This window comes from Phyllobates terribilis, unplaced genomic scaffold (genome assembly GCF_046119375.1).
Source record: "Phyllobates terribilis strain yellow unplaced genomic scaffold, ASM4611937v1 Scaffold_4__5_contigs__length_816908805, whole genome shotgun sequence".
Lineage (NCBI taxonomy): Eukaryota > Metazoa > Chordata > Amphibia > Anura > Dendrobatidae > Phyllobates > Phyllobates terribilis.
This window is the reverse complement of record NW_027362764.1, coordinates 18,257,585-18,329,673: the sequence shown is the minus strand read 5'-3', so window position 1 is coordinate 18,329,673 and position 72,089 is coordinate 18,257,585. Positions and strand designations below refer to the sequence as shown.

The window sequence follows — 72,089 nt, the reverse complement described above, 5'->3', positions numbered from 1 at the left end:
CATTACATTACATGTGACTGATATCAGCCCCTGTTATAACGCTCCAGTACTGATATAACCTCCAGATATTACATCATATGTGTCTGATATCAGCCTCTTATAACGCTCCAGTACTGATATAACCTCCAGACATTACACCATATGTGACTGATATCAGCTCCTCTTATAACGCTCCAGTACTGATATAACCTCCAGATATTACATCATATGTGACTGATATCAGCTCCTCTTATAACGCTCCAGTACTGTTATAACCTCCAGACATTACATTACATGTGACTGATATCAGCCTCTTATAACGCTCCAGTACTGATATAACCTCCAGACATTACATCATATGTGACTGATATCAACTCCTCTTATAATGCTCCAGTACTGATATAACCTCCAGACATTACATCATATGTGACTGATATCAGCCTCTTATAACGCTCCAGTACTGATATAACCTCCAGACATTACATCATATTTGACTGATATCAGCCTCTTATAACGCTCCAGTACTGATATAACCTCCAGACATTACATCATATGTGACTGATATCAGCCTCTTATAACGCTCCAGTACTGATATAACCTCCAGACATTACACCATATGTGACTGATATCAGGCCCTCTTATAACGCTCCAGTACTGATATAACCTCCAGACATTACACCATATGTGACTGATATCAGCCTCTCTTATAACCCTCCAGTACTGATATAACCTCCAGTCATTACACCATATGTGACTGATATCAGCCTCTTATAACGCTCCAGTACTGATATAACCTCCAGACATTACATCATATGTGACTGATATCAGCTCCTCTTATAATGCTCCAGTACCGATATAACCTCCAGACAATACACCATATGTCACTGATATCAGCTCCTCTTATAACGCTCCAGTACTGATATAACCTCCAGACATTACATCATATGTGACTGATATCAGCCTCTTATAACGCTCCAGTACTGATATAACCTCCAGACATTACATCATATGTGACTGATATCAGCCTCTTATAACGCTCCAGTACTGATATAACCTCCAGACATTACACCATATGTGACTGATATCAGCCTCTTATAACGCTCCAGTACTGATATAACCTCCAGACATTACATCATATGTGACTGATATCAGTTCCTCTTATAACGCTCCAGTACTGATATAACCTCCAGACATTACATTACATGTGACTGATATCAGCCCCTCTTATAACGCTCCAGTACTGATATAACCTCCAGATATTACATCATATGTGACTGATATCAGCCTCTTATAACGCTCCAGTACTGATATAACCTCCAGACATTACACCATATGTGACTGATATCAGCCTCTTATAACGCTCCAGTACTGATATAACCTCCAGACATTACATCATATGTGACTGATATCAGCCTCTTATAACGCTCCAGTACTGATATAACATCCAGACATTACATCATATGTGACTGATATCAGCCTCTTATAACGCTCCAGTACTGATATAACATCCAGACATTACATCATATGTGACTGATATCAGCCTCTTATAACGCTCCAGTACTGATATAACCTCCAGACATTACACCATATGTGACTGATATCAGCTCCTCTTATAACGCTCCAGTACTGATATAACCTCCAGACATTACATTACATGTGACTGATATCAGCCCCTCTTATAACGCTCCAGTACTGATATAACCTCCAGATATTACATTATATGTGACTGATATCAGCCTCTTATAACGCTCCAGTACTGATATAACCTCCAGACATTACACCATATGTGACTGATATCAGCCTCTTATAACGCTCCAGTGCTGATATAACCTCCAGACATTACATCATATGTGACTGATATCAGCTTGTCTTATAATGCTCCAGTACCGATATAACCTCCAGACAATACACCATATGTCACTGATATCAGCTCCTCTTATAACGCTCCAGTGCTGATATAACCTCCAGACATTACATCATATGTGACTGATATCAGCCTCTTATAACGCTCCAGTACTGATATAACCTCCAGACATTACATCATATGTGACTGATATCAGCCTCTTATAACGCTCCAGTACTGATATAACCTCCAGACATTACACCATATGTGACTGATATCAGCTCCTCTTATAACGCTCCAGTACTGATATAACCTCCAGACATTACATCATATGTGACTGATATCAGCTCCTCTTATAAAGCTCCAGTACTGATATAACCTCCAGACATTACACCATATGTGACTGATATCAGCCTCTTATAACGCTCCAGTACTGATATAACCTCCAGACATTACATCATATGTGACTGATATCAGTTCCTCTTATAACGCTCCAGTACTGATATAACCTCCAGACATTACATTACATGTGACTGATATCAGCCCCTCTTATAACGCTCCAGTACTGATATAACCTCCAGATATTACATCATATGTGACTGATATCAGCCTCTTATAACGCTCCAGTACTGATATAACCTCCAGACATTACACCATATGTGACTGATATCAGCCTCTTATAACGCTCCAGTACTGATATAACCTCCAGACATTACATCATATGTGACTGATATCAGCCTCTTATAACGCTCCAGTACTGATATAACCTCCAGACATTACATCATATATGACTGATATCAGCCTCTTATAACGCTCCAGTACTGATATAACATCCAGACATTACATCATATGTGACTGATATCAGCCTCTTATAACGCTCCAGTACTGATATAACCTCCAGACATTACATTACATGTGACTGATATCAGCCCCTCTTATAACGCTCCAGTACTGATATAACCTCCAGATATTACATCATATGTGACTGATATCAGCCTCTTATATCGCTCCAGTACTGATATAACCTCCAGACATTACACCATATGTGACTGATATCAGCTCCTCTTATAACGCTCCAGTACTGATATAACCTCCAGATATTACATCATATGTGACTGATATCAGCTCCTCTTATAACGCTCCAGTACTGATATAACCTCCAGACATTACATTACATGTGACTGATATCAGCCTCTTATAACGCTCCAGTACTGATATAACCTCCAGACATTACATCATATGTGACTGATATCAACTCCTCTTATAATGCTCCAGTACTGATATAACCTCCAGACATTACATCATATGTGACTGATATCAGCCTCTTATAACGCTCCAGTACTGATATAACATCCAGACATTACATCATATGTGACTGATATCAGTTCCTCTTATAACGCTCCAGTACTGATATAACCTCCAGACATTACATTACATGTGACTGATATCAGCCCCTCTTATAACGCTCCAGTACTGATATAACCTCCAGATATTACATCATATGTGACTGATATCAGCCTCTTATAACGCTCCAGTACTGATATAACCTCCAGACATTACACCATATGTGACTGATATCAGCCTCTTATAACGCTCCAGTACTGATATAACCTCCAGACATTACATCATATGTGACTGATATCAGCCTCTTATAACGCTCCAGTACTGATATAACCTCCAGACATTACATCATATATGACTGATATCAGCCTCTTATAACGCTCCAGTACTGATATAACATCCAGACATTACATCATATGTGACTGATATCAGCCTCTTATAACGCTCCAGTACTGATATAACCTCCAGACATTACATTACATGTGACTGATATCAGCCCCTCTTATAACGCTCCAGTACTGATATAACCTCCAGATATTACATCATATGTGACTGATATCAGCCTCTTATAACGCTCCAGTACTGATATAACCTCCAGACATTACACCATATGTGACTGATATCAGCTCCTCTTATAACGCTCCAGTACTGATATAACCTCCAGATATTACATCATATGTGACTGATATCAGCTCCTCTTATAACGCTCCAGTACTGATATAACCTCCAGACATTACATTACATGTGACTGATATCAGCCTCTTATAACGCTCCAGTACTGATATAACCTCCAGACATTACATCATATGTGACTGATATCAACTCCTCTTATAATGCTCCAGTACTGATATAACCTCCAGACATTACATCATATGTGACTGATATCAGCCTCTTATAACGCTCCAGTACTGATATAACATCCAGACATTACATCATATGTGACTGATATCAGCCTCTTATAACGCTCCAGTACTGATATAACCTCCAGACATTACACCATATGTGACTGATATCAGCTCCTCTTATAACGCTCCAGTACTGATATAACCTCCAGACATTACATTACATGTGACTGATATCAGCCCCTCTTATAACGCTCCAGTACTGATATAACCTCCAGATATTACATTATATGTGACTGATATCAGCCTCTTATAACGCTCCAGTGCTGATATAACCTCCAGACATTACATCATATGTGACTGATATCAGCTCCTCTTATAATGCTCCAGTACCGATATAACCTCCAGACAATACACCATATGTCACTGATATCAGCTCCTCTTATAACGCTCCAGTACTGATATAACCTCCAGACATTACATCATATGTGACTGATATCAGCCTCTTATAACGCTCCAGTACTGATATAACCTCCAGACATTACATCATATGTGACTGATATCAGCCTCTTATAACGCTCCAGTACTGATATAACCTCCAGACATTACACCATATGTGACTGATATCAGCTCCTCTTATAACGCTCCAGTACTGATATAACCTCCAGACATTACATCATATGTGACTGATATCAGCTCCTCTTATAAAGCTCCAGTACTGATATAACCTCCAGACATTACACCATATGTGACTGATATCAGCCTCTTATAACGCTCCAGTACTGATATAACCTCCAGACATTACAACATATGTGACTGATATCAGTTCCTCTTATAACGCTCCAGTACTGATATAACCTCCAGACATTACATTACATGTGACTGATATCAGCCCCTCTTATAACGCTCCAGTACTGATATAACCTCCAGATATTACATCATATGTGACTGATATCAGCCTCTTATAACGCTCCAGTACTGATATAACCTCCAGACATTACACCATATGTGACTGATATCAGCCTCTTATAACGCTCGAGTACTGATATAACCTCCAGACATTACATCATATGTGACTGATATCAGCCTCTTATAACGCTCCAGTACTGATATAACCTCCAGACATTACATCATATATGACTGATATCAGCCTCTTATAACGCTCCAGTACTGATATAACATCCAGACATTACATCATATGTGACTGATATCAGCCTCTTATAACGCTCCAGTACTGATATAACCTCCAGACATTACACCATATGTGACTGATATCAGCTCCTCTTATAACGCTCCAGTACTGATATAACCTCCAGACATTACATTACATGTGACTGATATCAGCCCCTCTTATAACGCTCCAGTACTGATATAACCTCCAGATATTACATTATATGTGACTGATATCAGCCTCTTATAACGCTCCAGTACTGATATAACCTCCAGACATTACACCATATGTGACTGATATCAGCCTCTTATAACGCTCCAGTGCTGATATAACCTCCAGACATTACATCATATGTGACTGATATCAGCTCCTCTTATAATGCTCCAGTACTGATATAACCTCCAGACATTACACCATATGTCACTGATATCAGCTCCTCTTATAACTCTCCAGTACTGATATAACCTCCAGACATTACATCATATGTGACTGATATCAGCCTCTTATAACGCTCCAGTACTGATATAACCTCCAGACATTACATCATATGTGACTGATATCAGCCTCTTATAACGCTCCAGTACTGATATAACCTCCAGACATTACACCATATGTGACTGATATCAGCTCCTCTTATAACGCTCCAGTACTGATATAACCTCCAGACATTACATCATATGTGACTGATATCAGCTCCTCTTATAAAGCTCCAGTACTGATATAACCTCCAGACATTACATTACATGTGACTGATATCAGCCCCTCTTATAACGCTCCAGTACTGATATAACCTCCAGATATTACATCATATGTGACTGATATCAGCCTCTTATAACGCTCCAGTACTGATATAACCTCCAGACATTACACCATATGTGACTGATATCAGCTCCTCTTATAACGCTCCAGTACTGATATAACCTCCAGATATTACATCATATGTGACTGATATCAGCTCCTCTTATAACGCTCCAGTACTGATATAACCTCCAGACATTACATGTGACTGATATCAGCCTCTTATAACGCTCCAGTACTGATATATCCTCCAGACATTACATCATATGTGACTGATATCAACTCCTCTTATAATGCTCCAGTACTGATATAACCTCCAGACATTACATCATATGTGACTGATATCAGCCTCTTATAACGCTCCAGTACTGATATAACCTCCAGACATTACATCATATTTGACTGATATCAGCCTCTTATAACGCTCCAGTACTGATATAACCTCCAGACATTACATCATATGTGACTGATATCAGCCTCTTATAACGCTCCAGTACTTATATAACCTCCAGACATTACACCATATGTGACTGATATCAGGCCCTCTTATAACGCTCCAGTACTGATATAACCTCCAGACATTACACCATATGTGACTGATATCAGCCTCTCTTATAACCCTCCAGTACTGATATAACCTCCAGACATTACACCATATGTGACTGATATCAGCCTCTTATAACGCTCCAGTACTGATATAACCTCCAGACATTACATCATATGTGACTGATATCAGCCTCTTATAACGCTCCAGTACTGATATAACCTCCAGACATTACACCATATGTGACTGATATCAGCCCCTCTTATAACGCTCCAGTACTGATATAACCTCCAGACATTACACCATATGTGACTGATGTCAGCCTCTCTTATAACGCTCCAGTACTGATATAACCTCCAGACATTACACCATATGTGACTGATATCAGCTCCTCTTATAACACTCCAGTTCTGATATAACCTCCAGACATTACACCATATGTGACTGATATCAGCCTCTTATAACGCTCCAGTACTGATATAACCTCCAGACATTACATCATATGTGACTGATATCAGCCTCTTATAACGCTTCAGTACTGATATAACCTCCAGACATTACATCATATGTGACTGATATCAGCCTCTTATAACGCTCCAGTACTGATATAACCTCCAGACATTACACCATATGTGACTGATATCAGCCCCTCTTATAACGCTCCAGTACTGATATAACCTCCAGACATTTCACCATATGTGACTGATATCAGCCTCTCTTATAACGCTCCAGTACTGATATAACCTCCAGACATTACACCATATGTGACTGATATCAGCCTCTTATAATGCTCCAGTACTGATATGACCTCCAGACATTACATCATATGTGACTGATATCAGCCTCTTATAACGCTCCAGTACTGATATAACCTCCAGACATTACATCATATGTGACTGATATCAGCCTCTTATAATGCTCCAGTACTGATATAACCTCCAGGCATTACACCATATGTGACTGATATCAGCTCCTCTTATAACGCTCCAGTACTGATATAACCTCCAGACATTACATCATATGTGACTGATATCAGCTCCTCTTATAACGCTCCAGTACTGATATAACCTCCAGACATTACACCATATGTGACTGATATCAGCCCCTCTTATAACGCTCCAGCACTGATATAACCTCCAGACATTACATCATATGTGACTGATATCAGCCCCTCTTATAACGCTCCAGTACTGATATAACCTCCAGACATTACACCATATGTGACTGATATCAGCCTCTTATAATGCTCCAGTACTGATATAACCTCCAGACATTACATCATATGTGACTGATATCAGCCTCTTATAACGCTCCAGTACTGATATAACCTCCAGACATTACATCATATGTGACTGATATCAGCCTCTTATAACGCTCCAGTACTGATATAACCTCCAGACATTACTTCATATGTGACTGATATCAGCCTCTTATAACGCTCCAGTACTGATATAACCTCCAGACATTACACCATATGTGACTGATATCACCTCCTCTTATAACGCTCCAGTACTGATATAACCTCCAGACATTACATCATATGTGACTGATATCAGCCTCTTATAACGCTCCAGTACTGATATAACCTCCAGACATTACATCATATGTGACTGATATCAGCCTCTTATAACGCTCCAGTACTGATATAACCTCCAGACATTACACCATATGTGACTGATATCACCTCCTCTTATAACTCTCCAGTACTGATATAACCTCCAGACATTACACCATATGTGACTGATATCAGCCTCTTATAACGCTCCAGTACTGATATAACCTCCAGACATTACATCATATGTGACTGATATCAGCCTCTTATAACGCTCCAGTACTGATATAACCTCCAGACATTACACCATATGTGACTGATATCAGCCCCTCTTATAACGCTCCAGTACTGATATAACCTCCAGACATTACATCATATGTGACTGATATCAGCCTCTTATAACGCTCCAGTACTGATATAACCTCCAGACATTACATCATATGTGACTGATATCAGCCTCTTATAACGCTCCAGTACTGATATAACCTCCAGACATTACACCATATGTGACTGATATCAGCTCCTCTTATAACGCTCCAGTACTGATATAACCTCCAGACATTACATCATATGTGACTGATATCAGCTCCTCTTATAATGCTCCAGTACTGATATAACCTCCAGACATTACACCATATGTGACTGATATCAGCTCCTCTTATAACGCTCCAGTACTGATATAACCTCCAGACATTACATCATATGTGACTGATATCAGCTCCTCTTATAACGCTCCAGCACTGATATAACCTCCAGACATTACATCATATGTGACTGATATCAGCCCCTCTTATAACGCTCCAGTACTGATATAACCTCCAGACATTACACCATATGTGACTGATATCAGCCTCTTATAATGCTCCAGTACTGATATAACCTCCAGACATTACATCATATGTGACTGATATCAGCCTCTTATAACGCTCCAGTACTGATATAACCTCCAGACATTACATCATATGTGACTGATATCAGCCTCTTATAATGCTCCAGTACTGATATAACCTCCAGACATTACATCATATGTGACTGATATCAGCCTCTTATAACGCTCCAGTACTGATATAACCTCCAGACATTACATCATATGTGACTGATATCAGCCTCTTATAATGCTCCAGTACTGATATAACCTCCAGACATTACCTCATATGTGACTGATATCAGCCTCTTATAACGCTCCAGTACTGATATAACCTCCAGACATTACACCATATGTGACTGATATCAGCCCCTCTTATAACGCTCCAGTACTGATATAACCTCCAGACATTACACCATATGTGACTGATGTCAGCCTCTCTTATAACGCTCCAGTACTGATATAACCTCCAGACATTACACCATATGTGACTGATATCAGCTCCTCTTATAACACTCCAGTTCTGATATAACCTCCAGACATTACACCATATGTGACTGATATCAGCCTCTTATAACGCTCCAGTACTGATATAACCTCCAGACATTACATCATATGTGACTGATATCAGCCTCTTATAACGCTTCAGTACTGATATAACCTCCAGACATTACATCATATGTGACTGATATCAGCCTCTTATAACGCTCCAGTACTGATATAACCTCCAGACATTACACCATATGTGACTGATATCAGCCCCTCTTATAACGCTCCAGTACTGATATAACCTCCAGACATTTCACCATATGTGACTGATATCAGCCTCTCTTATAACGCTCCAGTACTGATATAACCTCCAGACATTACACCATATGTGACTGATATCAGCCTCTTATAATGCTCCAGTACTGATATAACCTCCAGACATTACATCATATGTGACTGATATCAGCCTCTTATAACGCTCCAGTACTGATATAACCTCCAGACATTACATCATATGTGACTGATATCAGCCTCTTATAACGCTCCAGTACTGATATAACCTCCAGGCATTACACCATATGTGACTGATATCAGCTCCTCTTATAACGCTCCAGTACTGATATAACCTCCAGACATTACATCATATGTGACTGATATCAGCTCCTCTTATAACGCTCCAGTACTGATATAACCTCCAGACATTACACCATATGTGACTGATATCAGCCCCTCTTATAACGCTCCAGCACTGATATAACCTCCAGACATTACATCATATGTGACTGATATCAGCCCCTCTTATAACGCTCCAGTACTGATATAACCTCCAGACATTACACCATATGTGACTGATATCAGCCTCTTATAATGCTCCAGTACTGATATAACCTCCAGACATTACATCATATGTGACTGATATCAGCCTCTTATAACGCTCCAGTACTGATATAACCTCCAGACATTACATCATATGTGACTGATATCAGCCTCTTATAACGCTCCAGTACTGATATAACCTCCAGACATTACCTCATATGTGACTGATATCAGCCTCTTATAACGCTCCAGTACTGATATAACCTCCAGACATTACACCATATGTGACTAATATCACCTCCTCTTATAACGCTCCAGTACTGATATAACCTCCAGACATTACATCATATGTGACTGATATCAGCCTCTTATAACGCTCCAGTACTGATATAACCTCCAGACATTACACCATATGTGACTGATATCAGCCTCTTATAACGCTCCAGTACTGATATAACCTCCAGACATTACATCATATGTGACTGATATCAGCCTCTTATAACGCTCCAGTACTGATATAACCTCCAGACATTACACCATATGTGACTGATATCAGCCCCTCTTATAACGCTCCAGTACTGATATAACCTCCAGACATTACATCATATGTGACTGATATCAGCCTCTTATAACGCTCCAGTACTGATATAACCTCCAGACATTACATCATATGTGACTGATATCAGCCTCTTATAACGCTCCAGTACTGATATAACCTCCAGACATTACACCATATGTGACTGATATCAGCTCCTCTTATAACGCTCCAGTACTGATATAACCTCCAGACATTACATCATATGTGGCTGATATCAGCTCCTCTTATAATGCTCCAGTACTGATATAACCTCCAGACATTACACCATATGTGACTGATATCAGCTCCTCTTATAACGCTCCAGTACTGATATAACCTCCAGACATTACATCATATGTGACTGATATCAGCTCCTCTTATAACGCTCCAGCACTGATATAACCTCCAGACATTACACCATATGTGACTGATATCAGCTCCTCTTATAACGCTCCAGTACTGATATAACCTCCAGACATTACATCATATGTGACTGATATCAGCCTCTTATAACGCTCCAGTACTGATATAACCTCCAGACATTACACCATATGTGACTGATATCAGCCCCTCTTATAACGCTCCAGTACTGATATAACCTCCAGACATTACATCATATGTGACTGATATCAGCCTCTTATAATGCTCCAGTACTGATATAACCTCCAGACATTACATCATATGTGACTGATATCAGCCTCTTATAACGCTCCAGTACTGATATAACCTCCAGACATTACACCATATGTGACTGATATCAGCTCCTCTTATAACGCTCCAGTACTGATATAACCTCCAGACATTACATCATATGTGACTGATATCAGCTCCTCTTATAATGCTCCAGTACTGATATAACCTCCAGACATTACACCATATGTGACTGATATCAGCTCCTCTTATAACGCTCCAGTACTGATATAACCTCCAGACATTACATCATATGTGACTGATATCAGCTCCTCTTATAACGCTCCAGTACTGATATAACCTCCAGACATTACATCATATGTGACTGATATCAGCCCCTCTTATAACGCTCCAGTACTGATATAACCTCCAGACATTACACCATATGTGACTGATATCAGCCTCTTATAATGCTCCAGTACTGATATAACCTCCAGACATTACATCATATGTGACTGATATCAGCCTCTTATAACGCTCCAGTACTGATATAACCTCCAGACATTACATCATATGTGACTGATATCAGCCTCTTATAACGCTCCAGTACTGATATAACCTCCAGACATTACCTCATATGTGACTGATATCAGCCTCTTATAACGCTCCAGTACTGATATAACCTCCAGACATTACATCATATGTGACTGATATCAGCTCCTCTTATAACGCTCCAGTACTGATATAACCTCCAGACATTACATCATATGTGACTGATATCAGCCTCTTATAACGCTCCAGTACTGATATAACCTCCAGACATTACATCATATGTGACTGATATCAGCTCCTCTTATAACGCTCCAGTACTGATATAACCTCCAGACATTACCTCATATGTGACTGATATCAGCCTCTTATAACGCTCCAGTACTGATATAACCTCCAGACATTACATCATATGTGACTGATATCAGCCCCTCTTATAACGCTCCAGTACTGATATAACCTCCAGACATTACATCATATGTGACTGATATCAGCCTCTTATAACGCTCCAGTACTGATATAACCTCCAGACATTACCTCATATGTGACTGATATCAGCCTCTTATAACGCTCCAGTACTGATATAACCTCCAGACATTACATCATATGTGACTGATATCAGCCCCTCTTATAACGCTCCAGTACTGATATAACCTCCAGACATTACATCATATGTGACTGATATCAGCCTCTTATAACGCTCCAGTACTGATATAACCTCCAGACATTACATCATATGTGACTGATATCAGCCTCTTATAACGCTCCAGTACTGATATAACCTCCAGACATTACATCATATGTGACTGATATCAGCCTCTTATAACGCTCCAGTACTGATATAACCTCCAGACATTACACCATATGTGACTGATATCACCTCCTCTTATAACGCTCCAGTACTGATATAACCTCCAGACATTACACCATATGTGACTGATATCAGCCTCTTATAACGCTCCAGTACTGATATAACCTCCAGACATTACATCATATGTGACTGATATCAGCCTCTTATAACGCTCCAGTACTGATATAACCTCCAGACATTACATCATATGTGACTGATATCAGCCCCTCTTATAACGCTCCAGTACTGATATAACCTCCAGACATTACATCATATGTGACTGATATCAGCCCCTCTTATAACGCTCCAGTACTGATATAACCTCCAGACATTACATCATATGTGACTGATATCAGCTCCTCTTATAACGCTCCAGTACTGATATAACCTCCAGACATTACATCATATGTGACTGATATCAGCTCCTCTTATAACGCTCCAGTACTGATATAACCTCCAGATATTACATCATATGTGACTGATATCAGCTCCTCTTATAATGCTCCAGTACTGATATAACCTCCAGACATTACATCATATGTGACTGATATCAGCCTGTCTTATAACACTCCAGTACGGATATAACCTCCAGACATTACATCATATGTGACTGATATCAGCTCCTCTTATAACGCTCCAGTACTGATATAACCTCCAGACATTACATCATATGTGACTGATATCAGCCCCTCTTATAACGCTCCAGTACTGATATAACCTCCAGACATTACACCATATGTGACTGATATCAGCCCCTCTTATAACGCTCCAGTACTGATATAACCTCCAGACATTACATCATATGTGACTGATATCAGCCTCTTATAACGCTCCAGTACTGATATAACCTCCAGACATTACATCATATGTGACTGATATCAGCCTCTTATAACGCTCCAGTACTGATATAACTTCCATACTGTAGTGTCTGTCTCTTTAATAGATTGTGATTTGCTGCCAACCAGTGGTCCTGTGGAGAGTTGCATCGTGTTGTGTTTTTCACTCTGTCTCCACGCGAGACTACGGCCCCCCATCCTCCGCTGAGTGACATCAGAGGCTGGACATGGCCGAGGTCGGCAGATGGGAAGCAGTGACCGTGTAAGCTCCTCATGTCCTGAGCTATGAGTGGAACCTTCTACTTAGCGGCCACTGGGAGAGGTCTGGGGTCTGCATCATGTTGGGGTGCCAGGATTGCATGGCAGATGGATGCAGCCCCTCGCAGTCAGGCACGGGGTATCCGGTGACTGTGCTTCTGTTGCACCGAGTCTCTGTCCCTCTCTTTGCTGACTTTCACCCTCTTCTCAGTTGGGGTGGGGACGGCGGCGTCTGCACCTTTCCTGATCGCTAAGCAACACCTCGTATACGCTGCTCCGTACAGGGAGTGTGCTGTGCTGCGTTCGGCTCTGCTACTCCTCCTGTCATTGGTGCCCCTCATATCAGTCAGTGCTTGTTCATGTTACTCCCCCTGTCCGTGCCAGTCATTGTCGTTCCCCGTGTCTTCGGACGTTGTCGCTCCCCGTGTCATCGGTCGTTGTCGCTCCCCGTGTCGTCGGTCATTGACGCTCCCCGTGTCGTCATTGTCGCTCCCCGTGTCGTTATTGTCGTTCCCCTTGTCGTCGGTCATTGTCGCTCCCCGTGTCGTCTTTGTCGTTCCCTGGGTCGTCGGTCATTGTCGTTCCCCGTGTCGTCATTGTCGTTCCCCGTGTCGTCGTTGTCGTTCCCCGTGTCGTCGTTGTCGTTCCCCGTGTCGTCGTTCATTGTCGCTCCCCGTGTCGTCGGTCATTGTCGCTCCCCGTGTCGTCATTGTCGCTCTCCGTGTCGTCATTGTCGCTCCCTGTGTCGTCATTGTCGCTCCCTGTGTCGTCATTGTCGCTCCCCGTGTCGTCGTCATTGTCGCTCCCTGTGTCGTCATTGTCGCTCCCCGTGTCGTCGTCATTGTCGCTCCCTGTGTCGTCATTGTCATTGTCGCTCCCTGTGTCGTCATTGTCATTGTCGCTCCCTGTGTCGTCGTCATTGTCGCTCCCCGTGTCGTCGTCACTGTCGCTCCCCGTGTCATCGGTCATTGTCGCTCCCCGTGTCATCGGTCATTGTCGCTCCCCGTGTCGTCATTGTCGCTCCCCGTGTCGTCATTGTCGCTTCCCGTGTCGTCATTGTCGCTCCCCGTGTCGTCATTGTCATTGTCGTTCCCCGTGTCGTCATTGTCGTTCCCCTTGTCATCGGTCATTGTCGCTCCCCGTGTCGTCATTGTCGTTCCCTGGGTCGTCGATCATTGTCGTTTCCCGTGTCGTCATTGTCGTTTCCCGTGTCGTCATTGTCGCTCCCCGTGTCGTCATTGTCGTTGTCGTTCCCCGTGTCGTCATTGTCGTTCCCCTTGTCGTCGGTCATTGTCGCTCCCCGTGTCGTCATTGTCGTTCCCTGGGTCGTCGATCATTGTCGTTTCCCGTGTCGTCATTGTCGTTCCACGTGTCGTCATTGTCGCTCCCCGTGTCATCGGTCGTTGTCGCTCCCCGTGTCGTCGGTCGTTGTCGCTCCCCGTGTCGTCGGTCGTTGTCGCTCCCCGTGTCGTCGGTCGTTGTCGCTCCCCGTGTCATCGGTCGTTGTCGCTCCCCGTGTCATCGGTCGTTGTCGCTCCCCGTGTCATCGGTCGTTGTCGCTCCCCGTGTCATCAGTCGTTGTCGCTCCCCGTGTCGTCATTGTCGCTCCCCGTGTCGTCGGTCATTGTCGGTCCCCGTGTCTTCATTGTCGCTCCCCGTGTCGTCATTGTCGCTCCCCGTTTCGTCATTGTCATTGTCGCTCCCCGTGTCGTCATTGTCGCTCCCCGTGTCGTCATTGTCGCTCCCCGTGTCGTCATTGTCATTGTCGCTCCCCGTGTCGTCATTGTCGCTCCCTGTGTCGTCATTGTCATTGTCGCTCCCTGTGTCGTCATTGTCATTGTCGCTCCCTGTGTTGTCATTGTCATTGTCGCTCCCCGTGTCGTCATTGTCATTGTCGCTCCCCGTGTCGTCATTGTCGCTCCCCATGTCGTCATTGTCATTGTCGCTCCCCGTGTCGTCATTGTCGCTCCCCGTGTCGTCATTGTCGTTCCCCGTGTCGTCATTGTCTTTCCCCTTGTCGTCGCTCCCCGTGTCGTCATTGTCGTTCCCTGGGTCATCGGTCATTGTCGTTCCCCGTGTCGTCATTGTCGCTCCCCTTGTCATCGGTCGTTGTCGCTCCCCTTGTCATCGGTCGTTGTCGCTCCCCGTGTCGTCATTGTCGCTCCCCGTGTCGTCATTGTCGCTCCCCGTGTCGTCGTTTCGCTCCCCGTGTCGTCGTTTCGCTCCCCGTGTCGTCATTGTCGCTCCCCGTGTCATCGGTCGTCGCTCCCCGTGTCATCGGTCGTCGCTCCCCGTGTCATCGGTCGTTGTCGCTCCCCGTGTCGTCGGTCATTGTCGCTCCCCGTGTCGTCGGTCATTGTCGCTCCCCGTGTCGTCATTGTCGCTCCCCGTGTCGTCATTGTCGCTCCCCGTGTCGTCATTGTCGCTCCCCGTGTCGTCATTGTCGCTCCCCGTGTCGTCATTGTCATTGTCGCTCCCCGTGTCGTCATTGTCATTGTCGCTCCCCGTGTCGTCATTGTCGCTCCCCATGTCGTCATTGTCATTGTCGCTCCCCGTGTCGTCATTGTCGCTCCCCGTGTCGTCATTGTCGTTCCCCGTGTCGTCATTGTCTTTCCCCTTGTCGTCGCTCCCCGTGTCGTCATTGTCGTTCCCTGGGTCATCGGTCATTGTCGTTCCCCGTGTCGTCATTGTCGCTCCCCTTGTCATCGGTCGTTGTCGCTCCCCTTGTCATCGGTCGTTGTCGCTCCCCGTGTCGTCATTGTCGCTCCCCGTGTCGTCATTGTCGCTCCCCGTGTCGTCGTTTCGCTCCCCGTGTCGTCGTTTCGCTCCCCGTGTCGTCATTGTCGCTCCCCGTGTCATCGGTCGTCGCTCCCCGTGTCATCGGTCATTGTCGCTCCCCGTGTCGTCATTGTCGTTTCCTGTGTCATCGGTCGTTGTCGCTCCCCGTGTCGTCGGTCGTTGTCGCTCCCCGTGTCGTCGGTCGTTGTCGCTCCCCGTGTCGTCGGTCATTGTCGGTCCCCGTGTCTTCATTGTCGCTCCCCGTGTCGTCATTGTCGCTCCCCGTTTCGTCATTGTCATTGTCGCTCCCCGTGTCGTCATTGTCGCTCCCCGTGTCGTCATTGTCATTGTCGCTCCCCGTGTCGTCATTGTCGCTCCCTGTGTCGTCATTGTCATTGTCGCTCCCTGTGTCGTCATTGTCATTGTCGCTCCCCGTGTCGTCATTGTCATTGTCGCTCCCCGTGTCGTCATTGTCATTGTCGCTCCCCGTGTCGTCATTGTCGCTCCCCATGTCGTCATTGTCATTGTCGCTCCCCGTGTCGTCATTGTCGTTCCCCGTGTCGTCATTGTCTTTCCCCTTGTCGTCGCTCCCCGTGTCGTCATTGTCGTTCCCTGGGTCATCGGTCATTGTCGTTCCCCGTGTCGTCATTGTCGCTCCCCTTGTCATCGGTCGTTGTCGCTCCCCTTGTCATCGGTCGTTGTCGCTCCCCGTGTCGTCATTGTCGCTCCCCGTGTCGTCATTGTCGCTCCCCGTGTCGTCATTTCGCTCCCCGTGTCGTCGTTTCGCTCCCCGTGTCGTCATTGTCGCTCCCCGTGTCATCGGTCGTCGCTCCCCGTGTCATCGGTCGTCGCTCCCCGTGTCATCGGTCATTGTCGCTCCCCGTGTCGTCATTGTCGTTTCCTGTGTCATCGGTCGTTGTCGCTCCCCGTGTCGTCGGTCGTTGTCGCTCCCCGTGTCGTCGGTCGTTGTCGCTCCCCGTGTCAGTCGCTGTCGTTCCCCGTGTCGTCATTGTCGGTCCCCGTGTCGTCATTGTCGTTCCCCGGGTCGTCGGTCATTGTCGTTCTCCGTGTCGTCATTGTCGCTCCCCGTGTCGTCATTGCCGTTGTCGTTCCCCGTGTCGTCATTGTCGTTCCCCTTGTCGTCGGTCATTGTCGCTCCCCTTGTCGTCATTGTCGCTCCCCGTGTCGTCGGTCATTGTCGCTCCCCGTGTTGTCGGTCATTGTCGCTCCCCTTGTCGTCATTGTCGCTCCCCGTTTCGTCATTGTCATTGTCGCTCCCCGTGTCGTCGTCATTGTCGCTCCCCGTGTCGTCGTCATTGTCGCTCCCCGTGTCGTCGTCATTGTCGCTCCCCGTGTCATCGGTCATTGTCGCTCCCCGTGTCGTCAATGTCATTGTCGCTCCCCGTGTCGTCATTGTCGCTCCCCGTGTTGTCATTGCCGTTGTCGTTCCCCGTGTCGTCATTGTCGTTCCCCTTGTCGTCGGTCATTGTCGCTCCCCGTGTCGTCATTGTCATTCCCCGTGTCGTCATTGTCGTTCCCCGTGTCGTCATTGTCGTTCCCCGTGTCGTCATTGTCGCTCCCCGTGTCGTCGGTCGTTGTCGTTCCCCGTGTCGTCATTGTCGTTCCCCGTGTCGTCATTGTCGTTCCCCGTGTCATCGGTCGTTGTCGCTCCCCGTGTCGTCGGTCGTTGTCGCTCCCCGTGTCGTCGGTCATTGTCGCTCCCCGTGTCGTCATTGTCGCTCCCCGTGTCGTCATTGTCGCTCCCCGTGTCGTCATTGTCGCTCCCCGTGTCGTCATTGTCGCTCCCCGTGTCGTCATTGTCATTGTCGCTCCCTGTGTCGTCATTGTCGCTCCCTGTGTCGTCATTGTCGCTCCCTGTGTCGTCATTGTCATTGTCGCTCCCCGTGTCGTCGTCATTGTCGCTCCCCGTGTCGTCATTGTCATTGTCGCTCCCCGTGTCGTCCTCATTGTCGCTCCCCGTGTCGTCGTCATTGTCGCTCCCCGTGTCGTCGTCATTGTCGCTCCCCGTGTCGTCGTCATTGTCGCTCCCCGTGTCATCGGTCATTGTCGCTCCCCATGTCGTCATTGTCATTGTCGCTCCCCGTGTCGTCATTGTCGCTCCCCGTGTCGTCATTGTCATTGTCGCTCCCCGTGTCGTCATTGTCGCTCCCCGTGTCGTCATTGTCGCTCCACGTGTCATCGGTCGTTGTCGCTCCCCGTGTCATCGGTCGTTGTCGCTCCCCGTGTCGTCATTGTCGCTCCCCGTGTCGTCATTGTCGCTCCCCGTGTCATCGGTCGTTGTCGCTCACCGTGTCATCGGTCGTTGTCGCTCCCCGTGTCGTCATTGTCATTGTCGCTCCCCGTGTCTTCATTGTCATTGTCGCTCCCCGTGTCTTCATTGTCATTGTCGCTCCCCGTGTCGTCATTGTCGTTGTCGCTCCCCGTGTCTTCATTGTCATTGTCGCTCCCCGTGTCTTCATTGTCATTGTCGCTCCCCGTGTCGTCATTGTCGTTGTCGCTCCCCGTGCCGTCGGTCTTTGTCGCTCACCGTGTCAGTGTCCGCCATACTTTACACTTCTCTCTTCCTCTTCTCTATCTACAGATGGAGCTCATGATTCGGAGGATGGACGCGCCGCTGCGCACCCAATTTATGACTGAGATTCCCAGTTCAGCTGCTGCGATTCCCCAGTCCAAGTTATACAGCAGCTGGTCTGTATCTGTGGATGATGCCGGGGGCCCCACAACTCGGGTCCATAAGGACGAAAGGTACCGCGGGGGGAGACGGGGTCGTTATATCACTGTATAGGGGGACAGGGTCGTTATATCACTATGTGGGGACGGGGTCGTTATATCACTATGTGGGGGACGTGGTCGTTATATCACTATGTGGGGACGGGGTCATTATATCACTATGTGGGGACGTGGTCGTTATATCACTATGTGGGGACGGGGTCGTTATATCACTATGTGGGGGACGGGGTCGTTATATCACTATGTGGGGACGGGGTCGTTATATCACTATGTGGGGACAGGGTCGTTATATCACTATGTGGGGACGTGGTCGTTATATCACTATGTGGGGGACGGGGTCGTTATATCACTATGTGGGGGACGGGGTCGTTATATCACTATGTGGGGACAGGGTCGTTATATCACTATGTGGGGACGGGGTCGTTATATCACTATGTGGGGGACGGGGTCGTTATATCACTATGTGGGGGACGGGGTCGTTATATCACTATGTGGGGACGGGGTCGTTATATCACTGTATAGGGGGACAGGGTCGTTATATCACTATGTGGGGACGGGGTCGTTATATCACTATGTGGGGACGGGGTCGTTATATCACTATGTGGGGACGGGGTCGTTATATCACTATGTGGGGGACGGGGTCGTTATATCACTATGTGGGGACGGGGTCGTTATATCACTATGTGGGGACGGGGTCGTAATATCACTATGTGGGGATGGGGTCGTTATATCACTATGTGGGGATGGGGTCGTTATATCACTATGTGGGGGACGGGGTCGTTATATCACTATGTGGGGACGGGGTCGTAATATCACTATGTGGGGACGGGGTCGTTATATCACTATGTGGGGACGGGGTCGTTATATCACTATGTGGGGACGGGGTCGTTATATCACTATGTGGGGATGGGGTCGTTATATCACTATGTGGGGACGGGGTCGTAATATCACTATGTGGGGATGGGGTCGTTATATCACTGTGGGGATGGGGTCGTTATATCACTATGTGGGGGACGGGGTCGTTATATCACTATGTGGGGACGGGGTCGTAATATCACTATGTGGGGATGGGGTCGTTATATCACTATGTGGGGATGGGGTCGTTATATCACTATGTGGGGATGGGGTCGTTATATCACTATGTGGGGACGGGGTCGTAATATCACTATGTGGGGATGGGGTCGTTATATCACTATGTGGGGATGGGGTCGTTATATCACTATGTGGGGACGGGGTCGTAATATCACTATGTGGGGATGGGGTCGTTATATCACTATGGGGGGACTGGGTCGTTATATCACTATGTGGGGATGGGGTCGTTATATCACTATGTGGGGATGGGGTCGGTATATCACTATGTGGGGATGGGGTCGTAATATCACTATGTGGGGACGGGGTCGTAATATCACTATGTGGGGACGGGGTCGTTATATCACTATGTGGGGGACGGGGTCGTTATATCACTATGTGGGGGACGGGGTCGTTATATCACTATGTGGGGGACGGGGTCGTTATATCACTATGTGGGGGACAGGGTCGTTATATCACTATGTGGGGGACGGGGTCGTTATATCACTATGTGGGGACGGGGTCGTTATATCACTATGTGGGGGACGGGGTCGTTATATCACTATGTGGGGGACAGGGTCGTTATATCACTATGTGGGGGACGGGGTCGTTATATCACTATGTGGGGACGGGGTCGTTATATCACTATGTGGGGGACGGGGTCGTTATATCACTATGTGGGGGACGGGGTCGTTATATCACTATGTGGGGGACGGGGTCGTTATATCACTATGTGGGGGACGGGGTCGTTATATCACTATGTGGGGGACGGGGTCGTTATATCACTATGTGGGGGACGGGGTCGTTATATCACTATGTGGGGGACGGGGTCGTTATATCACTATGTGGGGACGGGGTCGTTATATCACTATGTGGGGGACGGGGTCGTTATATCACTATGTGGGGGACGGGGTCGTTATATCACTATGTGGGGGACGGGGTCGTTATATCACTATGTGGGGACGGGGTCGTTATATCACTATGTGGGGGACGGGGTCGTTATATCACTATGTGGGGGACGGGGTCGTTATATCACTATGTGGGGGACGGGGTCGTTATATCACTATGTGGGGGACGGGGTCGTTATATCACTATGTGGGGACGGGGTCGTTATATCACTATGTGGGGACGGGGTCGTTATATCACTATGTGGGGACGGGGTCGTTATATCACTATGTGGGGACGGGGTCGTTATATCACTATGTGGGGACGGGGTCGTTATAGCACTATGTGGGGACGGGGTCGTTATATCACTGTATAGGGGGACAGGGTCGTTATATCACTATGTGGGGAAAGGGTCGTTATATCACTATGTGGGGGACGGGGTCGTTATATCACTGTATAGGGGGACAGGGTCGTTATATCACTATGTGGGGACGGGGTCGTTATATCACTGTATAGGGGGACAGGGTCGTTATATCACTATGTGGGGACGGGGTCGTTATATCACTGTATAGGGGGACGGGGTCGTTATATCACTATGTGGGGACGGGGTCGTTATATCACTATGTGGGGGATGGGGTCGTTATATCACTGTATAGGGGGACAGGGTCTTTATATCACTATGTGGGGGACGGGGTCGTTATATCACTGTATAGGGGGACAGGGTCGTTATATCACTATGTGGGGGACGGGGTCGTTATATCACTATGTGGGGGACGGGGTCGTTATATCACTATGTGGGGACGGGGTCGTTATATCACTATGTGGGGGACAGGGTCGTTATATCACTATGTGGGGACGGGGTCGTTATATCACTATGTGGGGACGGGGTCGTTATATCACTGTATAGGGGGACGGGGTCGTTATATCACTATGTGGGGACGGGGTCGTTATATCACTATGTGGGGGACGGGGTCGTTATATCACTGTATAGGGGGACAGGGTCGTTATATCACTATGTGGGGGACGGGGTCGTTATATCACTATGTGGGGGACGGGGTCGTTATATCACTATGTGGGGACGGGGTCGTTATATCACTATGTGGGGGACAGGGTCGTTATATCACTATGTGGGGACGGGGTCGTTATATCACTATGTGGGGGACAGGGTCGTTATATCACTATGTGGGGGACGGGGTCGTTATATCACTATGTGGGGGACGGGGTCGTTATATCACTATGTGGGGGACGGGGTCGTTATATCACTATGTGGGGACGGGGTCGTTATATCACTATGTGGGGGACGGGGTCGTTATATCACTATGTGGGGACAGGGTCGTTATATCACTATGTGGGGACGGGGTCGTTATATCACTATGTGGGGGACGGGGTCGTTATATCACTATGTGGGGGACGGGGTCGTTATATCACTATGTGGGGGATGCGGTCGTTATATCACTATGTGGGGACGGGGTCGTTATATCACTATGTGGGGACGGGGTCGTTATATCACTGTATAGGGGGACGGGGTCGTTATATCACTGTATAGGGGGACGGGGTCGTTATATCACTATGTGGGGACAGGGTCGTTATATCACTATGTGGGGACAGGGTCGTTATATCACTATGTGGGGACGGGGTCGTTATATCACTATGTGGGGGACGGGGTCGTTATATCACTATGTGGGGGACGGGGTCGTTATATCACTTTGTGGGGACGGGGTCGTTATATCACTATGTGGGGGACGGGGTCGTTATATCACTATGTGGGGACGGGGTCGTTATATCACTATGTGGGGGACGGGGTCGTTATATCACTATGTGGGGGACGGGGTCGTTATATCACTATGTGGGGACGGGGTCGTTATATCACTATGTGGGGGACGGGGTCGTTATATCACTATGTGGGGACGGGGTCGTTATATCACTATGTGGGGGACGGGGTCGTTATATCACTATGTGGGGACGGGGTCGTTATATCACTATGTGGGGGACGGGGTCGTTATATCACTATGTGGGGGACGGGGTCGTTATATCACTATGTGGGGACGGGGTCGTTATATCACTATGTGGGGGACGGGGTCGTTATATCACTATGTGGGGACGGGGTCGTTATATCACTATGTGGGGACGGGGTCGTTATATCACTATGTGGGGGACGGGGTCGTTATATCACTGTATAGGGGGACAGGGTCGTTATATCACTATGTGGGGACAGGGTCGTTATATCACTATGTGGGGACGGGGTCGTTATATCACTATGTGGGGACGGGGTCGTTATATCACTGTATAGGGGGACAGGGTCGTTATATCACTATGTGGGGACGGGGTCGTTATATCACTGTATAGGGGGACAGGGTCGTTATATCACTATGTGGGGACGGGGTCGTTATATCACTATGTGGGGACGGGGTCGTTATATCACTATGTGGGGACGGGGTCGTTATATCACTATGTGGGGACAGGGTCGTTATATCACTATGTGGGGGACGGGGTCGTTATATCACTATGTGGGGGACGGGGTCGTTATATCACTATGTGGGGGACGGGGTCGTTATATCACTATGTGGGGGACGGGGTCGTTATATCACTATGTGGGGACGGGGTCGTTATATCACTATGTGGGGGACGGGGTCGTTATATCACTATGTGGGGGACGGGGTCGTTATATCACTATGTGGGGGACGGGGTCGTTATATCACTATGTGGGGGACGGGGTCGTTATATCACTATGTGGGGACGGGGTCGTTATATCACTATGTGGGGGACGGGGTCGTTATATCACTATGTGGGGGACGGGGTCGTTATATCACTATGTGGGGACGGGGTCGTTATATCACTATGTGGGGACGGGGTCGTTATATCACTATGTGGGGACGGGGTCGTTATATCACTATGTGGGGGACAGGGTCGTTATATCACTATGTGGGGACGGTGTCGTTATATCACTATGTGGGGACGGGGTCGTTATATCACTATGTGGGGACGGGGTCGTTATATCACTATGTGGGGACAGGGTCGTTAAATCACTATGTGGGGGATGGGGTCGTTATATCACTGTATAGGGGGACCGGGTCGTTATATCACTATGTGGGGACGGGGTCGTTATATCACTATGTGGGGACGGGGTCGATATATCACTATGTGGGGGACGGGGTCGTTATATCACTATGTGGGGACGGGGTCGTTATATCACTATGTGGGGACGGGGTCGATATATCACTATGTGGGGACGGGGTCGTTATATCACTATGTGGGGGACGGGGTCGTTATATCACTATGTGGGGACGGGGTCGTTATATCACTATGTGGGGACGGGGTCGTTATATCACTATGTGGGGACGGGGTCGTTATATCACTATGTGGGGACGGGGTCGATATATCACTATGTGGGGACGGGGTCGTTATATCACTATGTGGGGGACGGGGTCGTTATATCACTATGTGGGGACGGGGTCGTTATATCACTATGTGGGGGACGGGGTCGTTATATCACTATGTGGGGGACGGGGTCGTTATATCACTATGTGGGGGACGGGGTCGTTATATCACTATGTGGGGACGGGGTCGTTATATCACTATGTGGGGACGGGGTCGTTATATCACTATGTGGGGACAGGGTCGTTATATCACTATGTGGGGGATGGGGTCGTTATATCACTGTATAGGGGGACCGGGTCGTTATATCACTATGTGGGGGACGGGGTCGTTATATCACTGTATAGGGGGACAGGGTCGTTATATCACTATGTGGGGGACGGGGTCGTTATATCACTGTATAGGGGGACAGGGTCGTTATATCACTGTATAGGGGGACCGGGTCGTTATATCACTATGTGGGGACGGGGTCGTTATATCACTATGTGGGGACGGGGTCGATATATCACTATGTGGGGACGGGGTCGTTATATCACTATGTGGGGACGGGGTCGTTATATCACTATGTGGGGACGGGGTCGTTATATCACTATGTGGGGACGGGGTCGATATATCACTATGTGGGGACGGGGTCGTTATATCACTATGTGGGGACGGGGTCGTTATATCACTATGTGGGGACGGGGTCGTTATATCACTATGTGGGGGACGGGGTCGTTATATCACTATGTGGGGACGGGGTCGTTATATCACTATGTGGGGGACGGGGTCGTTATATCACTATGTGGGGACGGGGTCGTTATATCACTATGTGGGGGACGGGGTCGTTATATCACTATGTGGGGGACGGGGTCGTTATATCACTATGTGGGGGACGGGGTCGTTATATCACTATGTGGGGACGGGGTCGTTATATCACTATGTGGGGGACGGGGTCGTTATATCACTATGTGGGGGACGGGGTCGTTATATCACTATGTGGGGACGGGGTCGTTATATCACTATGTGGGGACGGGGTCGTTATATCACTATGTGGGGACAGGGTCGTTATATCACTATGTGGGGGATGGGGTCGTTATATCACTGTATAGGGGGACCGGGTCGTTATATCACTATGTGGGGGACGGGGTCGTTATATCACTGTATAGGGGGACAGGGTCGTTATATCACTATGTGGGGGACGGGGTCGTTATATCACTGTATAGGGGGACAGGGTCGTTATATCACTGTATAGGGGGACAGGGTCGTTATATCACTATGTGGGGGACGGGGTCGTTATATCACTATGTGGGGGACGGGGTCGTTATATCACTATGTGGGGGACGGGGTCGTTATATCACTATGTGGGGGACGGGGTCGTTATATTACTATGTGGGGGACGGGGTCGTTATATCACTATGTGGGGGACGGGGTCGTTATATCACTATGTGGGGGACAGGGTCGTTATATCACTATGTGGGGACGGGGTCGTTATATCACTATGTGGGGGATGGGGTCGTTATATCACTATGTGGGGGATGCGGTCGTTATATCACTATGTGGGGGACAGGGTCGTTATATCACTATGTGGGGGATGGGGTCGTTATATCACCTATGTGGGGGACAGGGTCGTTATATCACTATGTGGGGGAGACGGGGTCGTTATATCACTATGTGCGGGACAGGGTCGTTATATCACTATGTGGGGGACAGGGTCGTTATATCACTATGTGGGGGACAGGGTCGTTATATCACTATGTGGGGGACGGGGTCGTTATATCACCTATGTGGGGGACGGGGTCGTTATATCACTATGTGGGGGAGACGGGGTCGTTATATCACTATGTGCGGGACAGGGTCGTTATATCACTATGTGGGGGACAGGGTCGTTATATCACTATGTGGGGGATGGAGTCGTTATATCACTATGTGGGGACGGGGTCGTTATATCACTATGTGGGGGACGGGGTCGTTATATCACTATGTGGGGACGGGGTCGTTATATCACTATGTGGGGACGGGGTCGTTAAATCACTATGTGGGGACGGGGTCGATATATCACTATGTGGGGGACGGGGTCGTTAAATCACTATGTGGGGACGGGGTCGATATATCACTATGTGGGGGACGGGGTCGTTAAATCACTATGTGGGGACGGGGTCGTTAAATCACTATGTGGGGACGGGGTCGTTATATCACTATGTGGGGACGGGGTCGTTAAATCACTATGTGGGGATGGGGTCGTTATATCACTATGTGGGGGACGGGGTCGTTAAATCACTATGTGGGGACGGGGTCGATATATCACTATGTGGGGACGGTGTCTTTATATCACTATGTGGGGACGGGGTCGTTATATCACTATGTGGGGACGGGGTCGTTATATCACTATGTGGGGACGGGGTCGTTATATCACTATGTGGGGGACGGGGTCGTTATATCACTATGTGGGGGATGGGGTCGTTATATCACTGTATAGGGGGACAGGGTCGTTATATCACTATGTGGGGGACAGGGTCGTTATATCACTATGTGGGGACGGGGTCGTTATATCACTATGTGGGGACAGGGTCGTTATATCACTATGTGGGGGACGGGGTCGTTATATCACTATGTGGGGGACGGGGTCGTTATATCACTATGTGGGGACGGGGTCGTTATATCACTATGTGGGGACGGGGTCGTTATATCACTATGTGGGGACGGGGTCGTTATATCACTATGTGGGGACGGGGTCGTTATATCACTATGTGGGCGACGGGGTCGTTATATCACTATGTGGGGGACGGGGTCGTTATATCACTATGTGGGGACGGGGTCGTTATATCACTATGTGGGGACGGGGTCGTTATATCACTATGTGGGGACGGGGTCGTTGTATCACTATGTGGGGACGGGGTCGTTATATCACTATGTGGGGGACGGGGTCGTTATATCACTATGTGGGGACGGGGTCGTTATATCACTATGTAGGGGATGGGGTCGTTATATCACTATGTGGGGGACAGGGTCGTTATATCACTATGTGGGGACGGGGTCGTTATATCACTATGTGGGGACGGGGTCGTTATATCACTATGTGGGGGACAGGGTCGTTATATCACTATGTGGGGGACGGGGTCATTATATCACTATGTGGGGACGGGGTCGTTATATCACTGTATAGGGGGACAGGGTCGTTATATCACTATGTGGGGACGGGGTCGTTATATCACTATGTGGGGACGGGGTCGTTATATCACTGTATAGGGGGACGGGGTCGTTATATCACTATGTGGGGACGGGGTCGTTATATCACTATGTGGGGACGGGGTCGTTATATCACTGTATAGGGGGACAGGGTCGTTATATCACTATGTGGGGACGGGGTCGTTATATCACTGTATAGGGGGACAGGGTCGTTATATCACTATGTGGGGGATGGGGTCGTTATATCACTATGTGGGGGACGGGGTCGTTATATCACTATGTGGGGACAGGGTCGTTATATCACTATGTAGGGGATGGGGTCGTTATATCACTATGTGGGGGACAGGGTCGTTATATCACTATGTGGGGACGGGGTCGTTATATCACTATGTGGGGACGGGGTCGTTATATCACTATGTGGGGGACAGGGTCGTTATATCACTATGTGGGGGACGGGGTCATTATATCACTATGTGGGGACGGGGTCGTTATATCACTGTATAGGGGGACAGGGTCGTTATATCACTATGTGGGGACGGGGTCGTTATATCACTATGTGGGGACGGGGTCGTTATATCACTGTATAGGGGGACGGGGTCGTTATATCACTATGTGGGGACGGGGTCGTTATATCACTATGTGGGGACGGGGTCGTTATATCACTGTATAGGGGGACAGGGTCGTTATATCACTATGTGGGGACGGGGTCGTTATATCACTGTATAGGGGGACAGGGTCGTTATATCACTATGTGGGGGATGGGGTCGTTATATCACTATGTGGGGGACGGGGTCGTTATATCACTATGTGGGGACAGGGTCGTTATATCACTATGTGGGGACGGGGTCGTTATATCACTATGTGGGGACAGGGTCGTTATATCACTATGTGGGGGATGGGGTCGTTATATCACTATGTGGGGGACGGGGTCGTTATATCACTATGTGGGGACGGGGTCGTTATATCACTATGTGGGGGACGGGGTCGTTATATCACTATGTGGGGGACGGGGTCGTTATATCACTATGTGGGGGACGGGGTCGTTATATCACTATGTGGGGACGGGGTCGTTATATCACTATGTGGGGGACGGGGTCGTTATATCACTATGTGGGGGACGGGGTCGTTATATCACTATGTGGGGGACGGGGTCGTTATATCACTATGTGGGGACGGGGTCGTTATATCACCTATGTGGGGACGGGGTCGTTATATCACTATGTGGGGACGGGGTCGTTATATCACTATGTGGGGGACAGGGTCGTTATATCACTATGTGGGGACGGGGTCGTTATATCACTATGTGGGGACGGGGTCGTTATATCACTATGTGGGGACGGGGTCGTTATATCACTATGTGGGGACAGGGTCGTTAAATCACTATGTGGGGGATGGGGTCGTTATATCACTATGTGGGGGACGGGGTCGTTATATCACTATGTGGGGACGGGGTCGTTATATCACTATGTGGGGGACGGGGTCGTTATATCACTATGTGGGGACGGGGTCGTTATATCACTATGTGGGGACGGGGTCGTTATATCACTATGTGGGGGACGGGGTCGTTATATCACTATGTGGGGACGGGGTCGTTATATCACCTATGTGGGGGACGGGGTCGTTATATCACTATGTGGGGACGGGGTCGTTATATCACTATGTGGGGGACGGGGTCGTTATATCACTATGTGGGGACGGGGTCGTTATATCACTATGTGGGGGACGGGGTCGTTATATCACTATGTGGGGGACGGGGTCGTTATATCACTATGTGGGGACGGGGTCGTTATATCACTATGTGGGGACGGGGTCGTTATATCACTATGTGGGGGACGGGGTCGTTATATCACTATGTGGGGACGGGGTCGTTATATCACTATGTGGGGGACGGGGTCGTTATATCACTATGTGGGGACGGGGTCGTTATATCACTATGTGGGGACAGGGTTGTTATATCACTATGTGGGGGATGGGGTCGTTATATCACTGTATAGGGGGACCGGGTCGTTATATCACTATGTGGGGGACGGGGTCGTTATATCACTGTATAGGGGGACAGGGTCGTTATATCACTATGTGGGGGACGGGGTCGTTATATCACTGTATAGGGGGACAGGGTCGTTATATCACTGTATAGGGGGACGGGGTCGTTATATCACTATGTGGGGGACGGGGTCGTTATATCACTATGTGGGGGACGGGGTCGTTATATCACTATGTGGGGGACGGGGTCGTTATATCACTATGTGGGGGACGGGGTCGTTATATCACTATGTGGGGGACGGGGTCGTTATATCACTATGTGGGGGACGGGGTCGTTATATCACTATGTGGGGGACAGGGTCGTTATATCACTATGTGGGGACGGGGTCGTTATATCACTATGTGGGGGATGCGGTCGTTATATCACTATGTCGGGGACAGGGTCGTTATATCACTATGTGGGGGATGGGGTCGTTATATCACCTATGTGGGGGATGGGGTCGTTATATCACTATGTGGGGGACGGGGTCGTTATATCACTATGTGGGGGACAGGGTCGTTATATCACTATGTGGGGGATGGAGTCGTTATATCACTATGTGGGGACGGGGTCGTTATATCACTATGTGGGGGACAGGGTCGTTATATCACTATGTGGGGGACGGGGTCGTTATATCACTATGTGGGGGACAGGGTCGTTATATCACTGTATAGGGGGACGGGGTCGTTATATCACTATGTGGGGGACAGGGTCGTTATATCACTATGTGGGGACGGGGTCGTTATATCACTATGTGGGGACGGGGTCGTTATATCACTATGTGGGGACGGGGTCGTTATATCACTATGTGGGGACAGGGTCGTTAAATCACTATGTGGGGGATGGGGTCGTTATATCACTATGTGGGGGACGGGGTCGTTATATCACTATGTGGGGACGGGGTCGTTATATCACTATGCGGGGGACGGGGTCGTTATATCACTATGCGGGGGACGGGGTCGTTATATCACTATGTGGGGGACGGGGTCGTTATATCACTATGTGGGGACGGGGTCGTTATATCACCTATGTGGGGGACGGGGTCGTTATATCACTATGTGGGGACGGGGTCGTTATATCACTATGTGGGGGACGGGGTCGTTATATCACTATGTGGGGACGGGGTCGTTATATCACTATGTGGGGGACGGGGTCGTTATATCACTATGTGGGGGACGGGGTCGTTATATCACTATGTGGGGACGGGGTCGTTATATCACTATGTGGGGACGGGGTCGTTATATCACTATGTGGGGACGGGGTCGTTATATCACTATGTGGGGACAGGGTCGTTATATCACTATGTGGGGACGGGGTCGTTATATCACTGTATAGGGGGACCGGGTCGTTATATCACTATGTGGGGGACGGGGTCGTTATATCACTGTATAGGGGGACAGGGTCGTTATATCACTATGTGGGGGACGGGGTCGTTATATCACTGTATAGGGGGACAGGGTCGTTATATCACTGTATAGGGGGACCGGGTCGTTATATCACTATGTGGGGACGGGGTCGTTATATCACTATGTGGGGACGGGGTCGATATATCACTATGTGGGGACGGGGTCGTTATATCACTATGTGGGGACGGGGTCGTTATATCACTATGTGGGGACGGGGTCGTTATATCACTATGTGGGGACGGGGTCGATATATCACTATGTGGGGACGGGGTCGTTATATCACTATGTGGGGGACGGGGTCGTTATATCACTATGTGGGGACGGGGTCGGTATATCACTATGTGGGGGACGGGGTCGTTATATCACTATGTGGGGGACGGGGTCGTTATATCACTATGTGGGGGACGGGGTCGTTATATCACTATGTGGGGGACGGGGTCGTTATATCACTATGTGGGGATGGGGTCGGTATATCACTATGTGGGGACGGGGTCGTTATATCACTATGTGGGGGACGGGGTCGTTATATCACTATGTGGGGACGGGTGTCGTTATATCACTATGTGGGGGACGGGGTCGTTATATCACTATGTGGGGGACGGGGTCGTTATATCACTATGTGGGGGACGGGGTCGTTATATCACTATGTGGGGGACGGGGTCGTTATATCACTATGTGGGGGACGGGGTCGTTATATCACTATGTGGGGACGGGGTCGTTATATCACTATGTGGGGACGGGGTCGTTATATCACTATGTGGGGACAGGGTCGTTATATCACTATGTGGGGGATGGGGTCGTTATATCACTGTATAGGGGGACGGGGTCGTTATATCACTGTATAGGGGGACAGGGTCGTTATATCACTATGTGGGGGACGGGGTCGTTATATCACTGTATAGGGGGACAGGGTCGTTATATCACTATGTGGGGGACGGGGTCGTTATATCACTGTATAGGGGGACAGGGTCGTTATATCACTGTATAGGGGGACCGGGTCGTTATATCACTATGTGGGGACGGGGTCGTTATATCACTATGTGGGGACGGGGTCGATATATCACTATGTGGGGACGGGGTCGTTATATCACTATGTGGGGACGGGGTCGTTATATCACTATGTGGGGACGGGGTCGTTATATCACTATGTGGGGACGGGGTCGGTATATCACTATGTGGGGGACGGGGTCGTTATATCACTATGTGGGGGACGGGGTCGTTATATCACTATGTGGGGGACGGGGTCGTTATATCACTATGTGGGGGACGGGGTCGTTATATCACTATGTGGGGACGGGGTCGTTATATCACTATGTGGGGACAGGGTCGTTATATCACTATGTGGGGGATGGGGTCGTTATATCACTGTATAGGGGGACCGGGTCGTTATATCACTATGTGGGGGACGGGGTCGTTATATCACTGTATAGGGGGACAGGGTCGTTATATCACTGTATAGGGGGACCGGGTCGTTATATCACTATGTGGGGACGGGGTCGTTATATCACTATGTGGGGACGGGGTCGTTATATCACTATGTGGGGGACGGGGTCGTTATATCACTATGTGGGGACGGGGTCGTTATATCACTATGTGGGGGACGGGGTCGTTATATCACTATGTGGGGGACGGGGTCGTTATATCACTATGTGGGGGACGGGGTCGTTATATCACTATGTGGGGGACGGGGTCGTTATATCACTATGTGGGGACGGGGTCGTTATATCACTATGTGGGGGACGGGGTCGTTATATCACTATGTGGGGGACGGGGTCGTTATATCACTATGTGGGGACGGGGTCGTTATATCACTATGTGGGGACGGGGTCGTTATATCACTATGTGGGGACGGGGTCGTTATATCACTATGTGGGGGACAGGGTCGTTATATCACTATGTGGGGACGGTGTCGTTATATCACTATGTGGGGACGGGGTCGTTATATCACTATGTGGGGACGGGGTCGTTATATCACTATGTGGGGACAGGGTCGTTAAATCACTATGTGGGGGATGGGGTCGTTATATCACTGTATAGGGGGACCGGGTCGTTATATCACTATGTGGGGACGGGGTCGTTATATCACTATGTGGGGACGGGGTCGATATATCACTATGTGGGGGACGGGGTCGTTATATCACTATGTGGGGACGGGGTCGTTATATCACTATGTGGGGACGGGGTCGATATATCACTATGTGGGGACGGGGTCGTTATATCACTATGTGGGGGACGGGGTCGTTATATCACTATGTGGGGACGGGGTCGTTATATCACTATGTGGGGACGGGGTCGTTATATCACTATGTGGGGACGGGGTCGTTATATCACTATGTGGGGACGGGGTCGATATATCACTATGTGGGGACGGGGTCGTTATATCACTATGTGGGGGACGGGGTCGTTATATCACTATGTGGGGACGGGGTCGTTATATCACTATGTGGGGGACGGGGTCGTTATATCACTATGTGGGGGACGGGGTCGTTATATCACTATGTGGGGGACGGGGTCGTTATATCACTATGTGGGGACGGGGTCGTTATATCACTATGTGGGGACGGGGTCGTTATATCACTATGTGGGGACAGGGTCGTTATATCACTATGTGGGGGATGGGGTCGTTATATCACTGTATAGGGGGACCGGGTCGTTATATCACTATGTGGGGGACGGGGTCGTTATATCACTGTATAGGGGGACAGGGTCGTTATATCACTATGTGGGGGACGGGGTCGTTATATCACTGTATAGGGGGACAGGGTCGTTATATCACTGTATAGGGGGACCGGGTCGTTATATCACTATGTGGGGACGGGGTCGTTATATCACTATGTGGGGACGGGGTCGATATATCACTATGTGGGGACGGGGTCGTTATATCACTATGTGGGGACGGGGTCGTTATATCACTATGTGGGGACGGGGTCGTTATATCACTATGTGGGGACGGGGTCGATATATCACTATGTGGGGACGGGGTCGTTATATCACTATGTGGGGACGGGGTCGTTATATCACTATGTGGGGACGGGGTCGTTATATCACTCTGTGGGGGACGGGGTCGTTATATCACTATGTGGGGACGGGGTCGTTATATCACTATGTGGGGACGGGGTCGTTATATCACTATGTGGGGACAGGGTCGTTATATCACTATGTGGGGGATGGGGTCGTTATATCACTGTATAGGGGGACCGGGTCGTTATATCACTATGTGGGGGACGGGGTCGTTATATCACTGTATAGGGGGACAGGGTCGTTATATCACTATGTGGGGGACGGGGTCGTTATATCACTGTATAGGGGGACAGGGTCGTTATATCACTGTATAGGGGGACAGGGTCGTTATATCACTATGTGGGGGACGGGGTCGTTATATCACTATGTGGGGGACGGGGTCGTTATATCACTATGTGGGGGACGGGGTCGTTATATCACTATGTGGGGGACGGGGTCGTTATATTACTATGTGGGGGACGGGGTCGTTATATCACTATGTGGGGGACGGGGTCGTTATATCACTATGTGGGGGACAGGGTCGTTATATCACTATGTGGGGACGGGGTCGTTATATCACTATGTGGGGGATGGGGTCGTTATATCACTATGTGGGGGATGCGGTCGTTATATCACTATGTGGGGGACAGGGTCGTTATATCACTATGTGGGGGATGGGGTCGTTATATCACCTATGTGGGGGACAGGGTCGTTATATCACTATGTGGGGGAGACGGGGTCGTTATATCACTATGTGCGGGACAGGGTCGTTATATCACTATGTGGGGGACAGGGTCGTTATATCACTATGTGGGGGACAGGGTCGTTATATCACTATGTGGGGGACGGGGTCGTTATATCACCTATGTGGGGGACAGGGTCGTTATATCACTATGTGGGGGAGACGGGGTCGTTATATCACTATGTGCGGGACAGGGTCGTTATATCACTATGTGGGGGACAGGGTCGTTATATCACTATGTGGGGGATGGAGTCGTTATATCACTATGTGGGGACGGGGTCGTTATATCACTATGTGGGGGACGGGGTCGTTATATCACTATGTGGGGACGGGGTCGTTATATCACTATGTGGGGACGGGGTCGTTAAATCACTATGTGGGGACGGGGTCGATATATCACTATGTGGGGGACGGGGTCGTTAAATCACTATGTGGGGACGGGGTCGATATATCACTATGTGGGGGACGGGGTCGTTAAATCACTATGTGGGGACGGGGTCGTTAAATCACTATGTGGGGACGGGGTCGTTATATCACTATGTGGGGACGGGGTCGTTAAATCACTATGTGGGGATGGGGTCGTTATATCACTATGTGGGGGACGGGGTCGTTAAATCACTATGTGGGGACGGGGTCGATATATCACTATGTGGGGACGGTGTCTTTATATCACTATGTGGGGACGGGGTCGTTATATCACTATGTGGGGACGGGGTCGTTATATCACTATGTGGGGACGGGGTCGTTATATCACTATGTGGGGGACGGGGTCGTTATATCACTATGTGGGGGATGGGGTCGTTATATCACTGTATAGGGGGACAGGGTCGTTATATCACTATGTGGGGGACAGGGTCGTTATATCACTATGTGGGGACGGGGTCGTTATATCACTATGTGGGGACAGGGTCGTTATATCACTATGTGGGGGACGGGGTCGTTATATCACTATGTGGGGGACGGGGTCGTTATATCACTATGTGGGGACGGGGTCGTTATATCACTATGTGGGGACGGGGTCGTTATATCACTATGTGGGGACGGGGTCGTTATATCACTATGTGGGGACGGGGTCGTTATATCACTATGTGGGCGACGGGGTCGTTATATCACTATGTGGGGGACGGGGTCGTTATATCACTATGTGGGGACGGGGTCGTTATATCACTATGTGGGGACGGGGTCGTTATATCACTATGTGGGGACGGGGTCGTTGTATCACTATGTGGGGACGGGGTCGTTATATCACTATGTGGGGGACGGGGTCGTTATATCACTATGTGGGGACGGGGTCGTTATATCACTATGTAGGGGATGGGGTCGTTATATCACTATGTGGGGGACAGGGTCGTTATATCACTATGTGGGGACGGGGTCGTTATATCACTATGTGGGGACGGGGTCGTTATATCACTATGTGGGGGACAGGGTCGTTATATCACTATGTGGGGGACGGGGTCATTATATCACTATGTGGGGACGGGGTCGTTATATCACTGTATAGGGGGACAGGGTCGTTATATCACTATGTGGGGACGGGGTCGTTATATCACTATGTGGGGACGGGGTCGTTATATCACTGTATAGGGGGACGGGGTCGTTATATCACTATGTGGGGACGGGGTCGTTATATCACTATGTGGGGACGGGGTCGTTATATCACTGTATAGGGGGACAGGGTCGTTATATCACTATGTGGGGACGGGGTCGTTATATCACTGTATAGGGGGACAGGGTCGTTATATCACTATGTGGGGGATGGGGTCGTTATATCACTATGTGGGGGACGGGGTCGTTATATCACTATGTGGGGACAGGGTCGTTATATCACTATGTAGGGGATGGGGTCGTTATATCACTATGTGGGGGACAGGGTCGTTATATCACTATGTGGGGACGGGGTCGTTATATCACTATGTGGGGACGGGGTCGTTATATCACTATGTGGGGGACAGGGTCGTTATATCACTATGTGGGGGACGGGGTCATTATATCACTATGTGGGGACGGGGTCGTTATATCACTGTATAGGGGGACAGGGTCGTTATATCACTATGTGGGGACGGGGTCGTTATATCACTATGTGGGGACGGGGTCGTTATATCACTGTATAGGGGGACGGGGTCGTTATATCACTATGTGGGGACGGGGTCGTTATATCACTATGTGGGGACGGGGTCGTTATATCACTGTATAGGGGGACAGGGTCGTTATATCACTATGTGGGGACGGGGTCGTTATATCACTGTATAGGGGGACAGGGTCGTTATATCACTATGTGGGGGATGGGGTCGTTATATCACTATGTGGGGGACGGGGTCGTTATATCACTATGTGGGGACAGGGTCGTTATATCACTATGTGGGGACGGGGTCGTTATATCACTATGTGGGGACAGGGTCGTTATATCACTATGTGGGGGATGGGGTCGTTATATCACTATGTGGGGGACGGGGTCGTTATATCACTATGTGGGGACGGGGTCGTTATATCACTATGTGGGGGACGGGGTCGTTATATCACTATGTGGGGGACGGGGTCGTTATATCACTATGTGGGGGACGGGGTCGTTATATCACTATGTGGGGACGGGGTCGTTATATCACTATGTGGGGGACGGGGTCGTTATATCACTATGTGGGGGACGGGGTCGTTATATCACTATGTGGGGGACGGGGTCGTTATATCACTATGTGGGGACGGGGTCGTTATATCACCTATGTGGGGACGGGGTCGTTATATCACTATGTGGGGACGGGGTCGTTATATCACTATGTGGGGGACAGGGTCGTTATATCACTATGTGGGGACGGGGTCGTTATATCACTATGTGGGGACGGGGTCGTTATATCACTATGTGGGGACGGGGTCGTTATATCACTATGTGGGGACAGGGTCGTTAAATCACTATGTGGGGGATGGGGTCGTTATATCACTATGTGGGGGACGGGGTCGTTATATCACTATGTGGGGACGGGGTCGTTATATCACTATGTGGGGGACGGGGTCGTTATATCACTATGTGGGGACGGGGTCGTTATATCACTATGTGGGGACGGGGTCGTTATATCACTATGTGGGGGACGGGGTCGTTATATCACTATGTGGGGACGGGGTCGTTATATCACCTATGTGGGGGACGGGGTCGTTATATCACTATGTGGGGACGGGGTCGTTATATCACTATGTGGGGGACGGGGTCGTTATATCACTATGTGGGGACGGGGTCGTTATATCACTATGTGGGGGACGGGGTCGTTATATCACTATGTGGGGGACGGGGTCGTTATATCACTATGTGGGGGACGGGGTCGTTATATCACTATGTGGGGACGGGGTCGTTATATCACTATGTGGGGACGGGGTCGTTATATCACTATGTGGGGGACGGGGTCGTTATATCACTATGTGGGGACGGGGTCGTTATATCACTATGTGGGGGACGGGGTCGTTATATCACTATGTGGGGACGGAGTCGTTATATCACTATGTGGGGACAGGGTTGTTATATCACTATGTGGGGGATGGGGTCGTTATATCACTGTATAGGGGGACCGGGTCGTTATATCACTATGTGGGGGACGGGGTCGTTATATCACTGTATAGGGGGACAGGGTCGTTATATCACTATGTGGGGGACGGGGTCGTTATATCACTGTATAGGGGGACAGGGTCGTTATATCACTGTATAGGGGGACGGGGTCGTTATATCACTATGTGGGGGACGGGGTCGTTATATCACTATGTGGGGGACGGGGTCGTTATATCACTATGTGGGGGACGGGGTCGTTATATCACTATGTGGGGGACGGGGTCGTTATATCACTATGTGGGGGACGGGGTCGTTATATCACTATGTGGGGGACGGGGTCGTTATATCACTATGTGGGGGACAGGGTCGTTATATCACTATGTGGGGACGGGGTCGTTATATCACTATGTGGGGGATGCGGTCGTTATATCACTATGTCGGGGACAGGGTCGTTATATCACTATGTGGGGGATGGGGTCGTTATATCACCTATGTGGGGGATGGGGTCGTTATATCACTATGTGGGGGACGGGGTCGTTATATCACTATGTGGGGGACAGGGTCGTTATATCACTATGTGGGGGATGGAGTCGTTATATCACTATGTGGGGACGGGGTCGTTATATCACTATGTGGGGGACAGGGTCGTTATATCACTATGTGGGGGACGGGGTCGTTATATCACGATGTGGGGGACAGGGTCGTTATATCACTGTATAGGGGGACGGGGTCGTTATATCACTATGTGGGGGACAGGGTCGTTATATCACTATGTGGGGACGGGGTCGTTATATCACTATGTGGGGACGGGGTCGTTATATCACTATGTGGGGACGGGGTCGTTATATCACTATGTGGGGACAGGGTCGTTAAATCACTATGTGGGGGATGGGGTCGTTATATCACTATGTGGGGGACGGGGTCGTTATATCACTATGTGGGGACGGGGTCGTTATATCACTATGCGGGGGACGGGGTCGTTATATCACTATGCGGGGGACGGGGTCGTTATATCACTATGTGGGGGACGGGGTCGTTATATCACTATGTGGGGACGGGGTCGTTATATCACCTATGTGGGGGACGGGGTCGTTATATCACTATGTGGGGACGGGGTCGTTATATCACTATGTGGGGGACGGGGTCGTTATATCACTATGTGGGGACGGGGTCGTTATATCACTATGTGGGGGACGGGGTCGTTATATCACTATGTGGGGGACGGGGTCGTTATATCACTATGTGGGGACGGGGTCGTTATATCACTATGTGGGGACGGGGTCGTTATATCACTATGTGGGGACGGGGTCGTTATATCACTATGTGGGGACAGGGTCGTTATATCACTATGTGGGGACGGGGTCGTTATATCACTGTATAGGGGGACCGGGTCGTTATATCACTATGTGGGGGACGGGGTCGTTATATCACTGTATAGGGGGACAGGGTCGTTATATCACTATGTGGGGGACGGGGTCGTTATATCACTGTATAGGGGGACAGGGTCGTTATATCACTGTATAGGGGGACCGGGTCGTTATATCACTATGTGGGGACGGGGTCGTTATATCACTATGTGGGGACGGGGTCGATATATCACTATGTGGGGACGGGGTCGTTATATCACTATGTGGGGACGGGGTCGTTATATCACTATGTGGGGACGGGGTCGTTATATCACTATGTGGGGACGGGGTCGATATATCACTATGTGGGGACGGGGTCGTTATATCACTATGTGGGGGACGGGGTCGTTATATCACTATGTGGGGACGGGGTCGGTATATCACTATGTGGGGGACGGGGTCGTTATATCACTATGTGGGGGACGGGGTCGTTATATCACTATGTGGGGGACGGGGTCGTTATATCACTATGTGGGGGACGGGGTCGTTATATCACTATGTGGGGATGGGGTCGGTATATCACTATGTGGGGACGGGGTCGTTATATCACTATGTGGGGGACGGGGTCGTTATATCACTATGTGGGGACGGGGTCGTTATATCACTATGTGGGGGACGGGGTCGTTATATCACTATGTGGGGGACGGGGTCGTTATATCACTATGTGGGGGACGGGGTCGTTATATCACTATGTGGGGGACGGGGTCGTTATATCACTATGTGGGGGACGGGGTCGTTATATCACTATGTGGGGACGGGGTCGTTATATCACTATGTGGGGACGGGGTCGTTATATCACTATGTGGGGACAGGGTCGTTATATCACTATGTGGGGGATGGGGTCGTTATATCACTGTATAGGGGGACAGGGTCGTTATATCACTATGTGGGGGACGGGGTCGTTATATCACTGTATAGGGGGACAGGGTCGTTATATCACTATGTGGGGGACGGGGTCGTTATATCACTGTATAGGGGGACAGGGTCGTTATATCACTGTATAGGGGGACCGGGTCGTTATATCACTATGTGGGGACGGGGTCGTTATATCACTATGTGGGGACGGGGTCGATATATCACTATGTGGGGACGGGGTCGTTATATCACTATGTGGGGACGGGGTCGTTATATCACTATGTGGGGACGGGGTCGTTATATCACTATGTGGGGACGGGGTCGGTATATCACTATGTGGGGGACGGGGTCGTTATATCACTATGTGGGGGACGGGGTCGTTATATCACTATGTGGGGGACGGGGTCGTTATATCACTATGTGGGGGACGGGGTCGTTATATCACTATGTGGGGACGGGGTCGTTATATCACTATGTGGGGACAGGGTCGTTATATCACTATGTGGGGGATGGGGTCGTTATATCACTGTATAGGGGGACCGGGTCGTTATATCACTATGTGGGGGACGGGGTCGTTATATCACTGTATAGGGGGACAGGGTCGTTATATCACTGTATAGGGGGACCGGGTCGTTATATCACTATGTGGGGACGGGGTCGTTATATCACTATGTGGGGACGGGGTCGTTATATCACTATGTGGGGACGGGGTCGTTATATCACTATGTGGGGACGGGGTCGTTATATCACTATGTGGGGACAGGGTCGTTATATCACTATGTGGGGGACCGGGTCGTTATATCACTATGTGGGGGACGGGGTCGTTATATCACTGTATAGGGGGACAGGGTCGTTATATCACTATGTGGGGACGGGGTCGTTATATCACTATGTGGGGACGGGGTCGTTATATCACTATGTGGGGGACAGGGTCGTTATATCACTATGTGGGGACGGGGTCGTTATATCACTATGTGGGGGACAGGGTCGTTATATCACTATGTGGGGACGGGGTCGTTATATCACTGTGTGGGGACGGGGTCGTTATATCACTATGTGGGGACGGGGTCGTTATATCACTATGTGGGGACAGGGTCGTTATATCACTATGTGGGGACGGGGTCGTTATATCACTATGTGGGGACGGGGTCGTTATATCACTATGTGGGGACGGGGTCGTTATATCACTATGTGGGGACAGGGTCGTTATATCACTATGTGGGGACGGGGTCGTTATATCACTATGTGGGGACGGGGTCGTTATATCACTATGTGGGGGACGGGGTCGTTATATCACTATGTGGGGACAGGGTCGTTATATCACTATGGGGGGACTGGGTCGTTATATCACTATGTGGGGACGGGGTCGTTATATCACTGTATAGGGGGACAGGGTCGTTATATCACTATGTGGGGACGGGGTCGTTATATCACTATGTGGGGACAGGGTCGTTATATCACTATGTGGGGGACAGGGTCGTTATATCACTATGTGGGGACGGGGTCATTATATCACTGTATAGGGGGACGGGGTCGTTATATCACTATGTGGGGACAGGGTCGTTATATCACTATGTGGGGACGGGGTCGTTATATCACTATGTGGGGGACGGGGTCGTTATATCACTATGTGGGGACGGGGTCGTTATATCACCTATGTGGGGACAGGGTCGTTATATCACTATGTGGGGACGGGATCGTTATATCACTATGTGGGGGACGGGGTCATTATATCACTATGTGGGGACGGGGTCGTTATATCACTGTATAGGGGGACAGGGTCGTTATATCACTATGTGGGGACGGGGTCGTTATATCACTGTATAGGGGGACAGGGTCGTTATATCACTATGTGGGGACGGGGTCGTTATATCACTATGTGGGGACGGGGTCGTTATATCACTATGTGGGGACAGGGTCGTTATATCACTATGTGGGGACTGGGTCGTTATATCACTGTGTGGGGGACGGGGTCGTTATATCACTATGTGGGGGACGGGGTCGTTATATCACTATGTGGGGGACGGGGTCGTTATATCACTATGTGGGGGACGGGGTCGTTATATCACTATGTGGGGACGGGGTCGTTATATCACTATGTGGGGGACGGGGTCGTTATATCACTATGTGGGGGATGGGGTCGTTATATCACTATGTGGGGGATGGGGTCGTTATATCACTATGTGGGGGACGGGGTCGTTATATCACTATGTGGGGGATGGGGTCGTTATATCACTATGTGGGGGACGGGGTCGTTATATCACTATGTGGGGGACGGGGTCGTTATATCACTATGTGGGGACGGGGTCGTTATATCACTATGTGGGGGACGGGGTCGTTATATCACTATGTGGGGACGGGGTCGTTATATCACTGTATAGGGGGACAGGGTCGTTATATCACTATGTGGGGACGGGGTCGTTATATCACTGTATAGGGGGACAGGGTCGTTATATCACTATGTGGGGACGGGATCGTTATATCACTGTACAGGGGGACAGGGTCGTTATATCACTATGTGGGGACGGGGTCGTTATATCACTATGTGGGGGACAGGGTCGTTATATCACTATGTGGGGGACGGGGTCATTATATCACTATGTGGGGACGGGGTCGTTATATCACTATGTGGGGACGGGGTCGTTATATCACTGTATAGGGGGACGGGGTCGTTATATCACTATGTGGGGGACAGGGTCGTTATATCACTATGTGGGGGACGGGGTCATTATGTCACTATGTGGGGACGGGGTCGTTATATCACTATGTGGGGACAGGGTCGTTATATCACTATGTGGGGGACGGGGTCGTTATATCACTATGTGGGGACAGGGTCGTTATATCACTATGTGGGGACGGGGTCGTTATATCACTATGTGGGGGACGGGGTCATTATATCACTATGTGGGGACGGGGTCGTTATATCACTATGTGGGGGACGGGGTCATTATATCACTATGTGGGGGACGGGGTCGTTATATCACTATGTGGGGGATGGGGTCGTTATATCACTATGTGGGGACGGGGTCATTATATCACTATGTGGGGGACGGGGTCATTATATCACTATGTGGGGACGGGGTCGTTATATCACTATGTGGGGGACGGGGTCGGTATATCACTATGTGGGGGACAGGGTCGTTATATCACTATGTGGGGACGGGGTCGTTATATCACTATGTGGGGACGGGGTCGTTATATCACTATGTGGGGACAGGGTCGTTATATCACTATGTGGGGGACGGGGTCGTTATATCACTATGTGGGGACGTGGTCGTTATATCACTATGTGGGGACGGGGTCGTTATATCACTATGTGGGGGACAGGGTCGTTATATCACTATGTGGGGGACAGGGTCGTTATATCACTATGTGGGGACAGGGTCGTTATATCACCTATGTGGGGACGGGGTCGTTATATCACTATGTGGGGACGGGGTCGTTATATCACTATGTGGGGACGGGGTCGTTATATCACTATGTGGGGGACAGGGTCATTATATCACTATGTGGGGGACGGGGTCATTATATCACTATGTGGGGACGGGGTCGTTATATCACTATGTGGGGACGGGGTCGTTATATCACTATGTGGGGACGGGGTCGTTATATCACTATGTGGAGTACGGGGTCGTTATATCACTATGTGGAGGACGGGGTCGTTATATCACTATGTGGGGGATGGGGTCGTTATATCACTATGTGGGGGACGGGGTCGTTATATCACTATGTGGGGGATGGAGTCGTTATATCACTGTATAGGGGGACCGGGTCGTTATATCACTATGTGGGGACAGGGTCGTTATATCACTATGTGGGGACGGGGTCGTTATATCACTGTGGGGGACGGGGTCGTTATATCACTATGTGGGGGACGGGGTCGTTATATCACCTATGTGGGGACGGGGTCGTTATATCACCTATGTGGGGACGGGGTCGTTATATCACCTATGTGGGGACGGGGTCGTTATATCACTATGTGGGGACGGGGTCGTTATATCACTATGTGGGGGACGGGGTCGTTATATCACTATGTGGGGACGGGGTCGTTATATCACTGTATAGGGGGACCGGGTCGTTGTATCACTATGTGGGGGATGGGGTCGTTATATCACTATGTGGGGACGGGGTCGTTATTTCACTATGTGGGGGACGGGGTCGTTATATCACTGTATAGGGGGACAGGGTCGTTATATCACTATGTGGGGGACGGGGTCGTTATATCACTATGTGGGGACGGGGTTGTTATATCACTATGTGGGGACGGGGTCGTTATATCACTATGTGGGGGACAGGGTCGTTATATCACTGTATAGGGGGACAGGGTCGTTATATCACTGTATAGCGGGACAGGGTCGTTATATCACTATGTGGGGGACGGGGTCGTTATATCACTATGTGGGGGACTTGGTCGTTATATCACTTTGTGGGGGACAGGGTCGTTATATCACCTATGTGGGGGATGCGGTCGTTATATCACCTATGTGGGGACGGGGTCGTTATATCACTATGTGGGGGACAGGGTCGTTATATCACCTATGTGGGGGATGCGGTCGTTATATCACTATGTGGGGGACAGGGTCGTTATATCACTATGTGGGGGACGCGGTCGTTATATCACTATGTGGGGGACGGGGTCGTTATATCACTATGTGGGGGATGGGGTCGTTATATCACTATGTGGGGGACAGGGTCGTTATATCACTATGTGGGGGACAGGGTCATTATATCACTATGTGGGGGACGGGGTCGTTATATCACTATGTGGGGGACGGGGTCATTATATCACTATGTGGGGACGGGGTCGTTATATCAATATGTGGGGACGGGGTCGTTATATCACTATGTGGGGGACGGGGTCATTATATCACTATGTGGGGGACGGGGTCATTATATCACTATGTGGGGACGGGGTCGTTATATCACTATGTGGGGGACGGGGTCGGTATATCACTATGTGGGGGACAGGGTCGTTATATCACTATGTGGGGACGGGGTCGTTATATCACTATGTGGGGGACAGGGTCGTTATATCACTATGTGGGGACGGGGTCGTTATATCACTATGTGGGGGACAGGGTCGTTATATCACTATGTGGGGACGGGGTCGTTATATCACTATGTGGGGGATGCGGTCGTTATATCACTATGTGGGGGACGGGGTCGTTATATCACTATGTGGGGACAGGGTCGTTATATCACTATGTGGGGGACGGGGTCGTTATATCACCTATGTGGGGGATGGGGTCGTTATATCACTATGTGGGGACGGGGTCGTTATATCACTATGTGGGGGACGGGGTCGTTATATCACTATGTGGGGGACGGGGTCGTTATATCACTATGTGGGGGATGGGGTCGTTATATCACTATGTGGGGGACAGGGTCGTTATATCACTATGTGGGGGACAGGGTCATTATATCACTATGTGGGGGACGGGGTCGTTATATCACTATGTGGGGGACGGGGTCATTATATCACTATGTGGGGACGGGGTCGTTATATCAGTATGTGGGGACGGGGTCGTTATATCACTATGTGGGGGACGGGGTCGGTATATCACTATGTGGGGGACAGGGTCGTTATATCACTATGTGGGGACGGGGTTGTTATATCACTATGTGGCTGACAGGGTCGTTATATCACTATGTGGGGGACGGGGTCGTTATATCACTATGTGGGGACAGGGTCGTTATATCACTATGTGGGGACGGGGTCGTTATATCACTGTATAGGGGGACGGGGTCGTTATATCACTATGTGCGGACGGGGTCGTTATATCACTATGTGGGGACGGGGTCGTTATATCACTATGTGGGGGACGGGGTCGTTATATCACTATGTGGGGACGGGGTCGTTATATCACTATGTGGGGATGGGGTCGTTATATCACTGTGGGGACGGGGTCGTTATATCACTATGTGGGGACAGGGTCGTTATATCACTATGTGGGGACGGGGTCGTTATATCACTATGTGGGGACAGGGTCGTTATATCACTATGTGGGGGACGGGGTCGTTATATCACTATGTGGGGACGGGGTTGTTATATCACTGTATAGGGGGACGGGGTCGTTATATCACTATGTGCGGACGGAGTCGTTATATCACTATGTGGGGACGGGGTCGTTATATCACTGTGGGGACGGGGTCGTTATATCACTATGTGGGGACGGGGTCGTTATATCACTGTATAGGGGGACGGGGTCGTTATATCACTATGTGGGGACGGGGTCGTTATATCACTATGTGGGGACGGGGTCGTTATATCACTATGTGGGGACGGGGTCGTTATATCACTATGTGGGGACGGGGTCGTTATATCACTATGTGGGGACGGGGTCGTTATATCACTATGTGGGGGATGGGGTCGTTATATCACTATGTGGGGGATGGGGTCGTTATATCACTATGTGGGGGATGGGGTCGTTATATCGCTGTATAGGGGGACAGGGTCGTTATATCACTATGTGGGGGACGGGGTCGTTATATCACTATGTGGGGACGGGGTCGATATATCACTATGTGGGGACGGGGTCGATATATCACTATGTGGGGGACGGGGTCGTTATATCACTATGTGGGGATGGGGTCGTTATATCACTATGTGGGGACGGGGTCGTTATATCACTATGTGGGGGACGGGGTGCTTAGATCACTGTATGAGGGGCCATACAGTGCTGGCCAAAAGTATTGGCACCCCTGCAATTCTGTCAGATAATACTCAGTTTCTTCCTGAAAATGATTGCAATCACAAATTCTTTGGTCTTATTATCTTCATTTAATTTGTCTTCAATGAAAAAAACACAAAAAGAATTGTCCTAAAGCCAAATTGGATATAATTCCACACCAAACCTGAAAAAGGGGGTGGACAAAAGTATTGGCACCCTTTGAAAAATCCTGTGCTGCTTCTGTAATTGGTGTAATTACCAGCACCTGTAACTTACCTGTGGCACCTAACAGGCGTTGGCAATAACTAAATCACACTTGCAGCCAGTTAACATGGATTAAAGTTGACTCAACCTCTGTCCTGTGTCCTTGTGTGACCACATTGAGCATGGAGAAAAGAAAGAAGACCAAAGAACTGTCTGAGGACTTGAGAAACCAAATTGTGAGGAAGCATGAGCAACTCAAGGCTACAAGTCCATCTCCAAAGACCTGAATGTTCCTGTGTCTTCCGTGCGCAGTGTCATCAAGAAGTGTAAAGCCCATGGCACTGTGGCTAACCTCCCTAGATGTGGACGAAAAAGAAAAATAGACGAGAGATTTCAACGCAAGATTGTGCGGATGGTGGATAAAGAACCTCGACTAACATCCAAACAAGTTCAAGCTGCCCTGCAGTCCGAGGGTACAACAGTGTCAACCCGTACTATCCGTCGGCGTCTGAATGAAAAGGGACTGTATGGTACGATACCCAGGAAGACCCCACTTCTTACCCCGAGACATAAAAAAGCCAGGCTGGAGTTTGCCAAAACTTACCTGAGAAAGCCTAAAACGTTTTGGAAGAATGTTCTCTGGTCAGATGAGACAAAAGTAGATGGGAAAAAGCATCAACATAGAGTGTACAGGAAAAAAAAAGAGGCATTCAAAGAAAAGAACACGGTCCCTACAGTCAAACATGGCGGAGGTTCCCTGATGTTTTGGGGTTGCTTTGCTGCCTCTGGCACTGGACTGCTTGACCGTGTGCATGGCATTATGAAGTCTGAAGACTACCAACAAATTTTGCAGCATAATGTAGGGCCCAGTGTGAGAAAGCTGGGTCTCCCTCAGAGGTCATGGGTCTTCCACCAGGACAAGGACCCAAAACACACTTCCAAAAGCACTATAAAATGGTTTGAGAGAAAGCACTGGAGACGTCTAAGGTGGCCAGCAATGAGTCCAGACCTGAATCCCATAGAACACCTGTGGAGAGATCTCAAAATGGCAGTTTGGAGAAGGCACCCTTCAAATATCAGGGACCTGGAGCAGTTTGCCAAAGAAGAATGGTCTACAATTCCAGCAGAGCATTGTAAGAAACTCATTGATGGTTACCGGAAGCGGTTGTTCCCAGTTATTTTGGCTAAAGGTTGTGCAACCAAGTATTAGGCTGAGGGTGCCAATACTTTTGTCTGTCCCATTTTTGGAGTTTTGTGTGAAATGATCAATGATTGGATTTTTGCTTCATTCTCGTTTGTGTTTTTTCCTTGCAGGCAAATTAAATGAAGAGAATAAAACCAAAGAATTTGTGATTGCAAGAAACTGAGTATTATCTGACAGAACTGCAGGGGTGCCAATACTTTTGGCCAGCACTGTATATTACTGTATGGCGGCCCCTTGTGGAGCAGATATAATAGCGCAGGGTTGTCCGTTTTCCTCTGTCTGTACCTCTGATGACATTAACCCTTCTTTATCCGCACAGTTTCCCTCTCGCTTTCTCTGAGCTGGAGCAGCGTTCCAGTGTGATTGGATCAGAGTCGCGATTTCCGGAGGAAGATAATGGCCGGGACGTAGTGACCGACTGGTGAGTATAAAGGGGACGCCGGCGCTTAGTGTGCGGAGGGCACCTACATGTCATGAGGGAGCCGGCGTCCTGTCTGTGTCTGCTGATCACCAATGACGCCGTTGCTGCCAATACCGGGGGTGGGGGGGGGGGCAGTCGGACGCCGTTGCTGCCGATACCGGGGGGAAGGGGGGCAGTCGGACGCCGTTGCTGCCGATACCGGGGGGGGGGCAGTCGGACGCCATTGCTGCCGATACCGGGGGGGGGGCAGTCGGACGCGGTTGCTGCCGATACCGGGGGGGGTGGGGCAGTCGGACGACGTTGCTGCCTATACGGGGGGGGGGGGGCAGTCAGACGCCGTTGCTGCCGATACGGGGGGAAGGGGGGGCAGTCGGACGCCGTTGCTGCCGATACGGGGGGGGCAGTCAGACGCCTTTGCTGCCGATACGGGGGGAAGGGGGGGCAGTCGGACGACGTTGCTGCCGATACCGGGGGGGTGGGGCAGTCGGACGACGTTGCTGCCGATACGGGGGGAAGGGGGGGCAGTCGGACGCCGTTGCTGCCTATACGGGGGGGCAGTCGGACGCCATTGCTGCCGATACTAGGGGGGGGCAGTCGGACGCCTTTGCTGCCGATACCGGGGGAAGGGGGGGCAGTCAGACGCCGTTGCTGCCTATACGGGGGGGGCAGTCGGACGCCGTTGCTGCCGATACAGGGGGAAGGGGGGGCAGTCAGACGCCGTTGCTGCCTATACGGGGGGGGCAGTCGGACGCCATTGCTGCCGATACTAGGGGGGGGACAGTCGGACGCCATTGCTGCCGATACTAGGGGGGGGCAGTCGGACGCCGTTGCTGCCGATACCGGGGGACGGCGGGAGTCGGACGTTGCTGTTGATAATGGGGAGGGCAGGGTTGAGTTCGGCACTTGTCACGTACGTTCTTTAGCGTGCAGTCATGTTTCCGTTCTCCGTTCTCACTAATGTGCTTGCGATTTTCAGGAACTCGCTTTCTAGACTGTTCCCTCCGCTCTGGACCGCTGCTGACCATCAGCACCTTTCTGAGTCTTCTCCCAGTATGGCTCCAGAATGTCCAGACTTTCCCAGAGTCCTCAGCCCTCCGCTCTATGAGGAGCCGGGGAGGAAGCTGCCGGACATGGAGTCTCTTCACAGAGGGTTTGAGGACCTCGGCCTGCTGGACGCTTGGGTTTCCAGCCCAAAAATCTGCAGTGCTCAAGTGGAAGATTTCCTGAAGGATCTCTATATCGAAAATCCAGCACTGGATCTGAGTCCTGCCTTACAGCCGATGGAGGGAGCTGACCAGTGCATGGACCGTCTGAACCCCCCCGCTAACGCTCAGTCCCAGAAGGGACCTCAGGAATATGGAGGTGTCCACAGACCCTGGGGCAGAAATGACAAGACGAAGGGAAGAGTCACCAAGCCAACTCCAGTGGGTCCAAAGTACCGTTCAGGTATGAGAGACACCTGGGATAAAGACCCGTATGGCAGGTCCTCCGGTGACTTCACACCTCTGAGCGTCCACGCACCAGCGTACTACCATCCTAGAGAGTCTGCGCACAGGACGCCCTACAGTGGAGCTTCCGACAACTTCAACACCTTTCCTAAGCTTGACAACTTTAATTATCGAGAGCCGCCCCTCCCCGGAGTTTCACCAGGTGAAGGGTTTCGCCATCAATGGTTAGAAATCGAGACGGCTAGAAACCAAACTCAAGCGAGCAGCCCATTACCATCACCCGTAGGCTCCACCATGTCCGATGGATCACCCACTAATCACCCCGGACATTTCTCTGGTTTACCCTTGTTCAAGAAAGAGGGGCAACAAAATTGCCCACCTTACCAAGAAAACCGAGGGAAGGCCTTCAATCATCTGTCTCCCAGTAAGGAGGGGGCGTATCGTAACACGCCACCAAACTACCCATCCAACTGGTCCCCTCCACAGCCGTCGTCTTCCCCAGGCCGCCCTGAGAGATACGCCAAAAAACCAAGCCCACCCATTAATAATTCCGAGAGAAGGGGAAGACGAGGCTGGAACCCCCAATATGGGAAGCCGATCCCAACCATCTATAATGGATTCCAGAGAAAGCCGGACCCCAACGTGGGAAACGTGTCAGACTTCATCAACGCTTCCTTCCTGCCCTCATTTTCATTAATGGCCGATCTGAAGCAAAGCCAGAACCTCCCATTTAACCCCCCATCGTTTTCTCCTCCCACCAGCCTCCCTTTTCCTCCTCCTTTCCCATACTCTGACCTCATCGATCTGTTCCACTGTGAGGACCTCGGCCCCGTCCCCCCGTTTATCAGTGACTTGTTCTGCGGTGATGCTCCTCCGCCGTTCCTCCCTTTTCCTGCTCCATGCAGCAAATATCGCCCATCGAGGAACCGGAGCGGCCCCGCTAACGAGCTACACATGCAGCTGGAGGAGTGCTGCGAGCAGTGGAGGGCGCTGGAGAAGGAGAGGAAAAAGGTAACGGGCGAGTAAGGTGCCGAGAGCTGCAGACACTTGGTGACTTGTATGGAAACAAGACCTCCCTACCTCCTTGTAGGTAGAGGATTAATGACAGTCGTAGGACTACTATTCTGCCGAGGACAGAGAACCAGTGAGGGACGGGTTATATGGGGAGGTCTGGTGATGTCACACAGTGAGGGGCGGGTTATATGGGGAGGTCTGGTGATGTCACACAGTGAGGGGCGGGTTATATGGGGAGGTCTGGTGATGTCACACAGTGAGGGACGGGTTATATGGGGAGGTCTGGTGATGTCACACAGTGAGGGGCGGGTTATATGGGGAGGTCTGGTGATGTCACACAGTGAGGGGCGGGTTATATGGGGAGGTCTGGTGATGTCACACAGTGAGGGATGGGTTATATGGGGAGGTCTGGTGATGTCACACAGTGAGGGGCGGGTTATATGGGGAGGTCTGGTGATGTCACACAGTGAGGGACGGGTTATATGGGGAGGTCTGGTGATGTCACACAGTGAGGGGCGGGTTATATGGGGAGGTCTGGTGATGTCACACAGTGAGGGGCGGGTTATATGGGGAGGTCTGGTGATGTCACACAGTGAGGGGCGGGTTATATGGGGAGGTCTGGTGATGTCACACAGTGAGGGGCGGGTTATATGGGGAGGTCTGGTGATGTCACACAGTGAGGGGCGGGTTATATGGGGAGGTCTGGTGATGTCACACAGTGAGGGGCGGGTTATATGGGGAGGTCTGGTGATGTCACACAGTGAGGGGCGGGTTATATGGGGAGGTCTGGTGATGTCACACAGTGAGGGGCGGGTCTGTTGATACCCTTTATATACACTGTGTTCCAAATTATGCACAGCAGAGGTTTCAACATTTTCATTTTAATAAAGAACAAAAAAATGGTCATTTGTGAAATTCTAAGCATTAGCAGGTTATTACACACTGAAATCAAACAGTTTTCAACTCAAAGCTTTATTCTAGGTGATGTTACATTTGCACATAGGATCCCTTGTTGGAAAGGAGCTTCTGAACTCTCTCGTCCATTGAATTTGTCAGGTTTTGGATGGTTTCTGCTTCAATTGTTTTGCATGAGGACAGAATACCCTCCCAGAGCTGTTGCTTAGATGTGAACTGCCTCCCGCCATCATAGACACTCCTTTTGATGATGCTCCAGAGGTTCTCAATGGGGTTGAGGTCAGGGGAGCATGGGGGTCACACCATAAGTTTGTCCCCTTTTATGCCCATAGCAGCCAGAGATGCAGATGTGTTATGTGCAGCATGAGACGGGGCATTATCATGCATGAAATGATCTCGATGGTCCAGATGGATGGAGTGGAGGATGGCTGGTTGATGGACACCCCATGCAAACACGGCTACAGCGCCAACAAGGAGGAGGTGGAGTAATGTTTTGGGCTGGAATCATAGGGAGAGAGATTGTCGGCCCTTTTAGGATCCCTGAAGGGGTAAAGATGAACTCCATAATGTAGGTTGAGTTTCTCATACAGCACTTCCTTCCTTGGTTCAAGAAGAAGAACCGTGTATTCCACAGCAAGATCATTTCATGCATGATAATGCCCCGTCTCATGCTGCACATAACACATCTGCATCTCTGGCTGCTATGGGCATAAAAGGGGACAAACTTATGGTGTGGCCCCCATGCTCCCCTGACCTCAACCCCATTGAGAACCTCTGGAGCATCATCAAAAGGAGTGTCTATGATGGCGGGAGGCAGTTCACATCTAAGCAACAGCTCTGGGAGGGTATTCTGTCCTCATGCAAAACAATTGAAGCAGAAACCATCCAAAACCTGACAAATTCAATGGACGAGAGAGTTCAGAAGCTCCTTTCCAACAAGGGATCCTATGTGCAAATGTAACATCACCTAGAATAAAGCTTTGAGTTGAAAACTGTTTGATTTCAGTGTGTAATAACCTGCTAATGCTTATAATTTCACAAATGACCATTTTTTTGTTCTTTATTAAAATGAAAAGGTTGAAAACTCTGCTGTGTATAATAATTTGGAACATGCATTGTGAGTGCAGTTTGAGTGTTTTATTTTTTTAAGAATATCCTGTTATCATCGGCAGATTGTACAAAAACCTTTCAATTGTACTCGAATAGTTATTTGACTGGAAAATTACAATGACTGCAATTCATATAGGGAATCTGGGAAAATCTGAGAAAATATTATTTGCATAATAATTTGGGACACAGTGTAGATAGTATTGCCCCCCAGTGTTTAATGGAAAAGCAAATGAATGTAGATGTGGAAGTGGGGGGGATGGGGCACATACTTTTCTTAATATAAATGTTTATGGTTGTAAATGGAGGATTGCGCCATTACAGACAGTATTGCAACTTTACGCACAGTGTGTGCGCAGTGTTGCACCATGTTACGCACAGTGTGCGCGCAGTGTTGCACCGTTACGCACAGTGTGTGCGCAGTGTTGCATCGTTACGCACAGTGTGTGCGCAGTGTTGCACCGTTACGCGCAGTGTTGCACCATGTTACGCACAGTGTGTGCACAGTGTTGTGTGACTTTGCTGTTCTCTCATTAGACGGAGGCAGAACTTGCGGTGAAGTTTCCAGGACACCGGATCTCCAGTTCTTACAGCTCCACAATCCCGCGACTTCCAGCAAACCCCTCCCGGGTGGACCGTTTGGTTGTAGACCAGTTCCGGGAGCAGGCGCGGGTAAGTCCCTGTACACATAAACCATGCGCTGATGCCGGGGGGCATCATGTCTCCTCCTCTAGTCACCTCCAGAGCTGCACTTCCCTGAGGTGTTAGGTGACAGATCTGCTGGACGCTCAGAGATAAATACATTTTCTCCTGGATTTTGTAAGCAGCTCTGGATGTGATTGGAGAAGGGTCTGTCTCTCACACCTCTCTGCCTCCGCCAGGCCGTCTCATTGGTGAAGATAATGGAGAGAATCCGCGGAGCGACACTTGATGTCAACGTCCACATCGCCCTGGAGCATCACCTGGAAGCCGTGCACCTGACACAAGCACGGCGCAAAGATGAGATTATTAATGCTGCCAACCGCCAGAAGCAAGGCGTCCCGCGGTACAACAACGAGAGGGGTACGGCCACTGTATGCTGTCAGCGGGTGCAGGACAGGCGTGGTCCTGTAGGGGGTGTCCTCTTATCCTCAGGGGCCCCACTCAGCCCTTCCACCAGGGTCCTGCCTCCTCCTTCTCTCATCACATCACCCTGATGAAGCTTTGTGCTGCTGCCGCTCCATCCAGAGTCTGTGGGGCATGAAGCCCACTCGTGGAGCAGGGTGTAAATGTAGTAGTAGGAATTACTCCACTAATGTCCACGTCACTAGAAATACTGACTACACCCTCTGTGGACGCTCTGGGCTCGTATCAGGCACAATTCATTAACATCTTGTCCTTAAAATTCTGTAAATCCAACCACAGATGAAGAAGAAGAAGCAATCACATACTACCCCCTACCATTACCATATGCCATTTTCCCAAAACTAAGCTAAAATGCTGAATACACGCCATGAATCAGCAGCTTGTAGAAGATTCCTGAGGAGCAGTAACATCTCGCGAGTCCATTGCTCTAGAAACCTTATGGTTTGTTCTGGTGCCACTTGGCAAACGTCAGCCTTGCTGCCATGTTATAGAAGAGACTTGCTCCCGGAAACCCTTCCACACAAGCCGTACTTGTTCAGTCTTTTTCTAATTAGTTCTGTCATGAAAGAATGAGGCTGAGACCTTTAGAGTCTGAGCTGTAGCTCTTGGGGTTTTATCTTTATTTTCTCTGAGCACTGCACGGTGTGACTTGAGGATTTCCACTCCTGGAAAGATTTTCTTCAGTCTTGAATTTTTGACAATTGAGAATAATCCTTTATGGATCGATGGACTGTATAGTGAAATGATAACCCTCCCAGATTGATGGGCAGCAGCGGTTGCTTCTTCTCTAAGATTAAGGCTTCGCTTTGTACTTGCCTTATTTAAAGACTATTCTAAGGACTAGATGTTTTTTTTTGGTTCTGATATGTAAAACTATAGAATTCAAAGAGGGTGTACTGAGTTTTTCTCATGCCTGTTATTAGCCGTTACACTTATATGGCAGTCGGCCCTAGCACAGTGTGGCCCTTGGACTGAGCAGGGTAACTCGCCCCTCCGGTGCCAGTCACGGACATAGAGCCATGAATGGCAGCGGTGAATGTGCCCCTCTCCGGTGCTGCCTTACACATTGTACGTTCTGGCGGGTTTCATTATTACTTTCTTTTCTCAGATGTCCTGGCGCTGGCAGCCGCCATTAAGGAGATGGTATTGTCCACAAGGAGGGCGCGGACGGCGCTGTGGTGTGCTCTACTGGTGACTTTGCCTAAATCCTCGTCCGGTGTCACTGTGAAGCAGGAAGATATCGAAAGAGCCTTACAAGAGCTGTGTCCAACGAAGGCCGCGAGCGCAGAAGTGGCGCTACACGCAGATATTGGATTCGGCTGTTCCGGGAGAGACGGCAGTCCGCTCCCCTAGATCCGCAGCCTCTTCCAGCCATCAGTCAGTCCATGAATGTAGCGCAGGCACATCTCTAGGTGACGCCACCATCAGGTGGAAGCTTTCATGTCAACCTTTGTATGATTTTTGTATCTGCACCTTCTGCTGCATTTCTATGGTATTTTAGTCCTGCACCTGGTGATCTGTTCTGTGTATGAAGGGAAGAGGCCTTTCTTCAAGGAGATCTTCCCACAAGCAAAAGTCATTTTAATCACTAGATCTTAGGATATTATTAAGTCCCACAATTGGATGTGTTTAAAAAAAAAAAATGTTCATGTGCTGAGATAATCTTATTAATGTTCCCCTGCTTTGTGCTGTGATTCTTGCTGTGTCCTACCATGTAGAGCTGATGATGATGTGCTCACAAGGCTGGTAAAATGGCAGAAACAATCACACCTGTGATAAAACAAACAGGCAGGAAAATGTGTTCCCTTCACACAAAGAAGCAGCTGCAATTCCCTGGCGTCTCATCACTTGTGCTTTCTACCCTGGCCGGGAGCTACGTGTGCGTGACAATGGGCTGCATCAGCTCTACTTGGTCAGGTATATAGCCGGGGAACATTTATAAGATTTTTCTCAGCAATTGTGGAACTTATTAATAACATTCCAAGACTTATTGTTTAAAATGAACTATTTTTATGGGACAACCCCTTGAAGGAGCTCCCTTATTGTATCATTTTGTACATACACCTACTGTATTTCTATAGTAAGTTACTCTTGATCACATATAACGGGACAGTTTTTACACTAAGGGTTTACGTAGACCCATAACGGTCCTAACAATCTTCATTTTACTTCTTTGGTAACTTACCAGTGTTTATGTATGAAGGGGACACTTTTACACTGGGGGTTTAAGTTAGACCCTTAGCAGGCCCAATATTGTTAATTTTATTTCTGTGGTAAATCTCTAGTGTCCGTGTATGAAAGGGACAATTTTTACACTTTTGAGGATTGCTTCAGACCCATCACGGGCCCTACAATTTTTATATGATTTTTATGGCAATTTATCAGTGTTCATGTATGATGGGGACAATTTTTACACTAGGGGGTTATGGTATGCCACAATTTTCATTTTTATGGCAATTCACCAGTGTTCATGTGTAAAGAGGAGAGTTTTTATGTTGGACCCATTGCAGCCCCTACAATTTTCATTTCTGTGGTAAGTTACCTAAGTTCACATATGAAAGGGACGGTTTTAACATTAGGAGGGTTATGTTTGACCCATCGCGGTCCCAACTTTACATTTTGTGGAAGGTTGCCAGTGTTCATGAATGAAGGGGATAATTTTTATATTACTGCGTTACAGAAATATCCATAGTGGTCAGTACAATTTTTTCTTTTTTTGTTGTGCCAAAGAAGCAAAGCACTGAACCTGCTTACAGAAGGCTGCGCCATGACCGGGTGCGGTCATCATGAGCTGGATGATTATTGCTGCGCCATGACCGGGTGCGGTGATCATGAGCTGGATGATTATTGCTGCGCCATGACCGGGTGCGGTGATCATGAGCTGGATGATTATTGCTGCGCCATGACCGGGTGCGGTGATCATGAGCTGGATGATTATTGCTGCGCCATGACCGGGTGCGGTGATCATGAGCTGGATGATTATTGCTGCGCCATGACCGGGTGCGGTGATCATGAGCTGGATGATTATTGCTGCCCCAACCACATGGTATAGCTGCAATTAATGCATGAGAATATAATGTAGAGATATTAACCCTTCCTGCCACTAACCTAGTTATACATAGGATAATTCCTGTATTTATCTCATAGAGCAGGAGATCAGGACCGAGAAGCGCAGGAAGTGTTGGGTTCGGATCTCCCGTCACGTCTATACTATTATATACATGGGGTGTACTATCGCTCAGGAGGATCCTCCTATTTTATGTTGACCGTGGAATGACTATTTAATCTAGTTTGCACTTAATATGAGGTATAGTTAATTTACCAGATCTTATTTAAAGGGATATACATTCCATATTTATTTTGGGTATGAATCTATTTTACTAAATGCTGTTTTTAATCTATTTACTCAGGAATTCTAGTCTGTCTATAGTAGAGGTACGTATTCTCATAGGTTTATCTGGCTGATGCAGAGTATTTAAGAGTTTACCAAAGCTTTCCTTCATTGTGTGCAGTAGATTTTACGGCCCCTGTGGTGTCACGGCGGTGGTCTCCTCTGTGGTGTCACGGCAGTGGTCTCCTCTGTGGTGTCACGGCAGTGGTCTCCTCTGTGGTGTCACCGCAGTGGTCTCCTCTGTGGTGTCACGGCAGTGGTCTCCTCTGTGGTGTCACGGCAGTGGTCTCCTCTGTGGCGTCACGGCAGTGGTCTCCTCTGTGGCGTCACGGCGGTGGTCTCCTCTGTGGCGTCACGGCAGTGGTCTCCTCTGTGGCGTCACGGCAATGGTCTCCTCTGTGGCGTCACGGCGGTGGTCTCCTCTGTGGCGTCACGGCGGTGGTCTCCTCTGTGGCGTCACGGCGGTGGTCTCCTCTGTGGCGTCACGGCGGTGGTCTCCTCTGTGGCGTCACGGCGGTGGTCTCCTCTGTGGCGTCACGGCGGTGGTCTCCTCTGTGGCGTCACGGCGGTGGTCTCCTCTGTGGCGTCACGGCGGTGGTCTCTTCTGTGGCGTCAGACAATCACGTCTCCCATGTTAATGTGTGACTGGAGATCTGGTTTCTGTTGTCGGCACCTCACTATGGTTGTCATTGTCGCCATGTTATAGACCTGTCAGGTGGTGGTATCCTTGCTGGATCCATTCATTGGCCTGAAACGCGCCATCTAGCAGTGGACCTGTCCTGTAAGCCCTCGCCTCGTAGCTTCGGTCATGTAAAGTATCTCGTGTTGTTCTTTTGTTATTATGTCTATGAGGCCTCGTAGGTGACTCCAGTGACTAGACCTCAGGTGATGGCTCCTGGTGCCTAAATATATGAAGTGTCTTCTATACATTCCAGGACATCGGTCCCCGACTGTGCGGCCCGTGCGTCCCCCGGCTGTGCGGCCCGTGGATCATCCAGCTGTACGGCCTGGAGGTCCCACAGCTGTGCGGCCCTTGGTTTAACCCAGCTGTGCGGCCCCTGGGTCATCTGGCTGTGCGGCCCCTGGTTCACCCTGCGGTGCGGCCCGTGGTTCACCCGGCTGTGCGGCCCGTGGGTCACCCGGCAGTCGCCCGGTTGTGCGGCCCGTGGGTCACCCGGCTGTGCAGCCCGGCAGTTACCGTGGGTCCTGTGCGGCATGGCAGTTGCCCGGTTGTGCGGCCTGTGGGTCCCCCGGCAATCACCTGGCAGTCGCCCGGTTGTGTGGCCCATGGGTCCCCCGGCAGTCACCTGCAGTCGCCCAGTTGTGCGGCCCATGGGTCACCTGGCAGTCGCCCGGTTGTGCGGCCCATGGGTCCCCCGGCAGTCACCTACTTGGCAGTCGCCCGGTTGTGCTGCCCGTGAGTCACCCGGCAGTCGCCCGGTTGTGCGGCCCGTGGGTCACCCGGCTGTGCAGCCCGGCAGTTACCGTGGGTCCTGTGCGGCCTGGCAGTTGCCCGGTTGTGCGGCCTGTGGGTCCCCCGGCAGTCACCTGGCAGTCGCCCGGTTGTGCGACCCGTGGTTCCCCCGGCAGTCACCTGGCAGTCGCCCGGTCGTGCGGCCCGTGGGTCTCCCGGCAGTCGCCCGGTTGTGCGGCCCGTGGGTCCCCCGGCAGTCACCTGGCAGTCGCCCGGTTGTGCGACCCGTGGTTCCCCCGGCAGTCACCTGGCAGTCGCCCGGTCGTGCGGCCCGTGGGTCTCCCGGCAGTTGCCCGGTTGTGCGGCCCGTGGGTCACCCGGCAGTCGCCCGGTTGTGCGGCCCGTGGTTCCCCTGGCAGTTGCCCGGTTGTGCGGCCTGTGTGTCCCCCGGCAGTCACCTGGCAGTCGCCCGGTTGTGCGGCCCGTGGGTCTCCCGGCAGTTGCCCGGTTGTGCGGCCCGTTGGTCACCTGGCAGTTGCCCGGTTGTGCGGACCGTGGGTCACCTGGCAGTTGCGCTGTTGTGCGGCCCGTGGGTCACCTGGCAGTTGCCCGGTTGTGCGGCCCGTTGGTCACCTGGCAGTCGCCCGGTTGTGCGGCCCGTGGGTCCCCCGGCAGTTGCCCGGTTGTGTGGCCCGTGGGTCTCCCGGCAGTCGCCCGGTTGTGCGGCCCGTGGGTCTCCCGGCAGTTGCCCGGTTGTGCGGCCCGTGGGTCTCCCGGCAGTTGCCCGGTTGTGCGGCCCGTTGGTCACCTGGCAGTTGCCCGGTTGTGCGGACCGTGGGTCACCTGGCAGTTGCGCTGTTGTGCGGCCCGTGGGTCACCTGGCAGTTGCCCGGTTGTGCGGCCCGTTGGTCACCTGGCAGTCGCCCGGTTGTGCGGCCCGTGGGTCCCCCGGCAGTTGCCCGGTTGTGTGGCCCGTGGGTCTCCCGGCAGTCGCCCGGTTGTGCGGCCCGTGGGTCCCCCGGCAGTCACCTGGCAGTCGCCCGGTTGTGCGACCCGTGGTTCCCCCGGCAGTCACCTGGCAGTCGCCCGGTCGTGCGGCCCGTGGGTCTCCCGGCAGTTGCCCGGTTGTGCGGCCCGTGGGTCACCCGGCAGTCGCCCGGTTGTGCGGCCCGTGGTTCCCCTGGCAGTTGCCCGGTTGTGCGGCCTGTGTGTCCCCCGGCAGTCACCTGGCAGTCGCCCGGTTGTGCGGCCCGTGGGTCTCCCGGCAGTTGCCCGGTTGTGCGGCCCGTTGGTCACCTGGCAGTTGCCCGGTTGTGCGGACCGTGGGTCACCTGGCAGTTGCGCTGTTGTGCGGCCCGTGGGTCACCTGGCAGTTGCCCGGTTGTGCGGCCCGTTGGTCACCTGGCAGTCGCCCGGTTGTGCGGCCCGTGGGTCCCCCGGCAGTTGCCCGGTTGTGTGGCCCGTGGGTCTCCCGGCAGTCGCCCGGTTGTGCGGCCCGTGGGTCTCCCGGCAGTTGCCCGGTTGTGCGGCCCGTGGGTCTCCCGGCAGTTGCCCGGTTGTGCGGCCCGTGGGTCTCCCGGCAGTTGCCCGGTTGTGCGGCCCGTGGGTCCCCCGGCAGTTGCCCGGTTGTGTGGCCCGTGGGTCTCCCGGCAGTTGCCCGGTTGTGCGGCCCGTGGGTCTCCCGGCAGTTGCCCGGTTGTGTGGCCCGTGGGTCTCCCGGCAGTTGCGCTGTTGTGCGGCCCGTGGGTCTCCCAGCTGTGCGGCCCGCCAGTCACCGTGCAGGGATGTTTGCTGCTCCTCGTGTCTCGCCCGTTACATTTCTATGATTGCAGTCCTGTCTTTGATTCCAGCATTGTTACTTTGTTACTAGTTTTTTTATATTGCCATTTGCCCGCTGAGTTTCTTTTAGAGGAAGGCGCTTCAGGAAACATGGGTGCTTTTTCGCTTCAAGCCTCTTTATTACCCGCAATTTTTTGGTGTTTTGTGGCGTTTCCCAGATGTTTTTATAATTCCATACAACAACGAAGAAAAGCGCTATCAGTTTGTCAAGCAAAAGCACTGGCAAAACGCTCCGAAGTGCAATGGTGCGCCCAGGCGATCGTCTCTTGACCCTTCCCATTGACTTGTGTTGTAAAGCGTAGAGCGTCTTCAGAGTGGAAAACACCTGGAGAATGGACCGGTCTCGTCTTTTAACTGTTTGGCATCTTTGGAAACCTGAAGCGGTTAAGATATGCTCAATAGACCGAGCGTGTTAACGCCGGGTTGTCTGTACAGAGAAATGCCGATGTTCATTCTTTCAGCATTTTCTAGCCACTTTTTTAGTCAGATTTTGCCGCAGACCCGCCTGAGAAAGATGTGTGCACATAGCCTAAGAGCATGGCGAGACCGAGGTGATGAGGGAGGATTGTGGAAAGGTCGGGGCAATAGAAGAAGAGCATGGAGGATCCTGAGTGACCGAAGAAGAGAATTGCTTGGCTAGGACTGTGAAGTAAAATTATGGAGAGGCTGAGGTAACTGAGGAGGTGTATAACGAGGCTCAGGAAATTGGATTCTGGAGTGGCCAGAGTAATTTGGGTCTGTATGTGGCTCGGGGCAGGTTTGGTCCTGTGTTGGGCTCGGGCCGGTTTGCTCCTGTGTTGGGCTCGGGGCAGGTTTGCTCCTGTGTTGGGCTCGGGGCAGGTTTGCTCCTGTGTTGGGCTCGGGGCAGGTTTGCTCCTGTGTTGGGCTCGGGGCAGGTTTGCTCCTGTGTTGGGCTCGGGGCAGGTTTGCTCCTGTGTTGGGCTCGGGGCAGGTTTGCTCCTGTGTTGGGCTCGGGGCAGGTTTGCTCCTGTGTTGGGCTCGGGGCAGGTTTGCTCCTGTGTTGGGCTCGGGGCAGGTTTGCTCCTGTGTTGGGCTCGGGGCAGGTTTGCTCCTGTGTTGGGCTCGGGGCAGGTTTGCTCCTGTGTTGGGCTCGGGGCAGGTTTGCTCCTGTGTTGGGCTCGGGGCAGGTTTGCTCCTGTGTTGGGCTCGGGGCAAGTTTGCTCCTGTGTTGGGCTCGGGGCAGGTTTGCTCCTGTGTTGGGCTCTGGGCAGGTTTGTTCCTGTGTTGAGCTCGGTGCAGATTTGGTGCTGTGTTTGGCTCGGGGCAGGTTTGGTTGATGTTTGTTTGGCTCGGGACAGGATTGGTTGATGTTTGTTTGGCTCGTGACAGGATTGGTTGATGTTTGTTGGGCTCGGGGCAGGTTTGGTTGATGTTTGGCTCGGGGCAGGTTTGGTTGATGTTTGGCTCGGGGCAGGTTTGGTTGATGTTTGTTTGGCTCGGGGCAGGTTTGGTTGATGTTTGTTTGGCTCGGGGCAGGTTTGGTTGATGTTTGTTTGGCTCAGGGCAGGTTTGGTTGATGTTTGTTTGGCTCGGGGCAGGTTTGGTTGATGTTTGTTGGGCTCAGGGTAGGTTTGGTGATGTTTGTTGGGCTCGGGGCAGGTTTGGTTGATGTTTGTTTGGCTCGGGGCAGGTTTGGTTGATGTTTGTTGGGCTCGGGGCAGGTTTGGTTGATGTTTGTTGGGCTCGGGGCAGGTTTGGTTGATGTTTGTTTGGCTCGGGGCAGGTTTGGTTGATGTTTGTTGGGCTCGGGGCAGGTTTGGTTGATGTTTGTTGGGCTCAGGGTAGGTTTGGTGATGTTTGTTGGGCTCGGGGCTGGTTTGGTTGATGTTTGTTGGGCTCGGGGCAGGTTTGGTTGATGTTTGTTGGGCTCGGGGCAGGTTTGGTTGATGTGTTTGTTTGGCTCGGGGCAGGTTTGGTGACGTGTTTGGATCCGGGTAGGTTTGGTGATGTTTTTGTTGGGCTCAGGGTAGGTTTGTTGATGTTTTTGGCTCAGGCTAGGTTTGGTGATGATTGTTTGGATCGGGGCAGGTTTGGGGCCGTGTTTTTCTTGGGGCTGGTTTGGTGATGATTGTTTGGATCGGGGCAGGTTTAGGGTCTGCTCTTTCTGTACTTCTTATGAGGGGCTTTTGCTTTATCAGTCTATGTGTGGGGTTTATTATCTTTTTGTTACGGTTGTACGTGGTGTCTGAGGCCGGATTCTAGGACTGGTATATTTGCTCTGTACCTGGCGTCCCGCAGGATTTCTGGTCTATGGCGGGCCTCCTGTCATCCGCTGATGTTTGTCGCCCCCTCGCATGTAACGGTAACATGAGGACAAGAGAAGCATTAACCCTTTATGCTCCACATCACTGAAGCAATCCGGGATACGAGGGAGATGACATATGCGATTTGTCCTACGGTGAGGGGCCATGCACCGTCATGGGGGTCATCATGGGGCCTCATTTCACTCCATTAAACAATGTAGATTGGGGTGTTGGAGATCTGGGACCGTCCATGATTGTGTTACTAGCAGACCCCAGGACGGTGCAGCGTGTGATCGCTGCTCTGATGTGGGGGTGTTTCTATACACAGAATTAATGTGAGGCAGCGTGCTCCAGAGCTGCGCTCATACTTCACAGTGTGTATTGTGGCCTGGGTGTGATGATGATGATGGGTAAATGCTGCGGTCTTGCTCTTGTCTGATAGTGGCGCAGTGATAAACATGGTGGCCAGTTCACTTATCGGCACGCAGGCAGCAGCTCGTCGTGTTGTGTGCCACTTGTGAATGCGATCGCTGTATGATCTCTGCTCCGCAGCCAATGCTCGGTCCTAGAGGAGACGTGATTTCTGTATCTTCTGTGTTTTGTGCTTCGTTCTGAGGACGTTTGTCATCTTCTGTGGACGACAATAAAATCACTGATTGACTCTTGTTTCCTGTCTGATTCTCTGGTGCCTCAGCCGCTGCGGTGCCATCGTATAGAACATGTCCCCGACCAGGAGCCGTGAGAAGAAGGAGGGACGTGATCCGGGGTCAGAAGCTTCCACATAGCTGATGGATGAGGCCTCATTTCACTTACTGAAGTCTGGGAAGTTTTCTTCTTTATCACCTGTGACTGAATGTAAGGGTCACTGTCTTATCCTCCAATCCCCTCCAGAGCTGCAGTCACTATTCTGCTGTTACATCAGGTCTTATCCTCCAATCACTTCCAGAGCTGCAGTCACTATTCTGCTGTTACATCGTGTCTTATCCTCCAGTCACCTCCAGAGCTGCACTTACTATTCTGCTGTTACATCGTGTCTTACCCTCCAGTCACCTCCAGAGCTGCTGTCACTATTCTGCTGTTCCTTTGTCTCTTCTCCATTGTGATGACATAAGAAGATGAAAGTTGGAGCGCGGGGTGTGATGATTGGATGAGCGCCAGCTCTTGCTCCGTACCTCCATACATTATCAGGGGGCGCAGTAGCAGAGCTCCGTCCCTCCATACATTATTGGGGGGCGCAGTAGCAGAGCTCCGTACCTTCATACATTATCGGGTGGCGCAGTAACAGAGCTCCTGCCCTCCATACATTATCGGGGGGCGCAGTAACAGAGCTCCTGCCCTCCATACATTATCGGGGGGCGCAGTAGCAGAGCTCCGTACCTCCATACATTATCGGGGGGCGCAGTAGCAGAGCTCCGTACCTCCATACATTATCGGGGGGGGGAGCAGTAGCAGAGCTCCGTCCCTCCATACATTATCGGGGGGAGCAGTAGCAGAGCTCCGTCCCTCCATACATTATCGGGGGGGAGCAGTAGCAGAGCTCCGTCCCTCCATACATTATCGGGGGGAGCAGTATCAGAGCTCCTGCCCTCCATACATTATCGGGGGGCGCAGTAGCAGAGCTCCGTACCTCCATACATTATCGGGGGGCGCAGTATCAGAGCTCCGTCCCTCCATACATTATCGGGGGGGAGCAGTAGCAGAGCTCCGTCCCTCCATACATTATCGGGGGGAGCAGTATCAGAGCTCCGTCCCTCCATACATTATCGGGGGGGAGCAGTAGCAGAGCTCCGTCCCTCCATACATTATCGGGGGGAGCAGTATCAGAGCTCCTGCCCTCCATACATTATCAGGGGGCGCAGTATCAGAGCTCCTTCCCTCCATACATTATCGGGGGGCGCAGTAACAGAGCTCCTGCCCTCCATACATTATCAGGGGGCGCAGTGGCAGAGCTCCTTCCCTCCATACATTATCGGGGGGTGCAGTAACAGAGCTCCTGCCCTCCATACATTATTGGGGGGCGCAGTATCAGAGCTCCTGCCCTCCATACATTATCGGGGGGCGCAGTATCAGAGCTCCTGCCCTCCATACATTATCGGGGGGCGCAGTATCAGAGCTCCTTCCTTCCGTACATTATCGGGGGGGGGGGGCGCCGTAGCAGAGCTCCGTTCCTCCGTACATTATCGGGGGGGAGCAGTAGCAGAGCTCCGTACATTATCGGGGGGGAGCAGTAGCAGAGCTCCGTCCCTCCGTACATTATCGGGGGGGAGCAGTAGCAGAGCTCCGTCGCTCCGTATATTATCGGGGGGTGCAGTAACAGAGCTCCGTCCCTCCATACATTATCGGGGGGCGCAGTATCAGAGCTCCTTCCCTCCGTACATTATCGGGGGGCGCAGTGGCAGAGCTCCGTCCCTCCGTACATTATCAGGGGGCGCAGTAGCAGAGCTCCGTCCCTCCGTACATTATCGGGGGGCGCAGTAACAGAGCTCCTGCCCTCCATACATTACCGGGGGGCGCAGTATCAGAGCTCCTTCCCTCCGTACATTATCGGGGGGCGCAGTGGCAGAGCTCCGTCCCTCCGTACATTATCAGGGGGCGCAGTAGCAGAGCTCCGTCCCTCCATACATTATCAGGGGGCGCAGTAGCAGAGCTCCGTCACTCCGTACATTATCAGGGGGCGCAGTAGCAGAGCTCCGTCCCTCCATACATTATCAGGGGGCGCAGTATCAGAGCTCCGTCCCTCCGTACATTATCAGGGGGCGCAGTATCAGAGCTCCGTCCCTCCATACATTATCAGGGGGCGCAGTATCAGAGCTCCGTCCCTCCATACATTATCAGGGGGCGCAGTAGCAGAGCTCCGTCCCTCCATACATTATCGGGGGGCACAGTAACAGAGCTCCTGCCCTCCATACATTATCGGGGGGCGCAGTATCAGAGCTCCGTCCCTCCGTACATTATCAGGGGGCGCAGTAGCAGAGCTCCGTCCCTCCATACATTATCAGGGGGCACAGTATCAGAGCTCCTGCCCTCCATACATTATCGGGGGGCGCAGTATCAGAGCTCCGTCCCTCCATACATTATCAGGGGGCGCAGTAGCAGAGCTCCGTCCCTCCATACATTATCAGGGGGCGCAGTAGCAGAGCTCCGTCCCTCCATACATTATCAGGGGACGCAGTAGCAGAGCTCCGTCCCTCCATACATTATCAGGGGGCGCAGTAGCAGAGCTCCGTCCCTCCATACATTATCAGGGGGCGCAGTATCAGAGCTCCGTCCCTCCATACATTATCAGGGGGCGCAGTAGCAGAGCTCCATCCCTCCGTACATTATCGGGGGGCGCAGTAGCAGAGCTCCGTCCCTCCATACATTATCAGGGGGCACAGTATCAGAGCTCCGTCCCTCCATACATTATCAGGGGGCGCAATATCAGAGCTCCGTCCCTCCGTACATTATCAGGGGGCGCAGTAGCAGAGCTCCGTCCCTCCATACATTATCAGGGGGCGCAGTATCAGAGCTCCGTACATTATCAGGGGGCGCAGTAGCAGAGCTCCGTCCCTCCATACATTATCAGGGGGCGCAGTATCAGAGCTCTGTCCCTCCGTACATTATCAGGGGGCGCAGTATCAGAGCTCCGTCCCTCCGTACATTATCAGGGGGCGCAGTATCAGAGCTCCGTCCCTCCATACATTATCAGGGGGCGCAGTATCAGAGCTCCGTCCCTCCATACATTATCAGGGGGCGCAGTAGCAGAGCTCCGTCCCTCCATACATTATCAGGGGGCGCAGTAGCAGAGCTCCGTCCCTCCATACATTATCAGGGGGCGCAGTAGCAGAGCTCCGTCCCTCCATACATTATCAGGGGGCGCAGTATCAGAGCTCCGTCCCTCCATACATTATCAGGGGGCGCAGTAACAGAGCTCCTGCCCTCCATACATTATCAGGGGGCGCAGTAACAGAGCTCCTGCCCTCCATACATTATCGGGGGGCGCAGTATCAGAGCTCCGTCCCTCCGTACATTATCAGGGGGCGCAGTAGCAGAGCTCCGTCCCTCCGTACATTATCAGGGGGCACAGTATCAGAGCTCCTGCCCTCCATACATTATCGGGGGGCGCAGTATCAGAGCTCCGTCCCTCCATACATTATCAGGGGGCGCAGTAGCAGAGCTCCGTCCCTCCATACATTATCAGGGGGCGCAGTAGCAGAGCTCCGTCGCTCCATACATTATCAGGGGGCGCAGTAGCAGAGCTCCGTCCCTCCATACATTATCAGGGGGCGCAGTAGCAGAGCTCCGTCCCTCCATACATTATCAGGGGGCGCAGTAGCAGAGCTCCGTCCCTCCATACATTATCGGGAGGCGCAGTAGCAGAGCTCCGTCCCTCCATACATTATCAGGGGGCGCAGTAGCAGAGCTCCGTCCCTCCGTACATTATCGGGAGGCGCACTAGCAGAGCTCCGTCCCTTCGTACATTATCAGGGGGCGCAGTAGCAGAGCTCCGTCCCTCCATACATTATCGGGGGGCGCAGTAGCAGAGCTCCGTCCCTTCGTACATTATCAGGGGGCGCAGTAGCAGAGCTCCGTCCCTCCATATATTATCGGGGGGCGCAGTAGCAGAGCTCCGTCCCTCCATACATTATCGGGGGGCGCAGTGGCCGAGCTCCGTCCCTCTTACATTATCAGGGGGCGCAGTAGCAGAGCTCCGTCCCTCCATACATTATCAGGGGGCGCAGTAGCAGAGCTCTGTCCCTCCATACATTATCAGGGGGCGCAGTAGCAGAGCTCCGTCCCTCCATACATTATCGGGGGGCGCAGTAGCAGAGCTCCGTCCCTCCATACATTATCGGGGGGCGCAGTGGCAGAGCTCCGTCCCTCCATACATTATCAGAGGGCGCAGTAGCAGAGCTCCGTCCCTCCGTACATTATCGGGGGGCGCAGTAGCAGAGCTCCGTCCCTTCGTACATTATCGGGGGGCGCAGTAGCAGAGCTCCGTCCCTCCATACATTATCGGGGGGCGCAGTAGCAGAGCTCCTTCCCTCCATACATTATCAGGGGGCGCAGTAGCAGAGCTCCGTCCCTCCATACATTATCGGGAGGCGCAGTAGCAGAGCTCCGTCCCTCCATACATTATCGGGGGGCGCAGTAGCAGAGCTCCGTCCCTCCGTACATTATCAGGGGGCGCAGTATCAGAGCTCCGTCCCTCCATACATTATCAGGGGGCGCAGTATCAGAGCTCCGTCCCTCCATACATTATCAGGGGGCGCAGTAGCAGAGCTCCGTCCCTCCATACATTATCAGGGGGCGCAGTAGCAGAGCTCCGTCCCTCCATACATTATCAGGGGGCGCAGTAGCAGAGCTCCGTCCCTCCATACATTATCAGGGGGCGCAGTATCAGAGCTCCGTCCCTCTATACATTATCAGGGGGCGCAGTAACCGAGCTCCTGCCCTCCATACATTATCAGGGGGCGCAGTAACAGAGCTCCTGCCCTCCATACATTATCGGGGGGCGCAGTATCAGAGCTCCGTCCCTCCGTACATTATCAGGGGGCGCAGTAGCAGAGCTCCGTCCCTCCATATATTATCAGGGGGCGCAGTATCAGAGCTCCTGCCCTCCATACATTATCGGGGGGCGCAGTATCAGAACTCCGTCCCTCCATACATTATCAGGGGGCGCAATAGCAGAGCTCCGTCCCTCCATACATTATCAGGGGGCGCAGTAGCAGAGCTCCGTCCCTCCATACATTATCAGGGGGCGCAGTAGCAGAGCTCCGTCCCTCCATACATTATCAGGGGGCACAGTATCAGAGCTCCTGCCCTCCATACATTATCGGGGGGCGCAGTATCAGAGCTCCGTCCCTCCGTACATTATCAGGGGGCGCAGTAGCAGAGCTCCGTCCCTCCATACATTATCAGGGGGCACAGTATCAGAGCTCCTGCCCTCCATACATTATCGGGGGGCGCAGTATCAGAGCTCCGTCCCTCCATACATTATCAGGGGGCGCAGTAGCAGAGCTCCGTCCCTCCATACATTATCAGGGGGCGCAGTAGCAGAGCTCCGTCCCTCCATACATTATCAGGGGGCGCAGTAGCAGAGCTCCGTCCCTCCATACATTATCAGGGGGCACAGTATCAGAGCTCCTGCCCTCCATACATTATCGGGGGGCGCAGTAGCAGAGCTCCTTACCTCCATACATTATCGGGGGGCGCAGTATCAGAGCTCCTTCCCTTCGTACATTATCGGGGGGCGCAGTAGCAGAGCTCCTGCCCTCCATACATTATCGGGGGGCGCAGTAGCAGAGCTTCGTCCCTCCGTACATTATCGGGGGGCGCAGTGGCAGAGCTCCGTCCGTCCGTACATTATCGGGGGGCGCAATATCAGAGCTCCGTCCCTTCGTACATTATCGGGGGGCGCAGTATCAGAGCTCCTTACCTCCATACATTATCGGGGCACAGTAGCAGAGCTCCGTCCCTCCATACATTATCGGGGGGCGCAGTGGCAGAGCTCCGTCCCTCCATACATTATCGGGGGGCGCAGTGGCAGAGCTTCGTCCCTCCGAACATTATCGGGGGGCGCAGTATCAGAGCTCCTTCCCTCCGTACATTATCGGGGGGCGCAATATCAGAGCTCCTGCCCTCCATACATTATCGGGAAGCGCAGTAGCAGAGCTCCTTACCTCCATACATTATCGGGGGGCGCAGTATCAGAGCTCCTTCCCTCCGTACATTATCGGGGGGCGCAGTAGCAGAGCTTCGTCCCTCCGTACATTATCGGGGGGCGCAGTGGCAGAGCTCCGTCCGTCCGTACATTATCGGGGGGCGCAATATCAGAGCTCCGTCCCTTCGTACATTATCGTGGGGCGCAGTATCAGAGCTCCTTACCTCCATACATTATCGGGGGGCGCAATATCAGAGCTCCTTCCCTCCATACATTATCGGGGGGCGCAGTAGCAGAGCTCCGTCCCTCCATACATTATCGGGGGGCGCAGTGGCAGAGCTCCGTCCCTCCATACATTATCGGGGGGCGCAGTGGCAGAGCTCCTGCCCTCCATACATTATCGGGGGGCGCAGTAGCAGAGCTCCTTACCTCCATACATTATCGGGGGGCGCAATAGCAGAGCTCCGTCCCTCCATACATTATCGGGGGGCGCAGTGGCAGAGCTCCGTCCCTCCATACATTATCGGGGGGCGCAGTGGCAGAGCTCCGTCCCTCCGTACATTATCAGGGGGCGCAGTAGCAGAGCTCCGTCCCTCCATACATTATCAGGGGGCGCAGTAGCAGAGCTCCGTCCCTCCATACATTATCAGGGGGCGCAGTATCAGAGCTCCGTCCCTCCATACATTATCAGGGGGCGCAGTAGCAGAGCTCCGTCCCTCCATACATTATCAGGGGGCGCAGTAGCAGAGCTCCGTCCCTCCATACATTATCAGGGGGCGCAGTAGCAGAGCTCCGTCCCTCCATACATTATCGGGAGGCGCAGTAGCAGAGCTCCGTCCCTCCATACATTATCAGGGGGCGCAGTAGCAGAGCTCCGTCCCTCCGTACATTATCGGGAGGCGCACTAGCAGAGCTCTGTCCCTTCGTACATTATCAGGGGGCGCAGTAGCAGAGCTCCGTCCCTCCATACATTATCGGGGGGCGCAGTAGCAGAGCTCCGTCCCTTCGTACATTATCAGGGGGCGCAGTAGCAGAGCTCCGTCCCTCCATACATTATCGGGGGGCGCAGTAGCAGAGCTCCGTCCCTCCATACATTATCGGGGGGCGCAGTGGCAGAGCTCCGTCCCTCTTACATTATCAGGGGGCGCAGTAGCAGAGCTCCGTCCCTCCATACATTATCAGGGGGCGCAGTAGCAGAGCTCCGTCCCTCCATACATTATCAGGGGGCGCAGTAGCAGAGCTCCGTCCCTCCATACATTATCGGGGGGCGCAGTAGCAGAGCTCCGTCCCTCCATACATTATCGGGGGGCGCAGTGGCAGAGCTCCGTCCCTCCATACATTATCAGGGGGCGCAGTAGCAGAGCTCCGTCCCTCCATACATTATCGGGGGGCGCAGTAGCAGAGCTCCGTCCCTTCGTACATTATCAGGGGGCGCAGTAGCAGAGCTCCGTCCCTCCATACATTATCGGGGGGCGCAGTAGCAGAGCTCCGTCCCTCCAT

At 50.9% G+C, this 72,089-nt stretch overlaps 1 protein-coding gene across 4 annotated transcripts; it reads left to right on the top strand.

Moving 5' to 3' along the window:
• The first annotated feature begins 13,809 nt into the window (after window positions 1-13,809).
• LOC141264822 (uncharacterized) lies at window positions 13,810-64,607 on the top strand. Of its 4 annotated transcripts, none has more exons than XM_073677171.1 (9): window positions 13,810-13,944; window positions 19,321-19,484; window positions 49,328-49,429; window positions 50,406-51,888; window positions 54,451-54,585; window positions 54,795-54,975; window positions 56,147-62,439; window positions 62,495-62,970; window positions 63,118-64,607. In XM_073677171.1, the coding sequence occupies exons 1-7, from the start codon at window positions 13,927-13,929 to the stop codon at window positions 56,389-56,391; spliced, it is 2,328 nt and encodes a 775-aa protein (XP_073533272.1). In that variant the 5' UTR covers window positions 13,810-13,926; the 3' UTR covers window positions 56,392-62,439; window positions 62,495-62,970; window positions 63,118-64,607. The 4 variants fall into 4 exon arrangements, with proteins under 4 accessions (XP_073533272.1, XP_073533274.1, XP_073533273.1 ...); XM_073677173.1 differs by having other exon boundaries at window positions 62,495-63,549; window positions 63,581-64,607; XM_073677172.1 differs by lacking the exon at window positions 62,495-62,970.
• The last annotated feature ends 7,482 nt before the right edge of the window (window positions 64,608-72,089 follow it).

Coding starts and splice junctions, on each gene's coding strand:
- LOC141264822 (XM_073677172.1), top strand. Junction 51,889..54,450: donor TGGAGAAGGAGAGGAAAAAG/GTAACGGGCGAG, acceptor TTCTCTCATTAG/ACGGAGGCAGAACTTGCGGT. Junction 54,586..54,794: donor AGTTCCGGGAGCAGGCGCGG/GTAAGTCCCTGT, acceptor TGCCTCCGCCAG/GCCGTCTCATTGGTGAAGAT.